This window comes from Monodelphis domestica, chromosome 5 (assembly GCF_027887165.1).
Source record: "Monodelphis domestica isolate mMonDom1 chromosome 5, mMonDom1.pri, whole genome shotgun sequence".
Classification (NCBI taxonomy): Eukaryota; Metazoa; Chordata; class Mammalia; order Didelphimorphia; family Didelphidae; genus Monodelphis; species Monodelphis domestica.
The window spans coordinates 39048794-39115294 of record NC_077231.1 but is presented as its reverse complement, the minus strand read 5'-3'; the positions used below and the strand labels follow the sequence as shown (position 1 = coordinate 39115294).

At 35.5% G+C, this 66501-nt stretch overlaps 1 protein-coding gene and 1 pseudogene across 3 annotated transcripts; both read right to left on the bottom strand.

Annotated features, from left to right (window-relative positions):
- Positions 1-6546: 6546 nt before the first annotated feature.
- RPAP3 (RNA polymerase II associated protein 3) lies at positions 6547-63596 on the bottom strand. Of its 3 annotated transcripts, none has more exons than XM_056798387.1 (17): positions 63345-63596; positions 60572-60730; positions 58446-58586; positions 54610-54732; positions 52154-52281; positions 43761-43882; positions 42666-42736; positions 41787-41912; positions 38437-38564; positions 32251-32372; positions 20923-20993; positions 20723-20824; positions 19237-19475; positions 17099-17309; positions 16436-16533; positions 15822-15922; positions 6547-8549 (listed from the first exon to the last, which is right to left on the bottom strand). In XM_056798387.1, the coding sequence occupies exons 1-17, from the start codon at positions 63354-63356 to the stop codon at positions 8464-8466; spliced, it is 2040 nt and encodes a 679-aa protein (XP_056654365.1). In that variant the 5' UTR covers positions 63357-63596; the 3' UTR covers positions 6547-8463. The 3 variants fall into 3 exon arrangements, with proteins under 3 accessions (XP_056654365.1, XP_056654367.1, XP_056654366.1); XM_056798389.1 differs by having other exon boundaries at positions 63359-63595; XM_056798388.1 differs by having other exon boundaries at positions 63394-63593.
- LOC130454489 (RWD domain-containing protein 4-like) lies at positions 38614-41684 on the bottom strand (annotated as a pseudogene).
- Positions 63597-66501: the final 2905 nt, after the last annotated feature.

Here is a 66501-nt window from a genome sequence, read left to right as displayed (position 1 = left end):
GGATAATGGATTCTGTTTAGTAGTCTGAGTTTAAAATATCTCCTGGACATCAAGTTTGAGATGTGTGAGGAGAAGCACTTGGAAATGTGAGTTTGGAGATGAAGAGACTTTGGGGCAGGATAAGTGAATTTGCAAATTAAATAGTAATTAAATCCATGGAGCTAATGGGATCACCAAATCTTCAAGTAGTATAAAGGGAAGAGGGCCCAGTATAGAACCCCCAGGAACATTTGCCAAATGGAGTGATCTGGAAGAGGATATCCAGCAAAGGAGACAAAGAAGGCTTAGAAGGCAAATAAAAAGGAAGAGAACCAAAAAAGAACAGTATCCCCAAAACTAGAGAGATTATCAAAAAGGGGAGTGAAAAAAAAGAGAGTGATCAACACCATCAAAGTCTGCAGAGAAGTCAAGGAGAAAGTGGAGATTCAAGTTATTTGAGAGATAGACTGGTTTGGGGTAAGAATATCAATTTATTGATTAGGCTAGTATTACAACTAATAAAGTGATAGGTCAGTGGCTCCCTTGAATGACCAAAGACCCTGAAACTCCATCAGGCAGACCTATAAATACAAATTGGAAACTCATTATTGAGCCCCTCCCTTGAACACCTTAAAATATCTCTAATTGGTAAACAGCTAAAATAGGTTATGGTCCATCAAACTCCCAAACCATCCCCAAACCATAGGTGATGAAGGTCATGTTCATAGAAAGAGAATCCTTGTCTCACTTTTCTATTAATTTTCTATTATTATTTTCTATTAAATTTTGTTAAAATTCCTTAAGATTCCTAAGGAAAAAGAAAATGCAAAAGCAGCAAACTGATTAGAATTTCTGACCCAGAACCCAGACACAGGAATACACAAGAAATTCTCTTTAATCCATGACCCTTATATAGAAATTAATATAGACTATTAAAAATAAATTTCCGTAAGAATTAGGATTAAGAAAAAGCCTTTAGACATGGCAACTAAGAAATCATCCTTGAAAGCCTTGAAAAGGGCATTTTTGGTGGAATGATAAAGTGAGAAGGCAGATTGTGAGAGAGTGAGAGGAAGGAAAGTGGAGTCTCCTTCTGTAGAGGGCTTTGAGGACTTTAGCTACAAAGAGCCGAACAGACATAGGATCATAGCAGGGATGGAAGGATCAGGTGAGGGTTATTTTGGGATCTAGTGGGCAGTGAGAGTGGTATTTTTAAAAAGCATCAGTGAAATAGGGGGGAAAAAAGATTGGGATAATTTTCCAGAAAACTTTTGTTTCCATTCATTATTCTACCATCATTACTGTACTTCTCTCATAAGCATCATCCACTTAGAACATTTTGTGTAATTAGAAATCTAATGCAAAGCTTTGAACTATATTTCCCAGGAGCTCACTGATTTCCTGACATAGACAAGAGATAAATTGGGTGGTCTTCCATAGTGGTCTTCCTCTCTTTCCTTCCTGGGTCGGGACATTGGTGGGGTGGGCTGTTTGAGCAGGTAGATTAGCCACAGGCACATGGTTTTATCTTTTTACTTTTAGTGATTATTAATAAATCTTATATAATATTTGAAGTTATTGTATATTAATTTTAATTTTTACAATTTATCTTCACTGTTCTGCTGCCTTTGTTTAGCACTTATGACATATTTCCATTTTCCTTGATAATCATTTGACTTTCAGTTTTCTTCTGACTTGAGAAATGCTGATGATCCAGTTGATATCTTAGACTCTCATTTAGATTCTGATCTCATCCACTTTAGTCACCCATCACTGTGTTCCACTGTAGCAGCCTGAGATCCAAAAACTGTTAAGTCAGCTTTTCCTGTCTCAAACCTTCTTTTCTACCTGTTTTAGCTTTCAGAACTACTTTTCACCCTAATTGTCATCCCTGTCTTGGGGTTGTCTCCATCCTGAATGAAGGAAAGTTGGTATAGTGACTTGGGATGATCTTTGAATGATCTTAAAAATCTATCTCCATTTATACAGAAGAGTGGTTACTGCTGAATTACAAAAGTTATAAGGAATTAAATTAAGGGTTTGACTACATATGTGAGAATTCTAAAATAATCTTGTGGTCACAAATTTAAAATATGATAGTTCAAGTCAAAATGACTTTTAATATTTTTTATTTACAAAAGGGCGGAAAGAGTGAAAGTAGAGAAATACAGGAAGAGGGTAGAGAAGATGTCTACCATATCACACTAAATATTGCTCTGGTGCTTGGCTCAGCCTGGCAGGGCGTGTTAACCCTTGACCAGAGGACCCAGAGCTCCACCCACAAGGTTTCCCCCAAGAAGGGAAGATCTCTCTCCAGACACCAGGAAAGGAAGGCCAGCTACTCACTCACCCAAGAGGCAGTCCAAGTCCCAAGTTATCTCCAAAAGGCAGGTCACCAGTCGAAGAAGATCAGGACTTTTATAGAACTTTTTATCCCTTCCCCTTTTCACAGGAGCCAATTACAGCTTACAAATTGCCTAGCACTGCCCTGGGGGGAAGTATCTGTGGGATCCACTTCTTATCCCCTGAAGGTGTCAACTTTTTATGATGGGATTCACAAGTTTCTGATTGGTTGGGTTAAAAGGGTGGAGCTCTCCAAATAAGTGACTTGTGAATTCTCTTACTTGATGGCTTACAAAGTGTTAAGTAGGGATGTTTTCAGCTTTGGTTCATCAATTTAAAAGTTGCTGATGAGACAAAGAAAGCCTGATTCACACTTCATAAAGTGTACTTCACAGAATGCACCAACCACATCTGAAATTCATGGTCGGTCTGATCACACAATTGTACCAATTTCTTGTTGACTATCATATTCTCTGTAGAAGCTTTTCTAATCCTTCAAGACCCAAATTCAATTTTCCAATTCCTGTTTTGAAAAAATGGAGGCAGGGAGCATGACTAAACACTATCATTCTATTGAAACAGATCTTTTCAAGGTTGTCATTGATTTTGCAATCATTAGAAAAGTGTTTCTGTCTTCTACATGCTTGACAACTCTATAGAGTATTAGATATCTCAGCTACCATATCCTTCATTGAATCTCATTCTTCTTTTTGGCTTCTTTGCCAACACAAAGCCTTGATTTTTCTTCTGCCTTTCTGCCCATTCAATATGTTGGAAAGAACACTGGATTTGGGATCAGAAGACCTGATGATCTTTAATTTCAGCTCTGCTACCGCTACACACCACTTGTGTAATTCCTAACAAGATACAATACATAGTATTGATTCTAAGGTGGAAGGTAAGGGTTAAAAAAAAACAACGCACAGACCTAAAGGATTTCAATGGTTTAGAGCAACATCAAAGTGAAATGTTGATTTAGCAATCCTAAACTGCTTCATAATTTTTATTTTTAAGTCCCAACTTCCTGGGAGAATTTAATAATAGTTAGGTTACGGTAACTGTTGTTGGCTTCATTGTATTGTTTGTATGTCTCATAGGCTGTGCTATGCCTGATTTACATTGCACGTTGAATACTTTTTTTTGGTCCTCTCTTGGGAAAATACTAGGCATGAATTAAACCTTAATTTTAAGTGATTTTCCGCTAGAACTTTGGGATGGGGATGGGAGCCATCAAGAAAGGAGGAAAGGAACGAAGAAAACAGGCATTTATCAAGCCCTTTCTATATGGCAAGTATTGTGTTAAGAGCAGTTGTTTTGGTTGTTATACCTGTTTTGAAGGCACTTAGCATCACTAGGTGACTTGTGGGTATTAACCAAGATGGGCTTCTGTACTAATGAGTGGCTTGGATTCATTCAAAGTACTATGTAATTTCCCAAATACAATACAGTTTAATTTCATCCTCTTCTAACTCCTTCCCCTAGTCCAGATGCCAAAGATTAGAAAGGAAAAGCATTTACTAAGTACTTACCTGTGTCAAGTATTGGGTTAAGTTCCTGGTGCTACAAACAGAAAAGATCATCTCTTTGCTTTCAAGCATATACATTCTAAGAAGAGGAAGCAGTATCTCCTACAGGATGAACAGGGATGGATGGGTCAAAAGGCAAAGGCTAGGAGGCCAGAGCCGTCTCTCACTCCACCCACTGGCTTTTTTCACCTTTCTATTCCCTTTAGCTGTAACTTCAACCTATAAACCTCCTCAGGAGAAAAGGGGGCAGGCACCCACCTTCCCTAAAGCCAAGCTCAAACACTGTAAATACTTAAAAAAAATACCTTGAAGTAAAAGCATCAGGTGGTCATCACAAGCCCATCCTTGAATTCATGTCTCTGGAGAGCCAGAAGGCAAAGGATTACACACACACACAAAAGCTTATAATAAATGCCAAATAAGAGATCTAGAGAGCAGTTCAAAGGAAAGAGCACTTATCAGGTTGGGTTAAGTACTCCAGGGAGATGTCGGGAGAAAGTCCCACTTGAGTGAATCAGATAACTTGGGGCAAGCTTTGAAGGAGGGCGCATCTACTTTTAGAAGGCAAAGAGTTGAGAAAGGAGATGATGTGTTTCTGGCATGCAAAAAAACCAAAACAACTAGAAAAAACCTGGGAAAAAACTCCAACAAACATCAATCTACAGATTCTTAAAATGGAAGGGATGAACAAAACTGAACAAAACTTTAAACCACATTGATTTAAAAGCCCCAAACTAGACATTTGGTAGGTAGGGGGAGAAGGAAATTGGTAAAGTAGGTAGAGATCTGAGTTTGAAAAGAGACAGAAAGGTGATACAGTGAGCCCAGAGTCAGGAACATGAGTTCAAATTTGGCTTCAGATACTTCTGGCTAGGTGACCTGGGGTAGGGAGGTTACTTAACTGCATTTGCCCAGTCCTTTCTCTTAGGAGAGTCTCCACAAAGAAAGTAAGAAGGGGAAAAAAGGGAAAGAAAACCAGATCATCAAAAAACAGAGATACTGAAGCATAATTTGATTTTGCTTCCGCTCTCCCTGGAAGATGACTATTGATGCTGGATTGATGGAAAGGGCCAAATGATTGAAAACTAGATCAAGTCCTGAGTGTTCACTGGGAAATCGGACAGTAACTGGAAAGCCTGTATATTATTTGTACTTATTAAGGTAAATACTGTGCCCAGAAGCTCTCATGCCCCAAGGCCCTCAATAGCAAGCCTCTAGACAAACAGAAAGTATGGAAAGGGATGGAAGTTTAGGGAGAGAAATCCCCTATTGGCAGAGAGAAACTAACTACTTAGAAGCCATGTTCTTACCTTGGGCTACATTACCAAAGGTCCTGTGGATTTAGTTTTGGGCCATTTTAAGACCCCCCTTATCCAGGGTGTACACTGCAAATAAGCTGGTTTTTTCTTTATTCTGAGCTTACCAGTCTCCCAAAATAAGCAATCTTATACATGAGGAGGACAATAACAAAAAGATGGTACCAAGCTGACTGGACATTCGAATTAAATCTAGCCTCCATAGGGCTGAGTGCTAAGATGAAGGAAGAGGGAAAGGTTTAGGCTTCAATGCCAAATCAGGCAGGGGAGGGAAGGGAGGGAATGAGCCCTACCCCAAGGGCTGTGCTAAGTGTTTTACAATGTTTTTAAACCCTTTCCGTCAGCCTTAGGATCAATAATACAAACATGCAGCTTAAGAGTGATAAGGGCTAGGCAATGGGGGGTAAGTGACTTGCCCAGGATCACATGTTTAGGGCGTGTCCTCTTCTTTTATACTTATCTTTTGTCTTAATATTAATTCTAAGGCAGGAAAGCAGGAAGGGCTAGGCAATGGGGATTAATGGGGTTCCACAGCTAGGAAGTGTCAGAGGTCACATTTGAATCCCAGTTCTTCCAACTCCACATCGGGTACTCTATCCACTGCTACCCTGCCCTCCCGGCCCCATATGCATTTTCACTGGCTGTCCCTATGCCTGGAATTCTTTCACCTCCATTAGCCTGGCTTCTTTCAAGTTCCAGATGAAATGCCACCTTCTCCAAGAAGCCTTTCCTGGTGCCCTTTCGATTTTGCGAAGTTATTTGTGTTTGGCCTCCCCCACTAGCCTGAGTTCCCTTAAAAGGGTTGTTTTTTTGCCTTTATCTCCAGTGCTAGCAATGCTTGGTACCCAGAAGGTGCTTTTTGACTGAGTTGGTCTCATGCTTCAAACTCCATTTTGGAGAAAAAGGCTTTTGCTTTTGGCTCAGTCATTGATTCATTTTACAAAAAAGCTGCCAGCTTACATACTAACTTCGAGTAAATGAAAACACATAAAAGGGTTACAAGAATTAGGGGTACAAAGCAACTTAAGATTTCCATTTCATAAAAAAGAAAGCTGTAACTAGTCCAAGTTTATATGCCTACCCCCCACACCCCCAACAGAGACTGCTTCATCTGCCTCTGCTTGGCCAGAGTTTGCAGCTAATACAGGAAAAGCCAAGGACATTCCTATCCCCAATCTCCCCCCCTTGGACTTTCCATCCCCAGAACTCCCACTTCTGGTGCTCCCCGAAGATATTCTGGATGGTATGATCAACCGCTAAGCTGACAGGCATGCGGGCCTACGGTGGTGGTGAGGCAGAGGAGATCATACAGGAAACACGGGGAAAAGGGAAAACCAAGTGTATATACCTTCAGGAGGAAAAATATCGCCATGCAAATGGAAGCCTTTAAAACTTTTTATTATGAATTTAAGTGGCAAAAACATTTCAACATACAAAGAACAGAAAAGAAGACTGCAAAACTGAACTTATTGCATGTTTTGAAGTAGAATTCAACCTAACAAAATGATCTGGCTTGTCCACATTCCCTTCTGCTCCGATTCTATGCATTTAAAAAATGCTTCATTGATGCCTTTTTTCTTGCATCATTAACATTTTCCAATTATCCACTAATGCCCTCTTGCTTAGACAAAGGTCCTTCCTTACAATCAATTTTGTAACCAGAATTCTGCAAGTGAATTTTTAAAAGAATTTCTTTCTGAAAATCGAAATTAGTTCATCATGTCATTATTTTCAAAGCTAAATATGTACTTTATGTGCCTTATTAGTATTTGTAGTAAATATAATAGCAATTAAAATTTAAAAGCACGTGGAAACTCAACAGGGAAAGAAACCATTATCCCAAATTATCTAGCCATCATGAAGGAAATTGAATGTAAATTTTAACAAAATAAAATATTCTTTACCCCCCTCATTTTCAAATTGCTTTATCTTTCAATATTTTTTCCCCAATTAACATTACTTTTCTAAAATTTTGAGTCCCAAATTCTTTCCCTTTTTCTCTCCCCATCCTGAGATGATAAGCAATTTGCTACAGATTATATATGTGATATCATGCAAAACACATTCCATATTGGTCATGTTATGGAAGACAACACAAGTCAAAACAATAAAACCCATTTAGAAAATAAAGTGAAAGTATGCTCTGATCTGAATTCCCCCTCCATCAGTTCTTTCTCTGGAGGTGGATATCATTTATCATAGTAAGTTCTTCAGAATTGTCTTGGATCATTGTACAATTCAATTATCACTGGTATACACTATTCTCCTGGTTCTGCTCACTTTACTTTGCATCAGTTTGTGTAACTGCAGATTTATTGTAACAAGTCAAACATCATTATCAGCAAACATTATCCTAGGAATCATCTCCACACATTTTTCCTCAACACTTATCCCAGGCCCAGTGCCCCTCCAGGGCTGCTTATAAGTTTCCATCTAGTCACAGACCCAACAATTTATATTCACTCCTCAAACTCTCCCATGCCAAGCACTTGGAACTGTTGTGGATCTGATCAGAACTGAACTGAAATAAAGCTTGGTTACTCTTCAAAAATACAGACTGGTGAGCTAAGTACTGGTTTTTATTTATTCATCATTTCTGGTTGTTGTTTTTTCTTTACTGAGTGCCCAATGTGCTAGGGTATATAGCAGAGAATCCCTTGTCCTATATGAACAAGTCCTTTACAGTCTAAGTAAACAGATATTCACAGATTGTTTTTCTTGGTCATCTGCCATTCTTTGGTAGGCCTGATGAGAAAATAGAAGGAAAAATAATGAAAACCTTCATTTTGCCTATAATCACTCCTGAAGGTCTTTTATATATTTATAAATTAAGCACTATACATAACTCAGTGACTCTTGATGGGTTTGAATCCTATGCTATCAGAGGCCTTGGACAGCTTATTCTTTTATGTTACAAAAAAATTCATATTTTATATTTTACTATTTTAAGTGAGTATGAAAATCTGAATGGAGAAAATATAAAGAGGTAAATAAGAGATGCTGTGCTTATTGGAGGTGGACAATTTGTATTAGTTTAATATGTCAAGTTCTATAATAAAACACTGATTTGTTTTCAAATTATTTGTATTTTATTTTCACAAGAGATTTATAAATAGTACATTACACCACAGTAGTGCAAATCACTATCCTATTCAATTGACTAACATATCTAAAGATATTATTCTATAGAACTTCATAGCCTTCAGCAGGAGACCTATATAATACTTTATCTTCAGTAGGAAAAACAAAATTTTACTTATGAAAACAAGAGGACAATAATTTCATAAAAAAATAAAAAATCAACTACTATATCTTTTCTTGAGTTCTTCAACAGAATTATCCTTCAATCCCGACTTTTCCATGTGATTAAACAAAGCACATGTAACTAGAAGAAAAGAAAAAATTAAATATTATTTTTATTTTCACTTTAATTGCTTTATAAAATTTTGATACTTTTGGAGACATTCAGACGCAGAGTAAATGCAGGAAAAGCTTGAACCACTCTTGAGAATTCTCTCCAAACAACTTTAAAATAAAGCTTCAAAACAAATACTGGAGTGAAAGAATCAATAAGGGGACAGAATGAAGCAACTTTCCTGCAGAAAACAACTTGAAAGGTAAGCAGAGGAGGTCTGGTTCACTGGGGTGAGAGGGGAGTACAGCCCTGCAGCAAGGCCCCACTAAAGAATACCAGTGCAAGCCAACAGCAAGCCCCTCCACCCCACATCTACTATTTCAGGTTCTAAACCTGGGCCCAATCAACTTTGAGACTCTGAGATCCTGCCTAAGCCAATAACAATGCAAAACCATGCACATCCCTTAAAGTTTCAAGCTTGCAGGGAGGCCCCAAACCTTAGCACAGGGCAGTCCATGCTATGTCCAGATGGTGCAAGCCCAGAAGGAGGCTCTGAGTTCTTGCTCAAGCCCAAACTAAGGCTGTAAGCCCCAGAACATGGCAGTCAGCTGGCAAGGGCCAAAGGGGAGGCCCAGAGTCCTCACTAAAGCCTGCAGTGAAGTCCTGAATTTCAGCTCAAGGCAGTTTGCTCAGTCTGCCTGATCTGTATCAGCAGGGCAGTAAAGCCCAGATCTCGGCCTACAGCTCCTACTGTGAATTTTAAAACTATCTCACCCTAATCAGACCATTCTTTAGAAGATGTGATTTAGCTATTTCCTGATCAGTAACAATGGAGATACTTAGAATAACAGAATAAGGTCTTGAAAACTACCTTTCTCCTCCCTTCTTAATTTAACAAGATTTGGAAGGTCTGCATCAAACTCAAGATTTAATTATCTAATGAAATGGTCTTCAACAGACATGTGCAGAAAAAAGGACAGAATTCTGGGCTGTCCTAAAAGTCAAGCTAAATCATTTGTACAGATGAGACGCAGGAAAGTGATATAAAACTGTCCATATAAGGGATGTCACTTCCTCTCTCCTCCTCTTTCCCTGGAGAGGAGACTCTGGCTGAGAGTGTGCTAGGCGTTTTGATGTCTTGGAGTGGTGAGTGGTGAGTTTTGCCCTTGAGCTGATTCAGGTTCGGACATCTTAGCTGAGCCCCTTTGGAGGTCAGGCTGATTCTTCCCTCCTTCACACTCAAAACCTTACTTTCTAGATCTCCTAATCTTCATGCCAGGTACTAGCCCATTCCTTCTTCTTTCTCCTTAAATCACCTCCACTATATCAATTAACTTATCCTAAAATTTCCAGCTGAATGTCGGTGTTTCATTAGGATTTTATTGGTGACCAAATATAATTATTAAATTCGGTCTCAACCATAATTTTAACCCTTACACTACTGAAGTTCATGGTGAGGTTACAAGCCCCAGGGCAAGGCAGACTACAAGGTGCCTGACTTGATCAAGTTTCTGCCCAAGCCTGAGTCCCAGCACAGGGAATCTAATAGTGCTCTGAGTTCTGCAGGTCATCAGCATTCTCAGGAGGGTGATTGAACTAGTAGTGGAAGGTAATCTTTCAGTCCACAAGTTATCATACCAACTTGGAAGAAATGAAACTTGTAGAAATCCTCAAAGAGAGCAAGAAAAAACTGAATAAATTTCAGAGAGAGAGTGTCCCCTCAACCCTGAGAAGAGAGTCCACCTTGAAGATTAAAGTAAAAAATCAAGGAAAAGACTGGGAAAATATCAAAAAACAAAACAAAACTCCTAACCACAGAAAATGTTTATGGAGGAAAAAAAAAGCAAGGTGCCGACATAGAGGGGACAGTGAACACAAAGCAAATATATGCAAAACTTTTAAAAAAAGATACTAATTAGTTTCAGGTTTTAGAAGAACTCAAAAAGGATTTTAAAAATCAATTAACAAAAGCAGAGGAAAAATGGGGAAGAGAAATGAAAGCAATGTAAGAAGAATATAATACCAGACTTGGCCACATGAAAAAGTATGTTAAAAAGCTCATGGAAGAAAATAATTCCTTAAAAATTAGAAATGGCAACTAGAAGCTAATGACTTCACAAGACATCAAGAAACAACAAAACAATCAAAAGAATTAAAAAACAGAAGAAAATGTAAAATATCTCATTAAAAAACAACTGACCTGGAAAATAGGTCCAGGAGAGACAATTTAAGAACTACTAGATAACCTAAAAGCTATGATTTTTAAAAAAAAAGTTTAGATTATCATATTACAAGAAATTATCAAAGAAAACTGCCTTGGCATTATTGAACAAGAGGGTAAAATAGAATTTGAAAGAATCCACAGAACACTTCCTGAAATATATCCCCAAATGAAAATTCCCAGGAATATTATAAATTCAACAGTTCCCAAGCCAAGGAGAAAACACTTCAAGCAGTCAGAAAGAAACAATTTTGAGAACCAGGCCTAGAGATGGGAGGTCCTAGGTTCAAATCTGGTCTCAGACACTTTCCAGCTGTGTGACCCTGGGCAAGTCACTTAACCCCCATTACCTAGCCCTTACTACTCTTTTGCCTTGGAACCAATACAAAGTATTGATTTCAAGATGGAAGGTAAGGGTTTAAAAAACCCTTTAAAAAACCAAGGGTTTAAAAAAAAAAACTTAGGGCAGCTTAACAGAATAGAAAGGAGAATCTATATATTTATATGTATCTAAGACATGACAGAGAATCTCTCAAAATTTGTTAAAATTTCATGGGGAAATTTTGGGAAACTTTTGGCAATTCACAGGCACAAATTACACCACCTGAAGGAATCTAGGAAACTTTGTTAAAGATTATGAAATCTAGGGTGAGAAAATAAAGATCAGAGTGACACAGGTTTTTTTCCTCCATCATTCTTACTGAAGATAAAAGAAGGCAAAGTTGGGATGAAGAACAAGGTAAGAAGATAATATCTAAGTATAAGATTCAGATTTAGGGACTATGGCTTAAACTACAGAAGTGTTGGCAATACCACTACTAGGTCTACGTCCCAAAGAGATAAAAAAAAAAAGGGGGTGAGTGGGAAGGACCTGCTTCTACAAAAATATTTATAGCTGTACTTTTTGTGGTATCAAAGAACTGGAAACTAAAGTGATGTCCCTCAATTGGGGAATGGCTGAACAAATTGTGGTATATGACGGTGATGGAATACTATTGTGCTATAAGGAATGATGAACAGGATAACTTCAGAAAAAACTGGAAAGACCTATGTGAACTGATGCAAAATGAAATAAGCAGGATCAGGAGACTATTATGCAAAATAACAAATACTGCGGAACAATCAAATGTTATAGACTTTGTTACTAATAGCAATACATGATCCAGGACAATTCTGAGGGACTTATGAAAAAAGAATGCTTTCTACCTCTAGAGAAAGAATTGTTGGGAATACAAATACAGATGAAAACATGATTTACTACTTGTTTATTTGGGTATATGATTTGGGGTTTTGGCATTATAAGATTATTCACTTACAAAGATGAATACTATGGAAATATGTTTTGTTATAATACATGTATAATCGAGATGGAACTATTTGTCAACTCTGGGAGGGAGGAGGAAAGAAGGGAGGGAGACAACATGAATTATATAACTTTGGAAAACTTATGCATACATTTGTTATTAAAATAAAATATAGATGAAACTTAAAAAAATAAAACAAAATATTGAAATTCTGGCTCTTACCTAGTGATGGAGTATACTTATCAAGAGCTGGTAAAACAATGTATTTGCTTAAAGTTGCCAATATAATCAAAAGGGTTTTAAACTGAAAAGGATCAGGAAGAAACCTGCTGATATACATCACCAAGCCAGATAGATATCAGAGAGCAGCTATGATGTAAGATGAATAGCAAATGTGACACTAGAAATTCAAAAAGGAAAAAAAATCCAAGAAAGGAGACAAATAACAGATGCATAGCCTCAAATGTCTAGGCAAAAATGTAGAATCTAGGCAACAAGACAAATTTGGTTCCTAATTACAAAGAAGAAAATATTAACAACCATATGAAATACTGCTCCAAATTATTATGAAAAGAAATGTACTCTGAGGTCTCAACACACAATCAGCAAACTGGCTGTAGAAAGCAAAGCACACTAATACACACTATGGGTGGTGTTATAAATTGGTCCAATGATGCAAACTTAGAACTGTGCTAAAAAGTTATTAACTAGCTGATACAAATCTCACCACTATCCTATTCCCCAAATCTCAAAGATAGAAAGTGTCCACAAAAAGAAAGGACCTATAAAAAAATATTCAGAGTGACACTTTGTGGCAGCAAAAATTGGAAATAAAGTAGATGTACACTCACTGGGGAATAGCTAAACAAATTGTGGTACCTGTATACAATAGAATACACTATGCCATAACAAAATTATGAATACTAACTGAAAGGAGGATGGTAAGACTCATAGAAACTAGTGTGAAGTAAGCATAACTAGGAACACAATACACACAATGACCACACAGCAATGTAAAGGAAAAGAACTAATAAAACTGAAAGTGACCATTACATAATTATTATGACCAACTTTGACCCCAAAGAGATAAAAATAAATTCACTACCTTCTTTTCACTGTATATGTTTTCAGACTTAATTGTTGGGGCCATTTGTTTTGCTCAAGTACTATTTAAAAAAAATTTTATTACTAGGAATGGCATGCTAGATTAGGAAATAGGAAGGGGTATAGTCAGAAATGAAAATGATATCTAAAAGTGTGTGTGTGTTTATGCAAAATAGAAGGTTGATGTTCAGAGTGGGTGGGAATGAAACCTGACAATAAAATGAAGGCAATGCTGCTCAATTTTTATTTTATTTCTGTTTTTGCTACCAAAGAAAATGACCTTTGGAATATGTCAGAACAAAAGTGGCAAAAAAATATCAATGCCAATGCAGAAAGAACACCTAACAGCTTTTTGATGAGTAAAATCATCAGGCCCAGAAGACCTAAATTCTTGGATGCTCTGAAAGAATTGGCAGGTTCAAGTCACAGTTAGTGATAGCTAAAAGAATGAGAAGAACAAGAGAGGTATTTAAAGATTAGAATAGGGCACATTCCCCGATTTTCAAAAATAAGGAAAAGAACAAAATCTACAAACGACTTTACTTCCTGAAAAAATTCTAGACTCTCTTATTTAAAGAGATGGTTAACAAATATCTAGAAAAGGAAGTAATAATTACTAGAAGCCATCATGGATTCATGAAGAATAGGCCATGCCAGGCACTTTGCCAGGTTCCTAATGGAAATGCAGCAGATGTAGTTTACCAATATTTTTGCAAAGCACTTGATAAGGCCCCTCTCATATTATTCTTATCAAAAAAGACAGAAATGAACTAGATGATATTTGGGATAGATTTGGAACTGTCTCAATGGCTAGAGCCAAAATACAATCACTAATCATTCCATGTAAATTTAGGAGTGTCCTGGTGGTTTTATGCTTTTTTCTGACTTTTTAAAAAAACCCTCATCTTCCATCTTATAATTGATACAAAGTACTGGTTCCAAGGTAGAAGAACAGTAAGGGCTGGGCAACTGGGGTTATAAGTGACTTGCCCAGAGTCATACAAGCTAGGAAGTCTGAGATCAAATTTGAACCCTAGACCTTCTGTCTCTAAGACTGACTATCCATTGAACCATCTAGCTGCCCTGCATTAAGCTTTAATGTTAGATTTTGTAGTCAGCTCTACTCTCTCTGGATTTCAATTTCATCTCATTATGATGTTTATTATTATTTGATATTGTCTCTCCTCCACCCAATAATATAATATATGAAACACTGTGCTAAATTCTGAGTACATTTTAGAGAGGATATCCATAAGAAGAGCATTTAGAAGACAGCAAACAGGATGGTAAGAGGTACTGAGGTCAAGCCATATGAGGAACAGTTGGCAAAACCAGAGATGCTTAGCATAGAAAAGGGAACACTTATAGGTGATCTGATGTCTTCCAGGATTTGAAGGGCTATCATAGGGTGAAGAAAATGTATTTGTTCTGTTGGTCCCTGCAAGTCAAAAATAGGAGCAATGGGCAGAAATTAGAGAGCAGTAAATTTAAGCCTGATGGCAAGAAAAACTTTCTACTGCTATTAGAGGTATGTAAAAAACAGAGTTACATGCCTTAGAAGACAATGGGGTCTTCAAGCAAAGGCTACATGACAGCTCAATGAATGTTATATAAGGGATTCTTTTTACAGGGATAATTTGGAATAATTTGGAATAGAAATTGGGTGCCTTTTAACTCTCAAATTATTTTCCTTTAAGAATCTATACATTTTTAGATACCCTTGTCAGTCTAGAATAGATAATTACATTTACTTGACTATATTTACTTAGAACATGACATGAATCTGTTTGTAAGAACTTAGTTCACAATGAGGACAGTACCTGGTAGGCACAATAACAGCAGCAAAACAGAAAAAAAAATTAAACTCTTGACTAAAAAGATTGTTAATGGGTTATTACAACTAAATTAATTTTCTGATTAACTGAAAATTAGGCAAAAAGCACAAATCTGTTTTCTCGTCTAATATATACAGTATAAGCCCTTCTCTATTATTTGAAACCCTACGGTAGTCAAGCTTGATGGAACATGCCTGTAGTTCCTGCTCCAAGGAAGGTTAGGGCTAAAGCTGATCAAGTGTCTGTCCTAAGCCTGGAACCAGGCTACATAAGAAGGAACCAAATGACCCAGGTCAGGAAAATGGAGCTGGTCAAATTTTCCAGGCCAATCAATATTGAAACTCAGCATGAGTAGCACTTCTGACCTGAGCAACATAGGGAGAGACCCAGTCTTCTTCCTCATTTTCCCCTACCAAAAAAAATTAATGTATAATTGTATCATTATAAGAATCAATGATTATAGTATAAGAAAATGAATGAAAATGATCCAAATGACTACTAACTGCTAGAAGTTTATTTACTCCAAATACCTCATTTTAAAAATGAGGAACTTATTAAAATTCTTTAAAATGTATATTTAGGAAGCAACTGGGTGGTTCAGTGGATTGAGAGCCAAGACTAGAGATGGGAGGTCGTAGGTTTAAATCTGGCCTCAGACACTTCCCAGCTGTGTGACCCTGGGCAAGTCACTTAACCTCCATTGTCTAGCCCTTACCACTCTTCTGCCTTAGAACCAAATCACAGTATTGAGTCTAAGACGGAAGGTAAGGGTTTAAAAAAAATTATATTTAAAAGACATGTAGGAATTTCCAATAATGGAATTTTTTATATTACTTACCCTTTTTTTCTGATTCAGACATAAACATTACTGCCATATCAAATCTTTTTAGTTCAGATAGTCTTTGCAAAATTTCAAGAATAAGTGATGGTTTTTCTTTGCTGAAATGAGAAAACAAAAGTAGTGTACTTCTAATTTTTTCTAAGATTTGTAATTAACCTTAAAAGTGCTAGATTTTTCTTTTAGCAGTTCATTTTTCATTCGATCTATTTTAGAGTAAAATTTTCATAATACTGTTGTAATTTCTCAGAGGTCTGGGACTTTTTACACCTGAAAAACTGAGATTTTTAAATTTTTCTAGGAACTAAGTAATGAATCAACTCCAGTAAAACAAATTGAAAGGGATTATAATAAATCTATCTTTGGGTAATGCAAAAAGATAAATTAGCCTACTTATACATTAGACTCTATTTGCTCTCTTCTCCATCCTCTGTGCCATTTTGCTTTCCAATTTCAATACTTAATATTTCTTTAAAGTTTCTGCAACCATAAGATTCACTAGAAAGATATTTTCATTAATTCATTCAATGAATTAAATAGCAATGAATTGCCTACATTATAGTAAAAGGGTAGAGCTTAGCAATATAGTAAGATAATTAAGAAACTCGACTTACTCGATGTAAAAATCATGCAGAATTTTCAAAATCTGGTTGAATACATCTGGCTCTAAAGATTTTTGAAACAGCTTAGGATACAGAGAAGGTTCAATTTGCTTGAAAAAAAACAGTTACAAAAGTTACTAAATTATATGTAAAAGTTAATAAAAATAGAAAACAAATTCAAAGATGAGGAATGACTTCTGGTGAGGATTCACACTATATTCAAAGATACAGTGGAATGTACAAAGAAATTGCAGAGACCAAAATTAACTTGAAGCCCTATCATCCTCCCCTAAATCCCCCCATTTCTGGCACCTATTAAATGCTTGCTGATTTTCTGTATGGATTCATTTTTATATAAGTCCATATGATATCAGGTGATGGGTAACAGTTTGATGTTTATTTTTAAATTTTAAAGTACTTATGGATAGATTTTATTTTTTACATAACCATCATTTCTTAACATATAACTGAATTTTTTCAAAAGAAAAAATTAAGCAAAACCAAACCAACACATGTCTGACAAAGAATGCAACATTCTGCATCCAAAGTCTACCACCTCTCCAAGGGAAGGAAGTAAATGCATTTCCTCATTTGTTCTCAAGGCTAAGGCTGGTTATGAAAATTATATGGCAGTCAGCTTTGTTTTAAATAGAACTACTAATTCATATCACTTACCTTTAAATATTGATATAACATATCTGGAGAATTTTTCAGCTTTCTGAAATCAGATTCAAGCTGAAATGAGTTTGCAGGTATTGGTGGAAGAACAGTTGTAATAAATGGAACAGATATTTTTTCTATTTCAGTGGAATTTTTCATACTGAAAGACTGATGTACAGTAGACTGCTGTATAGTTGATGAATCCACTTTTATACTATTATGAGATCTGAAAAATATTTAATAACATGTTTACTTAACATTTTAATCCCAGCAAAGTATTTTACATATACTATCTTATTTCAGTCAAACAATCCTGTGAAATGGGTGCTATAGATGCTATTTTTATTTCAAAGAAGAGCAAAATGAAGCTCATGAAGGTTAGAGGGTTGGCTTATGGTCACTTAGCTCTGGGTGACAAACAGGAGTTAACCCTTGTTTTAGGTCTCTTTCAGTTCAACATCAAGCTTCCTAATCAAAACATTCTTGGCTAGGAAAAATATCCTTAAAAAAAAAAAACTGAATTAGACCATGTACTCTCTCCAGAGTCTACTAATTGCCCATGTTGTAATTTTTTTTCATCCCTAGAACTAAAAAAAAGGTGGTGAGAGGAGGAAGGATGTAATTGTTTATCTTTTGATTATTAAACACTAAAAAGGTCTTCATTCCAGACTTAATAAAAGGCAAAAGTTTTTTAAATGTTTTATCAGTAAGGTGGAGTCAAATTAAAAATGGAGAAATGTTTCCCTTTAATAAGTACTTTCTTGTTAGCTTATTTTTTTGAAGAGGCAATCATTTTAATTAAAAAGTTTATGAAAATTAAGCTGAAACAAAAACTTGCTTAAATAAAATTAGCCTATTTAAAGGAGTGCCTACCCTTTAACCCAGCCATACCACTGCTGGGTTTGTATAGAGATGATAAGGAAAAAAAGTTGTACAAAAATATTTATAACTACGTTCTTTATGGCAGCAAAAAAATTGGAAAATGAAGGGAGTCCCTTCAATTGGGGAATGGCTGAAAAAATTGTGGTATCTGTTGGTGTGGAATACTATTGTGCTAAAAGGAATAATAAAGTGGAAGGATTCCATGTGAACTGTTAAGACCTCCAGAAATTGATGCAGTGAAAGGAACAGAACCAGGAGAACACTGTACACAGAGGGATCACATTACTGCAGATATGAGTAACACAGAAATAGGTTTTGAACAATGATACATGTAAAACCCAGTGGAATTGCTTGTCAGATTTAGAAGGGAAGAGGAAAAAGTAAGTAGGGGGGATCATGAATCATGTAACCATGGAAAAATATTCTAAATAAAAAAATAAAGTTAGTCTAAATACATTAAATTAATATTACCATATACTTTTCCATCATTAAGGGGAAATGTTACTTTAAAAAATATAAAATCAAATATGAAAAACATTCTTAATGAAAATAACTGGAGCCATTTGTCATCCTTTGAAGGTTTTTTAATATAAAAATTCATTATACTAAGAGATTTTAAAAATTAGTTGAAAAATACCTTCTGAACTATAAATTCTATACTGCATACCCAAGATATTTTTTATACATTTAGACATCTTGCATAATGCTGCCCAAATGCTATCTCACAACAATATCTTTAACGACCTATAACCACACCCCACCATAACTCTAAGCCTCTTTAACATCATATAGTTGGTCACTAGAGAAGCAAAATGGATTGATAATGATGATCTGAACTAGTGTTTAGGCTTCAATGGCATCAAATTCTCTGATGTCTATTTTCAGTCATTATAATGTTTACTTTCATGTACATAATAAGTAACCACTGCTCATAACAACAACTATAATATTATTTCACCTAATGCTTTGTTTTCACAGAACCAATGAACAATGTAGGACAGGGTATGCCTGTAAAAAATTACTTTTTCCAGTAAACAAGCACTGATAAAGGTCTTATATCCTTTCTTTTTATTTCCTTATCCAAAATCTCATATATTTCAAATAAAAAACTAGTGGAAATTTAAAGTACCAAATGATTTTACTCTAAAGCAAAACTGGGCAGTTGCTTTTGCTTTTAACAGTAGTAAAGCTCAGCATAATTAAAAGTAGTAAGTTTTTCCGTGGCAATCATGTCCCCAAGAACATTACTAAATGTGCATATTTGTACTCACTGTAGGGCTGGAGTATCTGGGATTTCTTCTATTTTTGATACTTTTGCTCTTGGAGTATCACTTGTAGGCAAAACATCATCTTGGCTTGAATTCTTTTTGCTTATAATAGCTGATGCTTTCGTAACATTTGTTGGATTAATACAATTGGTCTCTAACACGGAAATGGTATTTGTTGCTGGCAAATCAATATTTTGCACCAAGTTACCAATTTCTTCAATGATGACTGTCTTCAATGGTTTCTAAATTGAATAATGAAAAGTCAAACTTGCACACTAATGGTTGAAGATTACCACCAATACCACAAAATATCTGGACAAATTCAAGGGATACGACATTCTTTTGGCCCGCTTCCTTCAGACTAATCCTAAAAAGTTGGTGGATCCCTTTATTGGCCCTAGTTAGTAAAAGAACCAGGATATTCTCAAACATATGGAGCATATTCTGAAAAGTCGTGGAGATAATTCTAGTTACCAGTTCACCCTATGCTTTGGGACTTTCTTAGTTCCAAGTCCAGGGTTCTCTGCTAAATCTGCAGAAGCCTGCTTTACCACAATACTAGAAAGAACCTCAATCTCCATCACATCCTCCTCCTTGAAGTACCTCCTGCAACAGCAACAACTTATCTGACAGACACAGAGGAGGGGGGAACAGAAGGACTAGAGGCCATGGGTCCCAACTGAACTTCCAACCAAGCAACCTCTTGAGACAGCATTGGCTGAGACAAAAGTATTTCACAATTATTGGTATCAACTTAGAGATGTTTAATATTGCTTCTTTCCAGAGCCCTGAGGTAGAGGCTGTGGAGAGAAAGGGCCGCCTCAAATTAACTGTGAAAGGATGTTCACTGCCTTTACTCCATTCCTCAAACCCTCAGGACAGGTTTCTCATCATGGGGTCTCTAAAATGCTAAGGACTGAGTGGTGAAGATACTTAGGATGGTGGTAATGCTACTGATAGGGGGTGCAGTTCAGGGGCTGCTTATACATTCTGAGGCCCTGGCCATCTGGTCCCAAATTCCTTGTAGAGGAACAGAGCAGTGCTTGTAAAGGAAGTTCACTATTCTGCTTTTACCCTCAGTCTCCTCTTTACTTTAGGAAAGAAGTAATGTCCTGGAGAAAGGTAAAGAAGGGGAAAATAGGAAAGGGAAGAGAAATGTAGGGAGGAAGGAAAACTAGAGGAAAGATTGAGGAAATGATCATTAATTTATTTTTTAAAAAGTAATGAAATTTAAGTTTGCTATGCAAAACATTCTAAAACATTGTTTAATTTGGGGAATTTAAACAGCTATATTATTTTCTTATTTACATCTCAATAATGCTAGCAAGTATATACTACAACCTCTCAAAGTAGAGCTTTCAATGTTTACCTTCCAAACATTTGTATTAAATTTCTTGATATTATAAATACAAGTAAATTTCCAGCAACTATTGAGATAATACTAATATTAAAAGAGAAAAATCAAGTTACCAGAAAGGGTTGAACTTACATTTGATCTAAGATGAAGTGGTTTATCAATTGGTTTTACCAAGTTTTGCCTTTTGGTTGATTTATCAAACACATCAGCCCATAGTCCTTTTTCAATTAGTTCCTTAAAAATGAATGTAAGATGATTATATGATATTGTAAGTAACAAATTCAATATTTTTACAAATCAGAATTTTAAAATGCTACTATAAGAATACATACTTTTTTAATCCTGGAAAGTTCACTTACTGCTTGCTTATTTCCTGGTTCAAGATTTAAAACTGTTGTGAAGTCTAAAATAAAGGGGGGTATATAATAAGCAAAGTATTAATAGAATCCAGGAGATTATATGTTCAGAAACTAATCCCATGTCTTCCTACCAATGTTACACGTAAATGTGTTAGTAATTGAGCAAGACATTCAGGGGAGAATAGCATTTGTAGTAAATTAAATGAGGATTAAGAGTACATTCTAGGCACCAGACCTGGATTCAAACCTGGCCTCAAACACTTCCTAGCTGTGTGATCCTGGGCAAGTCACTTAATCCCAATTGTCTAGCCCTTGCCACTATTCTGTCTTAGAAATGATACCAAGACAGAAAGGGGGGGGGGGGGGGGAAGCCGAAGGTACATTTTATTCTTCTGGATTTGCTAAGTGAATAGGATCAGTCTTAGTTTCTTCCCTTGACTATATAAATAATTAATCTGAGAACAATAAACATTTATTAAAAACCTACTAGGTACAAGGCCCTAGGTACTGGTAGCTATGAATATAAAGACATTTCAAAAGAGACTGGCTTCGAGGAGTTTATTACATTCTTCTGGTAAACTGAAAAAGATCATGCAAAGAGGAAGAGAACACTAACAAGTAGCAAATGATCACTGAGTGGAGCCTTAAAGGATTTTAAGAAACAAAGATAAGGAAGCATATCTCAGCTTTGGAGACAGCTTGTGCAATTGAAGAAGTAGGAAATGAAAGGCTGAATTCACAAACAGCTAGCAATATAGCTTGGCAAGAGGTAGAGAATGAAAGGAAATAATATAAAATAAGGAAAGCTATGGAGTGACATTAAAGAGTTTTAGGAGGGGAGTGGCATGACCAGATTTGTTTTAGGAAGACTAAATTGGCAGCTATATGGAAGATAGGCCTCAGACAATAGATGCCTAGGGTCTATCTATGTTCAAAGTCCTTAGGGGGCAACTGGGTGGCTCAGTGGATTGAGAGCCAGGCCCAGAGATGGGAGGTCCTGGGTTTAATTCTAGCCTCAGACACTTCCTAGCTGTGTGACCCTGGGCAAGTCACTTAACCCCCATTGCCTACCCATTACCACTCTTCTGCCTTGGAGCCAATACACAGTATTGATTCTAAGACAGAAGGTATGGGTTAAAAAAAAAAAGTCCTTGAATAGAACTGGAAAGGATCTCTCAAATCTGTACTCTTGGTATTAACCATGAGAATCCCAGACTACTTCCACAACATGAAGCAATGAATTAGAATTAAAAATGCTAGTATAGGGGGCAGATGGGTAGCTCAGTGGATTGAGAGCCAGGCCTAGAGATGGGAGGTCGTAGGTTCAAATCTGGCCTCAGACACTTCCCAGCTGTGTGACCCTGGGCAAGTCACTTGACCCCCATTGCCTAGCCCTTACCACTCTTCTGCCTTGGAGCCAATACACAGTATTGAGTCTAAGACGGAAGGTAAGGGTTTAAAAAAAAAATGCTAGTATCAAGACACTAATATAAAACAAAATTCTGTGTTGGTTTAATCAAGCAAAAAAAAGCTAAGAGAGAAAAAAACCTAGATTCTAGTCCCAGCCTTGTAGATAATGACTTTTCTTTTGAAAGTCAATCTCCTTTCTCCTCCACCCTTCTGGGGGCTAATATTACAGTTTGGTTTCCTAGATTTCCTTCATCATCACCTCTTCTATAAAAAATGTATTTTAGGAGAAGTAGCTTTTAAAATTTTGTTCCAGAGCCATGATTTTGTAGATGAGGGAAATATTCAGTGAAGACCTTTCTTCTATCAATGCTGGCAACAATTCTCCAACTTAAAATTCTTAAGAGTTACTTGGGGGCACTGAGAAGATAAAATGACTTTCTCAGTTTCACATAGCCAGTATATGCCAGAGAAAGGACTTGAATTCATGTCTCCTTGACTCCAAGGTTAGCTCTCTATCCACTATGCCATACTGTAGAATAGGAAAGAAAAAAAAAGAAAAATTTTATGTCTTCTTGTATTTATTTTTAAAATTGATAAATAAAACTTTAAAATGTAGTAACTGAGCTTCTGCTATTTGCAAGGTCCCATGTGAGCCAAAAATATGAATGAGTCATGATCCCTACCTAGTACTCTAGTAGGTAAAGACATGAACACAAATAACCATAATACAAAGAAAAATGAAGTCAGTGCAGTTATAAGGCACATAGGCACCCATAAAACCCTATGAGGGTTTAAAGGGAGAGAGAAATCACTACTAGCTGGGGGGTGATAGGGAAGATTTCATGGAAAAGCCTAACTTCTTCTCTTTCCCCCCATAATTTTGATTTTTTATTTGTATCCATAATGCTCTATACAAAATTTAATTGTTTTCCCAATTATTCAAACTGGATCCAGAGTAGAAGATTACTTAATACTAAATATAATGTTAAACTGAGTTAATGTAGCTTTGTAGAACTGCGCACCCCCATTTTAAGGCTTTGGGGAGGAGCACAGGGGAGAGATTAAAAAATGAAGATTGTGTATAATCAAAAGAAATAATTTTAAAAAATTATGATATTCATCAATCTTTAATTTTGACTAGCTTCTAGCATGGTATATTTAGAAAATATATGCATTTCTAGGGATTTTTCATAACTCTGCTCTCCATTCAAGAGTTCAGGAAGAAGTATACAGATGTGTACTTTCTCATCCATTTAGGAAAATCTAAGATAGCTTTTCAGTTTTCTCTGATTAATAATCATTGCTAATGCTTCCTCTGTAATTTTGTTTGTCCAACTGCTTCTCATTTAATTGACAACCAGGAACTTTAATTCAAGCCCCCAGGACCATCACTTACCAGCTTTATGACCCTGGATAAATGGCAACCTATCTATGTACCTTGGTTTCCTCATCAGTAAAACAAAATTGTAAAAAAACTGATCTAATGTAATAAAATAAATAAATTTTAGAAAACCTGCTGATACTGCTGTAATAATGAGGTAGGGGTAGGGAATTTCACATTCATATTCCTTAAGGATAGCACTGGGCTAATAATGAGAGGTCTAACTGTGCTTGCACCGTCTTGAGTAACAGTTTTATCTCACGTATTGGGAGCAAGGTTCTAAGGCTCTCTGTGACTCTATAATTTTTTGTTTCTGTGATGTTTAAAATAATAGTCCATCTTTATAGAGTGCTTTCCTAATTGTAACTATGAGATAAAGTACAAATTTTCTTGTTTTATTGATGAGCATATAATAATAATAAAGATATAATTCTATCTGGAGTATTTTCTGTATCTGAATTATATATGATTCTATATGAAGTATTTTTATTCTTTTAGAGGATTAGCATTTTTAATAGTTTAGTCCTTTTGGAACTGAATCAGTATTCAATTAATAGTTTCTGTTGGAACTGAATAAATATTTGATTGTAAGTATTAAACATTCTTAAAAACAGTCATCACTTAATTCTGAAAAGATCATTTTTAAGAAAAATCATACAGCATGAATAAAGTTTTCCGACACTTCTCTACCCTATACTCTACTATGTGAAGTTGTGGTTCAAACACACACCCATGTTATCTGATTTTTCCATCTCTTTTACTCTAGGTTTTGTTTTTATTTTACTTGATTCATTATTATGTAACTACAAATATATCTGAAAAATTATTGTATCTTTTGTATAAGTTTTTGGGCATATAAGGAGGCTACTCACAAGGCTCAGAGTCTTCAGTTGCTGACCAGAGTCCAGCTTTATTGTGAGACTGGCCCTCTTTCAATAAACCTATTTCTTGTTGGAAGGGATGTGGCAAAACTGGGTCACTAATGCATTGCTAGTGGAGTTGTGAATTAATGTAAGCATTCTGAGGACAATTTGGAACTATGCCCAAAGGGCTTTAAAAGACTGTCTGCCCTTTGATCCAGCCATAGCACTGCTGGGTTTGTACCCCAAAGAGATAATAAGGAAAAAAGACGTACAAGAATATTCATAGCTGCACTCTTTGTGGTGGCAAAAGAGGGGATGCCCTTCAATTGAGGAATGGCTGAACAAATTATGGTAGCTATTGGTGGTGGAATACTATTGTGATCAAAGGAATAATGAACTGGAGGGATTCCATGTGAACTGGAAAGACCTCCAGGAATTGATGCAGAGCGATAGGAGCAGAACCAGAAGAATATTGTACACAGAGACTGATACACCATGGCACAATGAATGTAATAGACTTTTCTACTAAAAGCAAAACAGTGACCCAGGACAATCCAGAGGAACTATGAGAAAGAAATGCAGAAGAAAAGCATATAATCAATCATGTGGTTCAATGGGGATATGTTTGGAGTTTGGGCCTTAAAAGAACATTCTTTTGCAAATATGAATAATATGCAAATAGGATTTGAACAATGATACATGTCAGCTCTGGGAATGGGGAGAAAAGAGGGGTGGAAAAAATCATGAATCATGTAACCATGAAAAAACATTCAAAATAAATAAATAATTTTTTTAAAGCAATAAACCTATTTCTTTTTCGCTTAGAGACTTTGTTTTACTTTTTGTTGTTTCTGCTAATAAATTTTCACCACAGGAACCTACCTTTTCTGGCTCTTCTTGCTTCATCCATTTGTTACCCAAAGTTCTACATTTCATAACCAGTCAAGGGATTCTACCCATGGCTGATGCTGGTATCTATGGTCAAATCCTCATTGACTGCTGGATTTTTTTAAACCCTAGAACTCTGTGGTTCTTTTCACTGAATTCTTGGCAGTCTCTATACCAATTTTCCAGGCATTTGGAATTTTATTCCCCCTTCTTTTCAAAATGTTACCTATCCTTCAAAGCTCAGCTTGATGCTGGCCTCCTTCATGACACGTTCCTTAAATCTCCCAGTTGAAATTAATGTCTTTTTTGGTCTGTTTGTTTCCACCACATTCTATCACTATTTTACACTACTCATTTATTGAGGGCAGTGGCCATGCCCCATTTATCTTTCAATTTAACTTCACAAATAGGGCCAATAACAACAGCAAACTGGGGGAATCATAGTCAAGGTGATGTGCAGAGGGAACTCTGAATGCTCTGAAACCATTATGGTAGTAATGAAGGCCTGGCAGGAACCTTGAAACAATGGATAATTAGGCTCTGGTTGTTGATAACAATTATTAAGTTAACATACCAGCCAGTGATGAAATAAATGGGCATGCTTTTGATTACAGTCTGGCCCTACTCAAAACCATCATTATGATCAGCTTAACACCAAGAACAGTTGAAGCAAGTGGTGCTCCTTTAATGCTTTGGTATAAAAAGGCAAAATACCTCAGAAGAAATAAAAAAATAGAATTACTGGAAATGCTTCAGTGCACTAAAGCAAATAAACTACAACTACTATTGGGACTAAAGAAATGGACACTTGCATTATGTTGTAGTTATTAATCACAATAAAAACTAAATCTCTTACGTCTTCAGCATTCCCTGCCCCAGTACCCTTCCCTCCCTCTGTCTGGAAAGGGTGAAGGGTGGACAAAATTGTGAACAGATATCACCTACAGGCAATGGTTTCATACTACTTTTTGTCAACAATATGATTAGCTCCAAGTCATAAACATAAATGTGTTGCTATAGGGCAACAATTAAAATTAACTTTATCCCTAACAGACTAAATGAAACAAGAAATGAAATCTAGCAGTTACTAAAATCTGAAGAAGGAAAAATTTAACATCCTAAACTTGCTATTTTTCATAGACTGATAGACCACAAATCCCTACACTATAAGTATAGAGCTTAAAATAAGACCATAATCACAGAATGAACTGTTACCAAAAATGTCTGATCATAACACCAATCCATAAAAACTTGAGAATATTTTTTAATGGTTGTCACTATTCCAAATACTTGTACTATCCAAGGCACATGGAACAAAAAACTTTCAAAGTATAGTAACCTGATAAAATAATAAAAATGACAATTCTACCTAAATTAATTTATTTATTCAGTGCTATACTTATCAAACTACCAAAAAACTTTTTTATAGAATTAGAAAAAATTATTACAAAGTTCAACTGGAAGAACACAAAAATCAAGAATATTCAGGGACCTAATGAAAAAAGAAATGTGAAGGATGGGGGCCTAGCAGTACCAGATCTCAAACTGTATAAAGCAGTGATCCTCAAAACAGTACCCTTGGATCAATGGAATAGACTTGGGGTAAATGACAGCAGCAAGATAGTATAAGATAAACCCAAATATCCCAGCCTTTGGGACAAGAGCCCGCTATTTGACAAAAACTGCTAGGAAAATTAGAAAACAGTGTGGGAAAAATTAGACTTATATCAACATCTCATACCCTACACCAAGATAAATTTAAAATGGGTAAATGACTTAAATATAAAGAGGGATATTATAAACAAGTTAGGTGAACATAGGATAGTATACCTGTCAGATGTATGGGAAAGGAATTTAAGACCAAGCAAGAGATAAAGAACATTACAAAATGTTAAAATGAATAATTTTTATTATATTAAATTAAAAAGGTTTTGTACAAACAAAACCAATGCAACCAAAATTAGAAGGGAAGGAACTAGGAAAAAATGTTTATAACAAAAACCTCTGACAAAGGTCTAATTTCTTAAATTTATAAGGAACTAATTCTATACAAGAAATCAAGCCATTCCCCCAAATAACAAATGGTCAAGGGACATGAATAGGCAGTTTTCAGATGAAGAAATCAAAACTATCAATAATCCCATGAAAAAGTGTTCTAAATCCATCCTAAATAGAGAAATGCAAATCAAAACAACTCTTTTCATGTAACCATGAAAAAAATATTCTAAATAAAAATTTTTTTTTAATCTTTCTAACAAAACCACACACACACAATTCTTAGGTACCATCTCACACCTAGCAGATTGGCCAATATGACAGTAAAGGGAAATAATAAATTTTGGCAGGGATGCGGCAAAATTGGGATACAAATGCATTACTGGTGGAGTTGTGAATTAGTCCAACCATTCTAGAGGGCAATTTGGAATTAGGCCCAAAGGGCTTTAAAAGATTACATATCCTTTGATCCAGCAATGCCACTAATGGGTTTGTGCCCCCAAGGAGATAATAATGAAAAATATTTGTAAAAAGTATTCATAGCCATGCTCTTTGTGGTGGCAAAAAATTGGAAAATGACGGGGTGTCCCTTGATTGGGGAATGGCTGAATAAGTTGTGGTATATGATGGTGATGGAATACTATTGTGACATAAGGAATGACGATCTGGAAGAATTCTATATGAACTGGAAGAACCTCAATGAATTGATGCAGAGTGAAATGAGCAGAACCAGGAGAACACTGTACACTGAAAGTGAAGCATCGTGGAACTATCCAATGTAATGGACTTTACTACCAGAGGCAGTGCAATAATCCAGGACTCTCCTGAAGGACATATGAGAAAGAATGCTATCCACTGAGAAAAAGGAACACAAAAGAAAAATATATGACTTGTCACTTATCACTTGCATATATGGGTATTTGATTTGGGGTTTTAGCTTTAAAAGATTGCTCTATAGCAAAAACGAGTAATATGGAAATAAGTATCAAGTGATAACATTTGTACAACTCAGTGAAATTGCTTGTTGGCTTTGGGAGGAGGAGGGAAGAGGGGAGGGAAAGAAAATGAATCATGTAAACATGGAAAAATGTTTAAAAAAATAAAATTTAAAAAGTATAGTAACCTAAGATCAAAGTCACATATTAATGGAATAAAGGCGAGTATCTTCTCTTTTGTCCTGTCTGCTACCAAGAATAATAATCATACTTTTAGTGGACCTACAAAGGATAAGCTTATATCCTAATGTTTTTATTCAACTACAAAAAGGAGTTATTTTGCCCACCTGTGCAACAATCTATAGAAGATTATTATTATAAAGAATAATAGGAAAGTAGGGTTGTCCCAGAGTTATTTTCTTTCTGAATTGCATTGAATGAGATAATAATGATAATAATAATTTCAGGATAGCAACTTGTCCTAGATTTGTTTATGTCTTAACTTCATCAATAAGCTTAAAAGCAAGACTGTTATTAATAATTGATGAGAAATTCCTATATTAAAACACGAACCTTAAATTATCCTTGGGAATTTAACAACTAGAGTGGTATTATAGATGAAATTAAAAACAATATTTTCAATATATATCACCATAGTGAATATTCAAAATTTCCAAACTGGATGAAATGAAAACTTTTCAAATTTAGAAATCTAGCAAAAGAAGTAAAATCATGATGAAACAGCATGAGCTATAGATGTGACCCCCATTCTCCCTGCCAGTGGAGTTATCCCAAAAATGCTTTCATCAGTGAGTTTATAGGTGAGCTTACATCCCGATACTCTTACTCATTTTATAGTAGATAGCAAATTTTCCTCTAAGTATTTCTATCTAAATCCATCAAAAAAGAGGAGCTAACAGTAACTAACCCTTATAGCATGTTAAGCTTTGTAAAGTACTCCACATGCTTATTTATTTAATCCTTATAGTAACATCTATCAATTAGATACTATAGGTTTTATCCCCAATTTAACAGATGAGGAAACTGGAGCTTATAGGTTAAATGGCTTGCTGGCAAATATTTAAGAGAGTGTGTGCCCAAGATAGTAAATACTTAATATTTCTTGAACAGAATTAGAAACATTTTATATTTTGATTTCAAATACTGCATACCCAAGCATTGAGACAATTCCATTTTCCAAGCAGACATTACTAAATGGAAAAGACCTAATTTTTATTTGCTAATTTACTAATCTATATGAATATCTAGCAGTTCTATTTCTCACCATAAATTGATTTTCTGGAATAAAGTAGTTCTACAAGTTTGAATAATGTGAGCTAGTTTTTGTCTGTCCTTGGATGAGGCAAGCATTAAATTTCCAGATTTCTAGGACTAACAAAGCTCAAGACCAAGTTAGTCATCAACCTTCACTTAACAGCTTTCCTACATAGCTATTTTCACTGGATAAAGAGGTAAGCCCTTAGAGGTAGGGAAAAATATATTTGTCAATTAGCAAGATTCTTGAATAGTTCAAAGAGAGACAACATGGTAGAAATGGTTCAGTTTTAGCTTGTTACTAACTGGCTATTGAGTACCTCTGTTTTCTCATCTCTAAGTTAAGGTAGTCAAAATAGATTATCTGAAAGGTTTCTTCTAATTCTTTAAAATTGTGATTTTAGATAAGAGCACAAGAAATGATGATGAATTCTTAGTTTTAAGTGTTCTTTCCCAAAGGAATTATTTAGTATGTATTTTATATTGACTTATCTGTGTTTATGTTGTTTACTCCAATAGAATTTAAGTTCCCTGAAGGCAAGGGCTATTTCATTTCTGTATTTCTATGTCCAGAGATTAGCATACTGCCTGTGATCACAGAAAGGACTTAATGAATGTTTGTTTTATTGAATTGAATTCATTTATCTCCCAAAGCAAAAGTCCCCCTCAAGAGTAACTGTGGCCCAATTAATAGAAAGCTGGCTTTGGAGAGAGAAGACCTGGTTTCAAGACTTTTTTCTGCCACATACAATCCATGTGACCATGAATAAGTCACAATCTTTCAGTGCCTCCAGGCAACCATCTCAGGCTCTAAGTTAGAAGGAGTTTCCAATATTCATTCATAAAAGGTATTATATTGGGAGTTCTCAAAAAAAATCCTGATTTTTCAACCATAAATTCATACTTTCTTCCCCTAGTTCTACATAAATGTTGACCAAAGAGCACAAAGTTAAGGAAAAAGTACTATTGCAAATCCTATATCTAAAAACAGAAACTTTACAAAGCAATAATGAGAGCTCATATTTTTAATTTGTCAAAGTATTTTCTTCACAAGTCTAGCAGAAAAGTTATTTTAATGTCATATTTTTCTAATTTCTTAATGTACTTTTCTACATTTTCTCTTTTGTTATAGCTATAAGTGTAGAGATGTACATAACTAATATCATAGCTTCATGGATCTATATATTTTTCAAGCAGAAAACAAATCTATTACAGCAAACCAATACATTAGCACTAAGAAATCTAACCTGACATCTTAATAAGATCAACGAGTTTTACAAATACAAATACAAAAGCTCCAATAGAATTGATTTATTCAAACTCAAGTTGGTTACTGGTAATAATTAAAATAAAGGTACCAGCTTAAGATTAATACTGATACAAGATAGCAGAGATAATGAGAAGAATTTTGTCATTTTATATAAATTACTAATACTTGAAATACATATTTTTAGTTATGATAGCAATTCTACTGATGATCTTTAATCAATTACTTAAACAACAAGCATTTATTAAATGCCTCCTGTGCTAGATACTAGGCTACGAGAATAAAAATGCAAGTCTTGTCCTCAAGGAGTTTCATTTAAGGAACACTTTGTTGATCCTAGTTGAACTTCTGCTGCGATCCAGTCTCAAACCAGTATTCTCCCTGTTCCTCATGCAGGATCATCTCCCATCATGGTGCTTTTGCACTGGCCATCCTACATGCCAGGTGTACCTCCTTCCTTAATCTACACCACGAAGTCTCTCTCTTCCTGGAGGATGCCCTGAATAAAGATTTCATTGATTCTCCCAACTGTTAGTGCTCTCTCTTTTAAATCACACTATATTTTACATACATTAGAATTAACCTCAAATTTGTACTGTATATATACATACTATATTATTTATACAAACACATATGTATGTATATTCATATTATCTTCTAAGTACACTATAATATACTATGTATTGGTTCCGAGGCAAAAGAGCAGTAAGGGCTATGCAACTGGGTTAAATGACTTGCCCAGGGACACATAGCTAGGAAGTGTCTGAGACCACATTTGAACTGAGTACCTCCTGTCTCCAGGCCTAATCTCTGAGCCATTCTTATATATATACTTTCTGTAAGTTCCTTTGACAGTAGAGATTGCATGTATAATTGTAGTACAGGACCTAGCACACATAGTAAGTAGGTGCTTAATATTTGTTGACCAATTTTAAAATAGTATTATTCAGACAATTTTCTAATTCAACCTAGTCTCAATCCTCTGCTCTATTATTCATTAGCTCTATGACCTTTGCCAGTGTGAACTAATTTTCCTGATCTCTTCATAGTAGAATGCTATCTGAAAAATCCATTAGTGAAAGGGCATTATTCTGTTGTTCTTGTATGTTCCACAGTGCCTTACACAAAGTAGCCATTCAATTATCAATATTTACTAAATAAAGGTAAGAATGATTTAAACAGTTTAAACTATTTTCTACCCCTGAACAATGAAGAAGATAAATTCTTGCTCCTAAAACCTTAGGTTTCATCAAGATGACTGAATACTAGTAAATATAAAAATCTTACCTTCTTTGGCTTCATTTAATTTTCCCAGAGCTGTTCTTGCAGTACCTCTTCTGGCAAATGCCTTCAAATACGAACCATCTAACAGTATTGCTTGTGTACAGTCTTTTTCAGCCTCTTCATATCTAACAAACAGTTTTACAATTCCCAAATTCAGTTTTTAAAAAAACTTAATGGAAAAATTATATGAACAATGTCATTCAAAATGAAATACCAATCAAGATTTCTCACATCTGTTATGAAAAAGAGCTACTTTTCATGTCTCTGAAACTTTGAAGTCAGTTGGAGGTGTTAACAGTGAAGTTAGAAGAGAGGTAAGTAAAGTCTCAAATGAAAATGAAGATGAAAGATGCTGTCTAGCTGTATCGCCTCTCCAGAACCAAAAAGGCCCTTAGAGATCATCTAATACAAATCCTTATTATAGAAATTAGGAAATCCAGACACAAAAAAGGAGCTTTTGCAAGTCCACATAGCTACTTAATAGCTAGAGCCTACGTTTCCTGACTCCTTTTCCTTAGCTGATCTCTGAGGTTCCTTTTTAACTCTGACAATCTGGTTAAGTATTTCCACTGCATTGATACAAATTCTTTAGAGTAGAGACTGCTTCATTTTCACATTGTATCCTAAGTATCTAGCACAGTACCAGGCACATAATGGTTGCTTAAAAAATGCTTAATGAATGAAAACATGGTTATTCTATCAATCTTTTTCAGGGTACCATCACTCTCTTTCTTTAACAATTTTTCACTACTTCTATCTCTCACAAAAAGGAATAAACCCAGGCAACACATAATTGAATTTCTTGCACTTACAAGTTCTTAGAGCTTCTCTTTTTATCTTCTGTAAAATTTCCCTAATATAAAACTCTCACCTTCCTTCTGTTGCTTTTATTTTAGCAATACAATAGAGTCCAGTTTGCACAAGTAAAAACCCGTAACAAACTATTTAAGAGAGAAAGGATTTTAAAAGTATATAAATGTTATAGAAACACAGAGAAGGGGAAAAAAAGGAAACAATCCTTTAATTTCATCCTAAAGTTCCTCAAAGACTTTGGGGCATCTAGCATTAGCTATCTGCTTACAATATTCTTTTCTGTTCAAATTGTCAATTAGGTCTAAAAGTACCCATGAGCTTTGCATGACTATGTATACCTCCAAACTTGGGAGTGAAAATCTCCTGAACCTTGCTTAGTAATCCTTTGAGTTTAAACTGTGGTTATGAGCACTTTCTTCTCTATGGATCATGTTACTCAAATCAATTTCTAATTTTATAAACCTGGATGTTCATTCCAACAATGAGGATCAAACCCATCCATACCTGCCCATCCTGTCCTACATTTGTGCAATTCTTTTTCATAAAGAAGAGGGTTCATCCAATATGGTGAGAAACTTTCTCACTTTCTCCACTCACTGAAAGGATATCAGCATTTAAGCTGTACATGAGTTGGCTATCTTTTGCCCTGTAATATTGAAAAATTAATATTATACCAAATGTAATATGCTAAATGTAATATTTAGAAATTTGTTTGGAAATACTAGTTTTTCAATATTACAGCCCTTACCACATGAACAGCACTTTTTTTGGATGATATATTTCTCTTGGCATCTTTTATTTATTTTTTTTTAGTTCCTTATTTGCCACATGTTGCAAACCACTGTGGACCTTGACTTTGTTTTCAGAGTATACTCTAGTACCTAAAATGTTCTGTAATTCATTCTATATTGGTCAAGTATCATTAAAAAGATGGATCTTTGTTTCAGGGAAAAGTTTTGGTGATTAAAAGAGCTATGCAATTTTCTAAAGTCAAACCAGTCCATTCTCCTCTAGTTTAATTCTGACTTTGTTATTTCATAATCTAGACAACAGATATTTTTCATCTACTTCATTTTCCTAAAGAATACCACTAAAACAAATTCTTCTTAAGCAGTTATGGATCTTTTTTCAGGAAGCTCTATAATGTTCTAAGGTTTGATGCAACCAACATGCTGTCATCCACAAAGAGGAACATCTGGAAGACCACACCATCCTTAGGGAATCCTCTTCATCTTGGATTCTGTGTATATCTTCTGAGGAATCAAATAATTTTAAGTGGGAGATAACTGAAGAGAACTTTTCAGACCACACTGTTCTCCATCAAATCAAATCTTCTTTAAAATAAGCAGCAAAAAACAGTGGGATCTTGCATTCTCTACATCTTTCAATCAAATATATTATGGTAAAGATATGATCTATTGAGATCAATCAATAAACATTTATTAAACACCTACTATATGTCAGGCACTATTTTAAGTGCTGGGGATACAAAAGCAAAAAGAAAATAGTTCAAAAAACTTAGATTCTATCACCTGCAAAAGCCTACCTGTTCCTTAGTACTCTTACCATAGATACTTGCAATGTACTCTTATTTTCACAAAATTTTACATACACATGGGAAAGCAGGCCATCTAGGCCAGCAGTTGATGTTTCCTACCACCTTTTCCCCAACACTATTAAGTTCTAATATTAGTAAACATTTTTTCCAGGGGCAGCTGGGTGGCTCAGTAGTTTGATAACCAGATCTAGGGAAGGGAGATCCTAGGTTCAAATCTGGCCTCAGACCCTTTAACAGTGTGGCAAGTCACTTAACCCCCATTGCCTAGCCCTTACTGCTCATCTACGTTGGAACTAATACACAGTACTGATTCTAAGAGGGAAAGCAAGGGTTTTAATTAAAAAACAAACAAAAAATTTTCCATGCCTTTTATATCTTCACCCCCCCCCCAATTTCTTGTGAATCAATTTCTCAACATTCCCACAACTATGAAGCATCCAACATTGATTTTCTCTGTGCACTCTTGGTGTAACAGTTACATTTCCTATCTTTGTTCTCTTTAGCACATCTAGGACTCTGATATTAGTATCCATATGACTTCATGGTTCTTGATAGTGAACCCTATTTTAAATTACTCCCTCCAAAGTTTGCAAATCTTTTCCATTTTTCTTTTCTTTGTTGTTACCCTACCATTTTCAACCTTAAACAATCTTGAACAACTATGCTTAACCGGGTCCCTCACCAAGCTTTCTCAAAACTGATTATACCCTTAGTGTTGGTCTCTGTTCATAATCTTGAATAATTATCTCCAAAAAATTGTTTAAATTATATTATAAACTGGTGCTTCCTTTGATGTCATCTTTCTCCACTTGAAACAAGTCAAATATATGTTAATTAAAGGTCATCTAGGTGGCTCAGTGAATTGAGAGCAAGGCCCAGAGAAGGGAAATCCTGGATTCAAGCCTGGCCTCAGACACTTCCTAGCTGTGTGATCCTGGGCAAATCACTTAACCCCCATTGCCTAGCCCTTACCATTCTTCTGCCTTAGACCCAATACACAGTATTTGATTCTAAAACCAAAGGCAAGGGTTTAAAAACATATATATATATATAGGCTCATTAGAGTTTTTAGGAATTTTTGTTTTCCCTTATTATGGTAACTGGTTAACCTAATCTAAATTTCCACACAAAATTGTTAAAATAGATTTTGATGTCCTTTATTCATCAAGTATTTTTCAAGAATAATTTAAATTAATCAGAAGGGAATTGTTTTAACTGTTTAGCAAGGATCACTCATATTCCTTGTCAAGATTTCTAAAAGACTTATCATTTTCATCTTTTTTTTTCTCATTTCCTTTTAACTTTGTACTAAACCTTTAACAAGTGTTCTGATTAGGCATAGATAGCTGATTCAGGAATGATTCTCATTTCAATGATTTAATTTCTGTCTATTAAAATACAATCAATTTCATTTTTTGTGATGCTACTCAGTGTGTGCCACATTTATCCCCCTCTGATTCTTTTCTAAAATTAAATATTCTTAATATGTAGGCATGAGCCTTCTATGTAGTTACGTATTCCCAATATATTCCTCATCAGATCCCACCTTTAAATTGAAGTCATTAAGTATTAATAGAGTATTATGTCAGTTTAAAGAAAGCTTGAAAAATGCATCTAAGTAAACTTTTTTAAGTCAAGAAACATAAAAAACTATCAAGTTTATGTTTACTTTCCCACTGAACTCATCTCACATCAATCAAGGGCATCCTCACTGAGGATTTTAATAGGCAAGAAGCAGAACTTCATATACTTGAAGAATGGATCTTTACTATTTCACATTGGCTTAAGGAGATGTAGAGAATACAATATCTAACTGTATTTATCATTTATTATTTATGAAAAAGCATTTGATTTGGTAGAGCAAAATGCTGCCTTACAGCATCTCTTCCAATAAGGAATCTATCCACAAATCAAAATTATTCAAGATTCCTTGAAAGAGATGACAGAAAAAACCCTGTTCAATCATTCTGATTATAAATGTAGGTAAGGCATAAAACAGGGAGATGTGTTTACCAAAGGTGTTCCTCACTGGTAGAGATCCAGCGCAGAGTTCAAGTTGAAAAAGGATTTCCTAAGGATGCTGAGGACTTCTGGGTGCTTCTGTTTGTATAAAACACTGCACTGGCTGCATCAAGCCTTAGAACACATCTGGAAGAGATCCGTAACTACTCAAGAGTTTGGCTCACTTATCTACATAGGAAAAATCAAATGAATGAAGAACATCTATTGCCTAGATTATGACATGCATGTGTGGACAAATCCACAGAGCATGTGTCTGTTAATATATATGGCTGGGACTGATGGATAAGTTGGGCACATAGTTAAACAAGAGGAGAAGAAAGGGCTGGATTGCTGAGGAAACTGCAAAACTCCTTTAATGATCTCAAACTTATTCCAGAAACAAAAGCAAATCTTTATGATATACCAACATTCTACTGATGTTACTATAGGGTGTTGAAACATGGAACACAAACTTCTGAAGAACTGACCATAAATATCAGATAGAAAGCAATAGAAAGTAAATGGTAAATGCAAAAAGGCTGCAAAATAACATCAAAGAACAGATGCAAAAGATTATAAGGAAGACATGTGTCAGGAAGGTATGAGATGACAGGTAGATAGCCGGAGTGCTCAACTGGCATCCTCACAATTTCAAAAGAAAATGAGGAAGGCCCTTAGTATGCTGGCTTGAACTTCTCAGTGGAAAACTTAGGGGCTTAGACAAGTCACACAGAATGGATAGGAATTGATAAAGTGCAAACCCATATCATTAGAGGGTATATCCAAATGGATGAAATCACAGGTCCAGTTGTCATATGCCAATATTACCATCATCTATTATTATTATTACAAATGGAACAACAGGAGATTGAAAGTACACTGTAATAAACATTTTAAAAGAGAAACAATATTACACAGCATATGCATTGATTCACCCCATTAGTTTAAAAGCTCCCTAAGGGCAGGACTATCACTTTTCATTTCCACAAGCACTTAGTAAATGCCAGCAGGCTTCCTAATAAACAATGACAGAAATGAAAATCCTTGCCCTCAAGGAACTTCCTGGGGAAAAGGAGCATATACCATATATATTCATCTAAAAAAATTAAAATATATATATATATATATATATATAGTCATTTCAGTGAAAAAGAAGAGGCAAGCACTAAAAACTGAGATCAATAAAGGTCTCGTAAAGGAGGCAGAATATGAGCTAAGCTATGAAGGAAATCAGGAAAAGAGGACAGTTTGTACAAAACACAAAGGGAATGTCTTGTAAAGGAAAAAATAAATAGGTCATTTTGGCAAGAACACGGACTGTGAAAGGATGTACTGAAAAATTATAGAACTTTCTTATTAAACATGGGCACTTTGATGTTTCTGTAGAAGCAAGAAAAAGTCACTGAAAATTCTTGAGCCTGGAAATGGCTGAATCTGAGTTTTAGGGATATCAAACTTGGCAGCTCCACAGAATATGAATTGGAGAGGGGCAAGGTGAGAGTGTGGAGTGAAGAGCAAGAGACTGAAGCATAGGATGCCAGGAAATATAATTCAGATTTTTCACCTTTGTATCATTAGCATGTAACATACTTAATGCTTTTTTTAATTGCATGTGAATATAAAATCACTACACATTTACAACTTTACACAATGATCTTTATATATATTGTTTCATTCGAATTTCACAATAAAGCTAAAAGACAGGCACACATTACTGAATATAAATAGTGCTCAAATCAATGAACTGAACTTAAATTTAACTGTTTGGATATTTTGCCATTTTCATTTGAAAACAACACAAAATGAAGAAAACTTACTTTTGAATCTTTAGATAGGCCATAGCCCTATTCGCTGGAAGAAGAGCATTGGTGCCATCTGCTGCTATACCTCTAGTATAACATTCAATTGCTTGCTCATACTTCCCTTCTTTGAAAAATCCATTTCCCTAAACATATGAAAGAAAAGAGAATAGATGAAGTTGATGTACACAAGAATATGTGTATTTGCATATACAAATAAAAATAATAAATGTTTATATGTATACATGCAGAAAAATAGTATTTAATTAAAATCTACATCTCCAAAAAAAATTAAATGATATTAAAGTACTCAATTATTGTTAGGAAACATTTAAAATCTTATTTCAATAGGGAAAAGAGCAATGAAATATGATGACTTCAGTTTACTGTATTAAAAGATATTTTCTTGTATCAAGTGTTTTTCATTAATCATCTTTAGAATGAGTTTTGCTTAAATGATTAACCACATCAACCCAGTTCCAGCCTTGTGCTTCACCTTCATAATCTGTCTTATCTGACAGTGTATGTTTCAGTTTTTGGAAGCTATTCGCTTTTATCTTTTTTCTTACTTGAGGGAACCACATTAGGATTTTCAACTGAAATAATATTGCTTATTGGTGTCATAAAATCAAGAGGGTAATGATTCTATAAGAACCATTCCTTACTGTCCTTGGCATATTCAAACTGTATTGTCATAGCAGTTCAAAAATTAATATCGACTTCTTCTAATTTAACCAGAATATTTGTTTCATAGCTGATGAAATGGTATTGTTGAAAAAAGCATCCATAGATATGATTGGAGCTGTTTATGAATATGTTTTGGTTCAAGAAAATTCTATTAAGAAAGTTTTTGGATCACTTTATACTGAAATGAAACTGGATTTAGTTCTTGGAAACTTTTATCAACTTCATAAATAGAATGCAATGATGCCAGTTCCATCTCCTGGTCCTCATTGGTACTCATTGCTCTGGGAGCAAGATCCTTCCTTCCCTGGGAGGCTGGCGGATGGAGCAGGGAAGAATAGGAGGAAGTCAAGGCAGGGATTAGTAGTAGTACTCAGTGGCCAGAGTGCACACATGCTAGTTTACTAGTATTAGATTTTCCATTAAAAACATATTTAAGTTGATAATAGGCAACTCCATTAGCTATGTACTTTGGTATTGCCATCTGAATGATAGATTACAGTATTTTACATATTCTTCCTTGAAAACTTTATAAATTTGTTTTCTCATTAACTTAAAGTTCAGTGCTTTTCTATTCACAGAAAATAACCCCTACTATAACAAGTCCAATTAACGTCTATTTTTTCTATTTTCTAAAAATGTACAAGATAGCGATATATTTTAATTTTTTTTAAATATATGCTACCCAGTGATCATAAAAACAATATGGTACTGGCTAAGAGATAGAAGGATGGATCAATGGAATACATTTGGGGTAAATGACAGCAATAAGATAGTGTCCAATAAATCCAAAGATCCCAACTTTTGGGACAAGAGCCCACAATTTGACAAAAACTGCTGGGAAAAAATGGAAAACAGTATGGGAAAAATTAGGTTTAGATCAACATCTCACACCCTATACCAAGATAAATTCAAAATGGGTAAATGACTTAAAAATAAAGATGGAAATTATAAGTAAATTAGGGGAATATAGAATAGTATACTTCTCAGATCTATGGGAAAGGGATTTAAGACCAAACAAGAGATAGAGAACATTACAAAATGAAAAATGAATAATTTCAATTATATTAAATTAAGGTTTTGTACAAACAAAACCAGTGCAACCTAAATTAGAAGGGAAACAACAAACTAGGAAAAATTTTTATAACAAAAACTTCTGACAAAGGTCTAATTTCTCAAATATATAAAGAACTAAGTCAAATTTACCCCCCAAAAATCAAGCTATTTCCCAATTGACAAATGGTCAATGGATATGAACTTTTAGATGAAGAAATCAAAACTCACCAATAAGCACATGAAAAAATGTTCTAAATCCCTCCTGATTAGAGAAAAGCAAATCAAAACAACTCGAAGGTACCACCTCACACCTAGAAAATTAGCCAATATTACAGTAAAGGAAAATATTATATGTTGAAGGGGATGTGGCAAAATTGGGACATTAATAATTTGCTGGTGTAGTTAGGAACTAATCAAACCATTCTAGAAGGCAATTTGGAATTGTGCCCAAAGACCTTTAAGAGAATTTGAATCAGAAACACCACAACTAGGTTTGTACCCCAGAGATAAAAAACAGTTTGTACAAAAATATTTAGCCACACTTTGTGGTGGCAAAAAACTGGAAAATGAGAATGTCTCTCAATTGGGAAAGGGCTGAACAAATTGTGATATAAGATGGTGATGGAAAACTACTGTGCTATAAGGAATGATGAACTGCTTGATTTCTATTAAAACTGGGAAGACTTCCATGAAGTAATGCAGAGTTAAATAAGCAGAGCCAGGAAAACATTGTATACAGTAACTGAAACATTAGGGGACTTTGCTACTAATAGCAATGCAATGATCCAGGACAATCCTGAAGGATTTATGAGAAAGAATGCTATTCATATCAAGAGAAAGAACTGTGGGAATAGAAATGAAGAAGAAAAACATATGATTTATCACTTGTTTAAATGGGTATAGGATATGGAGTTTTGGGTTTTAAAAGATTACTCTATTACAAAAATGAATAATATGGTATTGAGTGATAATACACATATAACCTAGTGAAGCTGCTTGTCAGCTCTGGGAGGGGGAAGGGAAGAGGGGAAGAAGAGAAAGTGAATCATTTAACCATGGAAAAATACTTGAAATAGATAAATTTAAGTAAATACACCACACACGCAAAGAATTCTACCTTACACACTACCATTTTACCTTATTAATTACCCCACACATTTTGAAAGTAAAAATCCAAATTAATTTAAAAATAAGAATATGAGAGGCAGTAAGGTATAGCATATAGTACTTTGGAGTCAGAAAGACCTGAGTTCAAATCCACTTCAGGCACTTACTAGCTATGTGACTCTGGACAAATCACACAAGTTACTCTCTCTAAATCACATTTTTCTGATGTGTAAAATGGGAACAACAAAAGTACCTAAATCAAAGGTTTGTTGTGAATATCAAACAAGCTAGTACATGTAAGTTGCTTTAAAATTTTGAAGTCCTACAGAAATGTTAATTATGATAATTATGGAAAAATAGAGATAGCAAATAAGGAACCAAGCAAAAAATACTTGACAGAATCACTATCTGTGATGTATGTTACAAAGTCCTCAGAATATTTTGTTAACACTAAGAAACTGATGAATGTGAGCAATTTTAGGAAATACAGAGTTTTTTTGTAATATATATATATTTTTTACCAAGTCTTTTTCTCTAATGGCCTGTTGCCTACACTGCTGTTCTTTAAGTTGTTTTTTTTCTTCTTCAGTTACTTCAATCACTGCGTCAATTTCCTTTAGCTGAGAACCTTCTTTGGATATCAGTGCCTAGGAAATGGAATTTTTTAAAGTTAGAAAAACATTTAGTTCAAACATGGGATGTAAATGAATATTTTGCAGGGAGTACATGTACATGAAATACCCCTTGAAGAATTTGTGAAATATTTCAAAACAATTGCCCAAATACCAAATGTTCAAGTTTTATTAAAAATTTACGTGCAACCAAATAAAAACAAATGAAAAAATATCTGACATGGCTCTCAAAAAAGCCTATCAAACCAGAAACATCTTTAAAAGTAGATCTCTGTCTGAGAGTATAATGGAAATCTAAGACTGCAATTCCTAAATCTTATAATACAAATCACGAGACCAAAAATAAAACAAATTCTACAATATTGTTCTATTATGAAACTATATTCATCTTATAAAGCAGATACACTTTCCTATATTCTCAAAAATAGAACAGAAAAGCAGGAAAAAGATTTACATAAAGTTTAAAGCACTATACAACTGTGATCTAACGCTAATACCAATAATAGTATGTCATGAAATAACTTCCAACTCCAGATCAAAAGCCAAAATGAATAGATTTGAGACTGAGTACAGATTTGATAGCTAATCTAAATAACAATAAAGTTAAGAATAACATTGAATGTTTTATTTTGATATATTATCTAGAAAATGCATATTTAAAGACAATTCCATAACTACATTAGATTAAAAAATAAAGCTAGGCATAAAGAAAGGATGGACCACAATTTTTTTAATGTTATGTTTAATATGAGCAACTTTTTTTTTTACCTGATCGATTTTCTTGAGTTCACTTTTAGCTTCAAAGTTATTTGGTTCCAGTTCTAATACTTTTTCATAATCTAAATGAGACATGGAAGCATAAGTCATTAACCACTTGTTACATATGAAAAGCTGGAAACTGACATTCTGTAAATAGATAATCCAAAAGGAAAACTATTAATGTTAACATCAGTCAAACTGACATGATTTAAATCTCAACTCTAACCCCAAAACCCAACTTGAAAGAAAGTCCTAGCATAAATCATTATCCTTCACTAGACTCAAGATCAACACAAGCAGATAATTTACTACTACCAGAAGTTGGTAAGTTATTAAATCCCATTACATATCCACTTCAGGCAGCTATTTTGTGACATATAATATAAAGAACGTATTCTGTCAAGTCAATAAAGTTAGAAATTTATTTTATTTTTATTTAGAATTTTTCCATGGTTATATATGATTTATGATCTCCCGCTCTTTCCTTCCCCTTCCTGAAGCTGACAAGCAGTTCTACTGGGTTACACATGTATCATTGTTCAAAACCTATTTCCATGTTATTCATAGTTGCAGTAGAGTGATCCTTTAACATCAAAACCCTAATCATATCCCTATTGAATTACGGGTTTGATCATATATTTTTCTAATGCATTTCTGTTCCCCCAGTTCTTTCTCTGGATGTGGATAGTGTTTTCTCTCCTAAATTCCTCTGGATTGTCCAGGATCAACACATTGCTGCTAGTAGAGAAGTCTATTACATTCAACATCCATCTCTGTGTACAATGGTCTCCTGGTTCTGCTCCTGTCGCTCTGCATCAATTTCTGGAGGTCATTCCAGTTCACATGGAATTCCTCCAGTTCATTATTCTAAAGTTATTCATTTAAATAAAATACACAAAATACTTTTACCAGAATCACTTAAATCCTTATGCAGCTGAAAAATCTAACAAGACTTGCAGAAAAATGTATCATTTTTGTCAATACTACTAAATAACTTTAGTGATAAGAATAAAATTGAATACAAAAAAATTATTTAAAATATGTTAACCCCTTAAAGGGCAAGGATGTCACAAAAATAAAGGCTTTTGACAATGACTTTATTACCTTCTTTGGCATCCTCTAACTTCTGGAGTGCAAAACGAGCAGCACCTCTTCTAAGATAAGCCTTTGTATAATTTCTATTCAATGCAATTGCCAAATTACAATCAGACTCAGCAACAGCAAATCTGTAACACATGAAATGTCTTATTAACAAGATGAAATATTAGCAAGGTTTCTTATACTCAGTCTTCCTCTGATGCCTCAGTGTAGCAAGAAGATAACCCTGAGTTCTTAAAGGTTATGACAGCAGAGGGGAAGCTCTGGAAGGTTCTATATGTTTAGAAGGGCTTTAACAAGGGGCAGCTAAGTGGCTTAATAGACAGAAACTCAGGCCAAGTAGACAGAAGGTCCTAATTTCAAATCTGCCCTCAGACATTTAACCCCAACTGTCTAGATCTTACCAATCTTGTACCTTATAGATTCTGAGGCAGAAGATATGGGTTAAGAAAGACTTTGACAAAGATTCTGTCAATTAATGAATAAGTATGTTAAAAGGGATTTACTAGGTGCTCAGTATATGCTAAATACTGCCTTAAGATCTAAGGAAACAAATAAGAAAGCAAAGACAACTGTTGCCCTTAAAGCAGTAGGGCAGACTAGAGTTTGAGTCCCATGTCCTATACTTACAATGCATGACCCTGCACTGGTTACTTTATCACTTGGTCTCAGTTTCCTCAGGTTTAAAATGTTGATAGAAGGTCAAGATATAGCAGCTTAGAGACTGCAACAGCTCAGACCTCTGAAAACCCTTCCTCACTGATCAAAAACGCAATGCTTCGAGGGGACTGAAAACCAAATCTAACAGGACAGAGCTAGGGAACCCTCCTCCTGGACCCAACTTAAAAGGTACACCTCCCCAAAAGCCTGAATTCTAAAACACACAGGTTTAAGGGGAAGGAAGAAGGAAGGTCCCAGGACCCCTCCCCCACCTACAGTGCTGAGCCTCCAGCAGTGACTGGAATCGCTGGGTGGGCAAAGGCGCTAGTCCAGAGAGTAAAGCTGTGCCAGGCTCAGGGTTTAGATCACAAGCAGTGTAGAGGCAACTAGAGGAGAAGCACAGAGCAGGCAGCCTAGTCTCAGCCAAGATGCTCCATCTTGCCACCCCCCCCCCCCCCACCTTTTTTCTGGAAGTTTTGGCCTCAAGGCACATTCAGCTTTGCAGATCAACTCCTCCTCCCTGGCTCAATCTCATCAACGGGGCAGATAAGAAGCCTTCAGAGGGCAGGGAAGCTCAAGCTCCAACACCCCTCCCCCACAGACTAATCTGAGAGCCTTGATGACTAAGCTCCAAGGGCAAAAGCTGATCACAAGGCTTATTCATTATGATCAGGTGGGATTTATACCAGGAATGCAAGGATGGTTCAATATTAGGAAAACCATCCACATAAGTTACCATATCAACAAGCAAACCAATAAAAATCACACAATTATCTCAATAGATGCAGAAAAAGTCTTTGACAAAATACAACACGCATTCCTACTGAAAACACTAGAAACTATAGAAATAGAAGGGCCTTTCCTAAACATAATAAACAGTATATATCTAAAACCATCAGCAAACATCTGCAATGGGGATAAACTAGAAGCCTTCTAAAAAAGATCAGGAGTGAAACAAGGATACCCATTATCACTTCTATTATTTAACATGGTACTAGAAACACTAGCAGTAGCAATTAAAGAAGAAAAGGAAATTAAAGGTACTAAAATAGGTAATGAGGAAACCAAATTATCACTCTTTGCGGATGACATGATGGTCTACTTAAAGAATCCTAGAGAATCAACCAAAAAGCTAGTGGAAATAATCAACAACTTTAGCAAAGTTACAGGATACAAAATAAACCCACAAAAGTCATAAGCACTTCTATTTATTTCCACATCTCAGCAGCAAGAATTAGAATGAGAAATTCCATTTAAAATCATTAGACAATATAAAATACTTAGGAATCTATCTGCCAAGACAAACACAGGAACTATATGAACACAACTACAAAACACTCTCCACACAACTAAAACTAGACTTGAGCAATTGGAAAAACATTAATTGCTCATGGGTAGGACGAGCCAACATAATAAAAATGACAATCCTACCCAAACTAATTTACTTACTTAGTGCCATACCCACTGAACTACCAAAAAACTTTTTTACTGAATTTAAAAAAAAAAACAACATAAAGTTCATTTGGAAGAACAAAAGATCAAGGATATCCAGGGAGATGATGAAAAAAAAATGTGAAGGAAGGGGGCCTAGCAAACTATACTATAAAGCAGTGGTCATCAAAACAATTTGGTACTGGCTAAGAGACAGAAAGGAGGATCAGTGGAATAGACTTGGGGTAAGTGACCTCAGCAAGACAGTCTATGATAAGCCCAAAGATCCCAGCTTTTGGGACCAAAATCCACTGTTTGATAAAAACTGCTGGGAAGATTGGAATATAGTATGGGAGAGACTGGGTTTAGATCAACATCTCACACCCTACTCCAAGATAAACTCAGAATGGGTGAATGACTTGAATATAAAGAAGGAAACTATAAGTAAATTAGGTGAACACAGAATAGTATACATGTCAGATCTTTGGGAAAGGAAAAAGACCAAGCAAGCGTTAGAAAAAAAAAACTACAAAATGTAAAATAAATAATTTTGATTACATTAAATTAAAAAGGTTTTGTACAAACAAAACCAATGCAACCAAAATTAGAAGGGAAGCAACAAATTTGGAAACAATCTTCATAACAAAAACCTCTGAGAAAGGTCTAATTACTCAAATTTATGAAGAACTTAATCAATTATACAATAAATCAAGCCATTCTTCAATTGATAAATGGGCAAGGGACATGAATAGGCAATTTTCAGGTAAAGAAATCAAAACTACTACTAATAATAAGCACATGAAAGTGTTCTAAATCTCTTATAATCAGAGAGATGAAAATCAAAACAATTCTGAGGTACCACCTCACACCTAGAAAATTGGCTAACATGACAGCTATGGAAAGTAATGAATGCTGGAGGGGATGTGGCAAAGTAGGGACATTAATTCATTGCTGGTGGAGTTGTGAATTGATCTAATAACTCTAGAGGGCAATTTGGAACTATGCCCCAAAGGCACTAAAAGACTGCCCTCTGATTTCAGCCACAGCACTGCTGGGTTTGTACCCCAAAGAGATAATAAGGAAAAAGACTCATACAAGAATATTCATAGCTGCGCTCTTTGTATTGACAAAAAACTGGAAAATGAGGGGATGCCCTTCAATTGGGGAATGTCTGAACAAACCGTGGTATCTGTTGGTCATGGAATACTATTGTACTCAAAGGAATAATGAACTGGAGGAATTCCATGGGAACTGGAATGACCTCCAGGAATTGATGCAGAGTGAGAGGAGCAGAACCAGGAGAACATTGTACACAGAGACTGATACACTGTGACACAATCGAATGTAATGAATGGACTTCTCCATTAGTGGCAATGCAATGATCCACAACTCAGAGGGAGCTACGAGAAAGAACATTATCCACATTCAGAGGAAAAACTGTGGGAGTAGAAACACAGAAGAAAAACAACTGCTTGATTACATGGGTCGAGGGGACATGGCTGGGGATGTAGACTAAATGGTCATCCAAGTGCAAACATCAACAACATGGAAATAGGTTCTTATCAAGGACACATAAAACCCAGTGGAATTGCATGTCAGCTACAGGAAGGGATGGGAGGAGGGGAGGAAAGAATATCATCTAAATTGACTAGTTAAATAAAATTTTCAAAAAAAAGTAAACAATAGTTCAAAGGAAAAAAAATGTTGATAATAAAAGTACCAATCTCACAGGGTCATTTTGAGCACCCGCAGGGATAACATATATCAAATGTTCTACACATGCTAGCTATTATTATGATTGCTATTTTAATGCGGAAACAACACCCAGAAGACAGCACTGACCAGAGAGGGGCATTCTGGCTAGTTAAAGGGATAAGTGGAGTCACGGAAAAGAAGAGACACATCCCAACCAAGAATAATGATCTTCCATTTGAGAAGGGTGCCTAAGCCAGTCATGACTCAAATCTCCAGGCTATTCTTCAGACTTTCTTGACCATGCCTCTATGTGAGTACCTTCATTTTTACCCCCCACATATACTTTTTCAGCTTGATTTTATGTTGTGTTTCCCCATTCTGTTGTCTGTTCTCCATTCCCTAAGGATATATATATATATATTCCCTCCTATGTCTACATCTGTATTCCTTAAACCAAGCACATTGCTTGTTAAGTAAACTTAACAAATGCTTGTTGACTGACAATGGCAAAATTGACCTAAACCCAGGTCACAGTTGTAGACCCAGAGGTTGTGGAAGGGGATAGAAAGGTCACATTTCAGATGCAAAGAAAGCTATAGAGGAGGTGGCTGGAGAAGAAGAAGCAAAGGATGGCTAGGGCTTTCCTGAACACAGAAGAGGCAGTGGAGAGGGCAAGGCTCAGGGTAGAGTTGGGAACAAGTTATGAAGGAAGGTACCAGAGAGTGGCAAAGAGCTGATTCCAACCTTGGAACTACACAGAATAACAGAACTAGTAGGCTGGCCACAAGATGATGAATTTTTTTGCTAAGACAAGTCACAAAACAAAGAAGAGTAAAAAACAGCCCATAATCCTTGTGTGGGTTCCAAAGAAAATGAAAAAAAAGAACTACTCAAAATATGAAATCCTTGTCCAATGACTTATGGGCAATATTGCTAAATGACTTGGACATCCATTAAAAAAAAAACCTCTTACCTTCTATCTCAGAATTGATAATAGTATTGGGGTTACATGACTTGCCCAGGGTCACACAGCTAGGAAATGTCTAAGGCTAAATTGGAACCCACCTTCTCTTGAATCCAGCCCTGGCTTTCTATCCATTGAACCACCTTGTAGTCCCTCATATCAATCTTGACCATCTTGCCAACTCAAAAAACCAGAAGATGCAGTTGCAGCTAAAAAAAGAATGGGGGGTGGGGAGGGGGGGAGCTGGGTAGCCAAGTGGATTGAGAGCCAGGCCTAGAGACGGGAGGTCCTAGGTTCAAATCTGGCCTCAGACAGTTCCCAGCTGTGTGACCCTGGGCAAGTTACTTGACCCCCATTGCCTAACCCTTACTACTCTTCTGCCTTGGAGCCAATACACAGTATTGATTCCAAGACAGAAGGTAAGGGTTTAAAAAAAAATTAATTAAATTAAATTAAAAATAAAAAAAGAATGGCTTTTAGCATTTCTTGGAGAAGTAAAGGAAGGAGAGAGGAGTGGATTTTATTGTATGCATAAAGGTAACAAAAAATATTATTTCACAGAATATTTGGTTATCAGGAGTTAAGACAATTGAAAAGTACTTGCAAAAAGACCATTATGAATGGCTTTGATGCAGACAAATCAAATAATTATTAAAAAATGAAGCATTATATTTTGAAAAGAAAAAACATATGATATAGGTGTCACCCATGAGTTAGCTGTCAGGCACAGAGGCCTGATTCCTGGAAAAACAAGCAAAACATTTTACAGTTAATTAAAAGAAAGAATAAGTAATCCCATTGTGTTTAATGTTTCTCAATCATGAAATAGTATTTAATTCAGTAGGCCACCTTATACCTCATTTACAGTAAATTGTTTCCCATCCATATATCAAAATTATTTAAAATTCCCTGAAAGATGACCCTCTTATAATAAACATAAGGCAAGATATAAAACAGAGAAAACAAGGTCCTCCAAGTGCTTCTAGGTGCAGATGTTTGCAATTGTGTTATAATAATTACATAAAAGTCTCAGAACTCAGTAGAGTCCTAAAAGAGATCTATAATCAATGGAATTTGCCCTATTCATTCACAGGAAAGATCAAGTACATAAAAATATTGTGAATTTTAGATTTACTCCACCCTGCTTAGTCTTTAGAATTCTAGCAACCAGGAATGTATATACCCCTACTTAAGGATTAACTGTAGGAGAGGAAGGTCTATAACCTGTGGGTGCTAGCAAGTGACCAATCAGAAACAACTGACTGACCCCCTGGGCTGTCCTAAGCCAAGTATAAGCCACCAGTGGTACATGTGAGACACAGGAAGTGATGTAAAGAACTGCTTTTCTCCTTTATATTTCACATCATTTCCTTTGAGGGGGACTTTGGTAGTGTATGCGACCTTTGCAGCTTTTGCGGACCTTGGCGGCTTTTTGTGGTGGTTTTTGACTTGGGAGGGCTGGAGTATGGAGGTCTGAGACTGCTTCCCTTAGTCGACCAAGTGGTGAGTGTTAAGGTTGACTTCCCTTTCCCTTGACCATTCTGAAGGTTCCAGCCTCCAAGGAGGCCCCTCATCTTGGAGGAGGTCTCCTAGCTGGAAGCCAAGTTAGATTTAATCTTCTGGGAAGGCCCCTTGGCTGAGGCCTCTGAACTCCCCCTGGCTCAGTCCAGGCCAGAGTAGATCTTCTACCCTTTTCCCTCTTCCTCCCTCATTCTTAATTTCTTACTTCTATTGTAAATAAGCCACCATAAAATTCTATTCTGACTTGAGTATTTCATTGGGATTTAGAATTTAAATCCCTGGCGATCACTAAATAATATATTCAGTCTCAACCCTAAATTTTACCCTTAACAGTATCTATTGCCCAAATTTCAATAAGGAATTAGAAAGACAGTCTATAGAGCCTATCCAAAAGCATGTCTGACTAGAATACACAATACAGGTAGACAATGAATTGGGTCTAGAATTGAACAGGAGAATAGGCTGATGAGAGGTGTTGCTCTTTACTGACCTCGTGCTTTCCATGAAAGCAAAATTCATCTTTTTAATATTAACATTTCATTAAAGTTGCTATATAGCAGTGAGACACAAAATATAACTCCAAAAAACTTAAAAAAAAAAACAAAACTAAAAAGGCATGGAAAGATGCACAATGGGCTTTAAGTAGGCTGACATACATATAGATATATAAATAGAAATATATACACATATAATAATGAATAACTTGGAAGCACAAAAGTAAAAAAAGCCATCAAGAAATTATATTGGTTGGTCATGTGGCAGGAAAAAGACCACCAGTATCTTCATACCAAGAGAAAGAGAAGAAAGTCTTTAGACACAGTGAGTGGACACCCTCTAAGAGGAAGAGGGAATGGGACACTATGGTGAACTTAAGGGAAAAGATGAATGAGTCATATATGGGATATTAGTCATAGATGAGTGGCTGCTTGCATTACTTAAGAGAATTACTGAATCAATGAGAATATAGGCCCATTCAAGTTGGAATCTCAAATAATTCCTTGAATTTCTTGAAGTCCATTATTATGATGTAAAAAAAAAAAGCCTTTTATCACTTTGCTTTACATGATGTCCAAGAGTTAAATCTCTCAACTGCTTTTTCCTGAGCCAACAGATAATCTAAAAGAATAACACTAGAACACAAGATCATGTCTAATATAAGAAATTTAATATATTCTATTTGTTTCCTTATTTAACCATAAAGCATTACCATTTTTTCTCCTTAAAAAGTATCTTTGTAAAGGAGAAAATTAAAAGGAGGAAAATTCATTCTACAAGTTCCAAAAAATCCTCTAGGGAACATGTATGTCAAAATTAAGGTATGAATACCTTGAATACAATTAATACAATGACTAAAATTCAATAATGCTATTTATGTTGTTTTTCCTACTTTATAGGGTAATATAGAGGAACATGCTGTTGTTGTAGAAACCAATCACACAGACTTAAGACCATAGATTTAGAGCCTGGCAGAACCTTATAAGCTTAGCTAATTCAACTGTTCTCATTTTAAAAATGAGGGAAGCGAGGCCCAAAGAAGTTAAATGACTACTCCATGGCCACATACACACAAAGTAGGGCAAAGCTAGGAGTTGAACCCAGGTCCTGATCCCAACTCCAGTATTCCATATTGCCTGTTGTTCACTTCAACATTTAAAGATATTTATATGGATTTGTTTTTTGAATACATGACTTTCAGGAAGTAATATTTTAGATTTAAACTAAATGAGGACAAAAGAGTTCTTTTTTTAAACTTGTAACATCATTTTAAACATTTTATATATTATTTGGGTATGTACATATATGGCTATATGTAGCCAACTACATATAATATACAAAATATTTAAAATGAAGTTATAAGTAAAATTCAATACAAGAAAAAAATCTTCAAGATGCTTACCCATAATAGTAAAACAGACTCCCTTTATACATTCAATTATTAAATAACCCTTGCCAAGCACTTGTACTTATTATTAGCACAGTAGGAGAGGTAAAAAGGAAAACAGTCCCTGCTCTCATGCAGGTTACAATATAATGAAAAGAGAAACAGTACATGCACAAATATTAACAATTTGTACAAGTACAATATAAAACAAAATGATACATGTGTAAGCATACAAATCTACCTTACTTTTTCATTCTAAAGAAAGCTGATGCTCTGTTTGTTGGTAAAACTGGATTATATGGATCTGCAGCCATGCCTTTTGTGTAACAGTCAATTGCTTCATCATATTTTCCTTGTTTAAAGTATTTATTTCCCTGAAAAAGCATAACATTGGTCAATTTTCATGATAATGGAGCACAATTCCACAGTAACATTTTTTTTGTTGGTACATCTACAAACATCTTTCTCACATTAAATACCATCATCAAGGCTGGAAGAAATGAAAAAAAAAAAAGATGCTGTTTTGCAAACTCAAGTAAGTATTACTATAACTCTTTTCTTACCATAACCCAAGCTGTTCCCAGAGTCTGTATAATTATCAAAGGGATTGCAACACCCTCCTCTAGGGGTACTGCATAACTGTCATAGAGATTATATAATTATAAGAAAAAAATCCAAAACTTAATAAACTATTTGAAGAAGACACCATAAAGAAGCCTGAAAAACCCCCACAGCATCAGAAGATCCAGCATGAACTTTGGAGCATGATTGATTGAACTGTGGGAGGTTGAACATATTTATTCTGAATGTAAATTCTTATGCCAAAGGGGACTGCCCCCTAATTGGCTTACTGTGAATTCACCTAGCAAACATTGGTTTGCTCTCTCTTTTTCTTTCATTTCCTTCTCATCTCTTAACTATTGTAGTTTCTGATTATGTAAAATAATTCATTGGGGAGACTAGTCTCCTAAAGAATCAGAGGGGATTGTGAAAAGGAATTCTTGGTTCTCTTTGTCTATTCTGAATTTACACTTGTGAAAAGGGAATCTTTTATTCTCTTTCCAACTTTCCAACTCTTAGTTCGAATTGACACTTTGGTTATACCTCACTAGACTGAAGAAAGGATTAATTCTCCTTTGTCTACCTTTTAAATTGAATCAACAAAAGATTGAACACCTTACTTAGTGCTAGGTGAAAAGCCAGCAAGATACTTAGAGAGCTCCACCCTTTTTTAAACTCATTCAGTCAAACTTTTAAGCTTCTTTTAAGAGTTCACACAAGAGTTCACACCCTCAGAAATTGTTCAATCAGGAAAAGGAATCTTTTTGATGAGAAATTGACCATCAGAAGGTCAGAAGGTGAGACGTCAATCCCACACACACTGCCCTCTGGGCAATGCTGGACAATTTGAAAAGTGTGATTGGTCCCTGTGAAGAGGGGAGGAGACAAGAAGTAAATTTACCTAAATTTACCCCTTACACCATAAAAGCAAGACTGAACTCCTTCAGAGCAGATGGTCTTTGAGAAGATAGTCTGAAGAGATTGTCTTCTGGAGGTAGTCTTCTAACTAGGGAAAGTCTTGGAGGGAGCTTTGCTGGAGATTGCAGATTGGATTGTGGGCATGGAGCTTGGCTTCAATTTAGACTCTGACTCCTGGACTACTTTGTTGGGTGAGTGAAAGGCTGACTACTTTCCTAGTTTCCGTCTAGGAGGAGGCCACCCATAAGCCACCTTCCTGGTTGAGAGCTAATTTATCTCTGCCTGAATTAAGCAGACTCAAGGCAAAACATTTAGGTTGATAGGATAGATAACTTCTCTATACCCTCACATTTCTCTTCTTTATTGTTTCCTCTCTATTTATAAATACTTGTAAATAAATTTCTAACTCAAGCTATAATATTGGCACCACATAATTTCATAAAATTATTGTCCAACCATTAAATTTCACCTTTACAGGCCCTGGTAGAAAAATAGACAGGTTCCCCTTTTAATAAACAAGAAGGGCCCAGAGAGACATGATGTACTGGACAAGGAAGAGAAAGGTATCAAAATAAAAGTTTAATATGGACAAAATATTCTGTTTGCTTCAACCAAGATTTTCTGTGATTTTCACAGGGTCCCAGTTGATCTACTATTCCACCTAGATCTACTATTCTACCTAGGGCTATTCTACCTAGAATCATAATCCCGATGATATGTGGTCCTCCACACCTCAGCTAAAGAATTATGGATCCTTATTGTCATTTAGGGAAACCAGCCTTTCTGAAAATGTTTTTTAAATGCATAAAATGCACAGGTTCACAAAGCAAACCAATTGTATTAAAATATAGTTATCAAAAAGTTTTTTAATACTTTAGCCCCAGGTTGAAAAACCTTGTCCTCATGGCACCAATGGCACAAGTTCCTTGCAACAGAAAGAAATCACAAAACAATGCCATAATGAAACAATTCCTAAAAGATAGAATATCATACCTTTATGAGGGATTAGGTGGAGGGGAGAGGGAATGCTAAAGGTGAGTGTGGTACAATAAAAACACTTCTGGGTTTATAGAGCAAAATAGCATAGATTCAAATTCCAGCTCTGTCACTTACTACCAATGTGACTTTGGGCTAATCATTTGACTTCTATGTTCTAGTTTCCTTATCTCTAAAATAAGGAAGTTGGGAGACTTCTAAGATCTCTTTCACATCTAATGTGGTACCTTTTCTTTCTCAGCAAGAGCCTTTTGTGAATCTATATGAATTCCATCTTCTTCTGATTCTGATTCTGCTGATACTGAATCATGAGTACTATCTTCTTTATCAAGCTCTTCCAGTATTGTGTCCTAAGATCATATAGGATAAATAGGAGATGTTCATAACATAAAACTATTTAAAATTTAACTATTTAAAATTTAAAGAAAAACATTAAATATGTTGGAATGATAGAACATTCAAACCATAGCATAGCACGGCATGGTACAGCAAGTTAGATTAGTCAAATTCCCTGCAATCATAATTCCAGAACTGCTGTATACCAATAATTGTGCACTCAGAAGACTTGAGAAAACAACATGCAACAAATTAGGGATACTACAAAAGTGCTATATTAACTAAAATTTGCAACAGAAAAAAAAAAGTCAAAATCAGTGAAGAAGAGTCAAAATTTGGAATCCGAAGAGAAATGAATTCAAATCATGATTAACATTTACTAGTTGTCTGATCACGTAAAATGAAACTGACCTCATATTATACTGGCCAAGGTAGGCATGTAGATATGGGAGGGGGGTTCTTCAAAAATCAAAAACTGATTAATGCTAATCAAACACAAGTAGCACACTAAAGTAAAGCTAGTTTTTGTTTAAGGAGTCTTGTTAAAATATCTGATATGTAGGATGTAGAATTAACTAAATGATTTGTCTTATTTATTCAAAATTATGTTATAACAGATGTGTGTATATGTACACATACACATACACATACACATAATGTTTTTGTTGGGCTATCACTTAAGTCTTCTATCCAATGTCTGGTTTTAATTGTTGACTGAAATGCCTAGAATGCATGTTTTTAACATTAGATTTAAGTTTCTTTGGTTCATTTCTTCAACATGTAATCTCAGTCAGGTATGTAGAAAAGAAGGCCAGAATGTAATCATGATCCAAATTTGCACAATTGTCTTGTGACAGATTAGTATATAAATGAACAATAAGAAAATGTACAATGAATGCTTACTCACAAAAACTGATTAAAGTTATAGCAATTAAAATTATGTACCTGGGAAACTTGGGAGTGTACAGTATCTTATAAGTATTGAGATGAAGCCAATATTCTGTTTTCTATATTGCAATATCGCCAAATATTTAACCCAAAGTAAATCATATATATGTCATACATATAAATAAAATAAAAATAAATTCTTATTTTCTGTCTTATAATTGATAGTAAGTATCGGTTCTAAAGCAGAAGAATGGCATAGGCTATGCAACTGGGATTAAATGACTTGTCCAGGGTCACAAAGCTAGGAAGTATCTGAGGTCACATTTGAATCCCAGTCCTCTTGACATGGTACTCCACCACTAAGCCACCTAGCTATCCATCTGATTTTATATATTCCTTGATTTCGTCTATCTTAAATAGTTCTTAAAGATCCCAAGACTGAAAACCAAATAAGACAATGTACCATCATTACCTCACCTTAATTTTCCAACCTTATTTGATAAAAGGGATTAGATTAGAAAAAATAAAATTAGATAAAAGTATTTTGTAATACTATCATTTTTCTACACAGAATAGTCATTATTTATTGGAAAATAACCTACAGAACAAACAAGAAGGAAAATGTTTTTTGAGAAAGGGTGTTATATAGAAAAAGTGCTGGGGAAAAGACTATAAAGTAAAAAAAGAAAATAAAAAGTTAAACTGAAAGCCTCTCTTAGAGAATTTGAGCTTAGTAGGTTACTTCCTGGCAAGGAAGGATTTCTTAAGAGCAACTATTTCATATCACAACACTTGTATTTCATTAAGAATAACAAACAATAGTCTAATTCAGAAAATAAAAGGAAGGTAGTAGTCACATTATATACTAAACTGTGGTTGTTTATTGGCATATAGAAGGCCAGAAGCCCACACTTTTAGGGATCCTAGAAAAACTAGCTATATTCTCTTATGAGGCCACTTTGGAAATGGAGAATGGCATTCTTTTTTAAGAAATCTTGCTTAATTTTTAGAAATTTTGAAAATAACAACAGAATAAGACATTGAGAGTACCACTTGTGCTTAAGGAGCAATGATGATTCTTGGAGACAATAACAACTTTAAAAATTACCAATTTCCTACAAAGCACTGTTGAAACTCAAAACATCTTTTCATTTTCTATCCATCAACAAGCAAGCAATTACTATGTGCCAGTAGCTGGAAATAATACAAAAGTCAAAACTGTCCTTGCTCTAAAGGAATTTGAATTCTATTTAAGGGAATATGTTTACAGGTAAATAAAAGATATAAAACACACACACACACATATATATAGTGATGGGGGGGAGGGGAACAGGACAACAGGCAAAGCCCCTTGAAAGAAACAGCCATTTGAATTTAGCCATGAAAGGAGTTAGGGGTTCCAAGCAGTGAGGCAAGAAAAGGCATTCTAGAAATAGGGAGATAGTGGGTGCAAAGGCACAGAAATGGGAGATTGAATATTATATATGGAGAACAGCAAACAGGTCAGGAACATGAAATAATATTAAAGGAGGAATAGGTAATTAACTTGGAAAGATAAAATTAAAGGCTTTAAATGTCAAACAGAGGAATTTATATTTTATTCTAAAACAGGAGAGAATGATGTTTCTATAGCAGGAATGAGAGGGTCAGACTTATGTTTTTGGAATGTCAATTTGAAGACTACATGAAAGATGGAATAGAAAAGAAAAACATTAGCTGCAAGACAGACCAAGCAAGAGATTATCTCAATAGTCCAAGTTAGAGGTGATAAAGACCTGGACTAAGATGATTATGATGTGAACTCAAAAAAGAGGAAGGATATTGAGGAAAATAAACAAGATTTGGCAAGTAATTGGATAAAAGGGTGAGTGAGAATAGACTCAAGAATAACTCTTGGGTTATAAACCTGGACAACTGGAAGAATTGGTGGCACAGAGAATAGACTGCCACGCACAGAGTCAGGAACACTCATCTTCCTGAGTTCAAATCTGGCCTCAGGTACTTATTAGTTATGTGATCTTGGCCAAGTCACTTAACCCTGTTTGCCTTGGCTTCCTCATCGCAAAATGAACTGGAGAAAGAAATGGCAAACCACTCCATTATCTCTCCTAAGAGAAATTCAATTGAGGTCAAGGAATCAGATAATTAAACAACTGAACAAGAAACGTGGTGTCCTCAACAAGAATAAAAGTGGTAGGAGGAGGGGTAAGTTTAGGGAACTAGATAATGATTTTGCCTCAATCATTTTTAAGACAAAGTTATTCAAAATGTAGACAAAGTAGAACACTTTTGATACTGCATACATCAGAATTGTTTGAAGATTTTGTTACTTCTTAAAATAAATGTCACAAGACAGTCAAAGAGGTTAAGATGAAGTCATTGTGTGCTGTTTAGATTAATAAAAATTTTAAATTAATTATATTAAGGGAAAACCGACATCTTTTTATTTCATATTAGTCAAAATCTTTTTAAAATGAGGGTCTCAATCCAACAATCCTCTTTGTATAGTCCTCTACATATAAAATGAATATGAGAAACTGAGGAAAATAGATGCTGATTTCCAAAGTACACATTGAGTTGATTTGTAAATAAATCCCTGGCATTCACTAGATTTGCTATCATCTACTGCCTTCTTAAAAGTGGATCAAAGAGGGAAAAAAGAAACCTGGCTATTTGGGGTTCTGAGTTGAGATTTTATTGTACCATAAAAAAAACTATAATAAAGAAAAACTACATGGAAATTTTTGTAGCTTTTTTTAAAAAATCTGATTAAAGATTGCTGATAATCCATGAGTAAATCTGCATTTGTATATCAAAGGGCAGAACTAAAGCAACTTACCACATCAAGTTTTCCCCATGCTTCATAATCATAGGATTTTATCCTATTTTTTTTGTTTTCTTCTGTGGTTTTTTCAGAAGGCACTTTTGTTTTGTTTTTCTTCTTTTTCTTAAAATTTTTATTTCGAACAGGAAATAAGTTCTAGGAAGAAAACCATTTTTTAAAATTTAATTTAAAAAATTTTCCCCATGGTTACATGATTCTTGTTGTCTCTCTCCCCCTTCCTGGAGTTGACAAGCAATTTCACTGTGTTATACATATATTATCACTCAAACCCTATTTCCATATTATTCACTTTTTAAAATAATCTCTTAAAACAAAAACCTCAAATCATATACCCATATAAACGAGTGATAATTATATGTTTTCTTTTGGATTTCTATTCCCACAGATCTTTCTCTAGATGTGTATAGCATTCTTTCGCATAAGTCCCTCAGAATTGTCTTGGATCTTTGCATTTATTTTAGTAGCAAAGTCAATTACATTTGATTGACCCATAATGTGTTATTATATATAATGTTCTCCTGGGTCTGTTTCTTTCACTCTGCATCAGTTCATGTAGGTCAGAAAAACATTTTTTAAAGTGCTGTATTTTCTTACTTTTAACTATCAACAACTGAAAGATTATTGATAACATGACATTTTCAAGAAAAAAAATGCTTACAGCCATCAACTGAATGCACCTATAATTTGTAATGATTATCTGTGCTCAAGTTAAACTTCCATTTAAATACTTCAAATATTTATGATTTCATCACTGTGGATATTAAGACTATTTACAACTCACTTCAGTAGACAGACTATGATTGCTGTGGCAGAGAAATCAGTCACATTGGGCCAAACTTATGATAAGCAGATTCAAATTTAACTAGTTTGATCATCAGTTCCAAATTTAAATCAATTTGAAACAATAGACTAAAATATCAAACATTGCACTGTTATTATATGGGTTCTGCAGCAATACAAGGTTCTCAAGGAATAGTATAATCTGTTTTCATGTTTTATCTTCTCCCCATATAAAAATCTTTTCTTAGACATAAATAAGTTTAAGTGTACTTCTTTAAGAGAGGTAAACATAGGGGCAGCTGGGTGGCTCAGTGGATTGAGAACCAGCCCTAGAGATGGGAGGTCGTAGGTTCAAATCTGGCCTCAGACACTTCCCAGCTGTGTGACCCTGGGCAAGTCACTTGACCCCCATTGCCTAGCCCTTACCACTCTTCTGCCTTGGAGCCAAAACACAGTATTGACTCCAAGATGGAAGGTAAGGGTTTTAATTAAAAATAAGTAAATAAATGAATAAATAAATAAATAAAAGAGAGAGGTAAACATTATTTTGAAAGACTTAGAATTCTGATCAATTCAATGACTCACCAAGATTCCAGAGAACCAATAATTAATGCTATCTAGAGAGAAATATGGACTCAAAATGTAGAATATTTTTGCTCACAAACAATATGGGAATTTGTTTTTCTTAACCACATATATGCTAAAAGGACTTTGTTTTTATTTTCAATTGGGCAGGGGAAGTGGGAAAGAAAAAGGGGCTATGGATAGGAAAGCCTCCAAAAAGGGAAGAAAAAAAGCTATTGAAGCATTTTTTAAAATGCACTAAAAAGAATGGAAGTCAGAAAGAATGATAGACAAGTAGGATAGCTCCAAAAGTTATAGGTTGAATTTCTCATATTTTTAAAAAAGAAAATGAGCTACACATAAATACTATGCATATGGAAATGCCCATTTAATTTCATATTTAAGGTTAGAATAAAAAATAACTTTAAAAAAGATGCAAATATTTAATAAAATCAGTGTAGTGCTATGAGATATTTAAGTATTTTCCTATGAAAATAATCTACTTGATAAGGCTCAACTATTTAATTATGTATTAAGGGACTAATTTACTTTTAGATTATAATACATACTAATCATTGTAATTCTAGTTATTCATTAAAATTATTTTTCAAAACGAATAAGTAAAAAATAATAGGATTTCTAAAAAAGAAGAAAATTTAATAGTATAGCAATTTACTTCAGTTTTGCAACTCCAAAAATACAAAATACAAAAATAATAAGTTGTTTGGATTTTATTTTTAGTTTGCTAAGTGGTAAATTAAAAACTCCCAACTTACCTCTCCTGAAACACCATTTTGATTTCTCAATTCCAAATCCATTTGTTTAATGTCTTTTTCCCAGCTTTCTAAATCCTTCACAAAGTCTTGTAGTTCCTCAGCATTATGCTTCATCTGTAACTGCAACTCAACTGCTTTGCTTGCTGAAGTCATTATGATCTGCAAAGTTTTAGAAACATTAACCTCCATTAGAATTTCTTTTAAATGTATTATTAATTTTCCTAAATTGGAAATATTCTTATAAGAACAGAAAATTAGTGATTCTTCCAACTATTTTAGATGTGATCAAGGAATAAAAATAGGAGAAACAAATGAAATAAAACATTAAACAGCATATACTTAATGGGTTTCACAAATCAGGATACCAAATAAAATATTTTAGTAAGGAAATAAGATTGTATAGTCCAGTTCATCTATGAATGAAAAAAGAATGCATAAAAGCTTCTTATAGGAACATGCAGCACATTGTAGTAAGTTAGTCTCATCCTCCTATCTCAATATGTCATATTATTTCTTTAGTTGCTTCTGACATTCCTAGTTCATTTCAATTCATTTAAGATAATTACTAGAAAGGTGCTTATTTTTTATATATTTTAAAGTTGACAGTGGGCCTTTGTTTAGAATGGGTTATTTCCCAAAAATAGCTAGAATATTTGCAAAAACAGGTACACTTCCTTTAAAGAACCATTATTTTGGGCAGCTCAGCAGACAACACTAGCCCTGGAGTCAGGAGGTATGGATTCAAATTTGACTTCCAACACTTCCTACCTATGTGATACTGGGCAAGTCATTTAACTCCAACTGAACAGTCCTTACTACTCATTTGTCTTAGAATAAAAAGTAAGGGTTTAAACAAAAAGGTTTTTAAAAGACTCATTATTTCTTCAATATGGATATTTATTCCCTGTGATAGCTCAGATCATAACTCCTTTTTACCTTAAAAGGCACTCTTCATGAACTTTGTGGCCAAAAACATTCATCTTCTAGTGGCCAACCTCCTCAAGGCTGGATTTTGCTAGAGGCAGCTATGCCTCTAACTCAAAGCTTTTCCATTTTGACAGCTTACCTCAGGTAGCATATGTTTTGAGAATCCAGTGTCATCTCCATGCCATAATAAGGTTCCAAAGGAAGACTTTAGGACTCCAAAAGCAAAGCTACACACACACACACACACACTCTCTCACTCACTCTCTCTCTTTCTCTCAACCACCCACCTAGTAAATGCCACAGAGGAAAAACAAAGCTAAAGAAAAAAATTCCCGAGGAAAAAGAGTTGGCTTTAGAGGGGGACAACCTGAATTCAAATTTAGACTTTTAACACAACCCTGGTGAAGTCTCTTCTACCTAGGTCTGTTTCTTCATCTGAAAAAATGAGAGTTGACCTCTAAGGTCCCTTCCAAATATAGATCTAAGATACTATGACCATGAGTAGAATCAAAATATAATTCTTCTGCTTTTATAGTACTTTTAGAATACCCAGGTATAAAACTCGTATTATACTAATGCCTAATTTGGAGATCTTGCTTCCTAATCCATTCATCTATTTTCAGTAAATTACTACATGAAAACATGGAAATTTGTGGATATTAAGGGTTATAGTCCAATCCTTAATTTTTTTTTAAACCCTTACCTTCCATCTTGGAATCAATACTGTGTATTGATTCTCCTGACTCTCAATCCACTAAGCTACCCAGCTGCCCCCCAGTCCTTAATTTTATTGTTTAGAAAAATGACCATTCAGTGAGGTTGAGTTGTCCTGTGACATTTAAGTTGTCCAACAGCTAGCTTATTTAATAGTTAATCCAATAGCTAAATTTATTTATTTTCTCCTTAAAACCCTAAAAGTACTATTATGGAGGTAGTAAAATATGGCTGAGTTAAGTGATCTGCCCAAGGTCATAGACCTAAGAAGTTAATAGCATTTACTAAGAATTTGTGTGGGACAGCTCAGTGGATTGAGGACCAAGCCTAGAGATGGGAGGTCCTAGGTTCAAATTTGACCTCAGACACTTCCTGGTTGTGGGACTCTGGGCAAGTCATTTCACGCCTATTGCTTCACCCTTACCACTCTTCTGCCTTGGAACCAATATGCAGTATTGAAAAAAAAAAAAAAAGGATTTTTATGCCAGGCTTAGTGATAAGTGCTGGGGACAAAAAAAGAAAAAGAAGAGCTCACAGTCTAATGGGGGTCACAACATGCCAACAATTTATGTACAACCTGGAAATAATCAACCAAGTGGAGGCAAAAACATTAAGGGGAATTCGGAAAAGTTTCTTAGAGGGTGAAATTTTGGCTCTAACTCGAAGTGTTAGTGAAGGAGAGTGTTCCAGACATGGGGACAGCCTGTGAAAATGTGTTTAGTTTCTTAACTCAGGTCTCTAGGTAGAGCGATCAAACACACGACATCCTCTTGGCGACTTAATAAACAAGTAAGGGGGTGTGGGGGCAGGGACTGGAATGCATCCAAGTCCTCCAGGTTCTAGAGGTTTCGCACTACAAGGTGGAGAGCCAAAATCAGGAGCGTTCCTTAATCTTGCCCCCACCCCGTTCCCGCAGCCATTTGCTCAAATTAAACCCCCAAATTTGGGGGCCAGGGAGGTAGGTGACAGTTCTGGTAACCGAAAGCTCTTCCACCGACCCACTCCGTCAGCTCCCACCGCGGGGTCTCACTCAAAAGACAAGTTTCCATGAACGCCCCGCCTCCTGGAAGCCCCGCCCCCAGCGGAAAGCTCCGCTACCCGGGAGACCCCATGGCCACCGCCGCCACCCCACCTCCGTCAACATACGTGCTCCTCCCTCCTCCCCTTCAGGATGCCCTCACCCAGGGCCTCAGGCCGCTTCTAGCCTCAGTGCCAACGTGCCCCGCGTTGTCACCAGCCCCCGGCTACTCCCGGTCCGCAGACGGCGGCGACGACACTAGACTCGTAACACAGGCACCGACTCTCAAGAGCCCCTTCCCACAATGCTCGGCGCGACCCGCTTCCTCTCGCGCCCGGGGTACGCCGGGAGAGAAGCTCCAGACCCCACCCTCTCTCTCTCTCCATCACCCCTCTCGCTCTTGCGCATGGGCAAAGGTTGGAGCCGACGCCTGAACGCGGGAGACCCCTGGCGTTCTGTGAGCGGCTCTGTAGTAACGCCACATTCAGCCTAGCGGCCGATCTCAGATTATGCCGCTGCGGGGTATCGTTGGTTTGGGGATGAGGAAGACCTCAGTCCGGATCTTGCTCAGACGCTTCCTGGCTGTGGGACCCAAGTGATTTACTGGGTGCCCAGTCTACGCCAGTTAACTTCCTTCCAACTTTATGAGATGAAAGCTAGTTCCCACAAATCAGTTGCATTGAAGGAAATTCGTAGAACCCTCCCCCGCAGACATCCCGGGAAGCAACCTTAGAGAGCATCTACCCTTCACATCTCTCTCCACCTTGCCGTTGGAAAAGTTGGCCCCTGAGACTATGCTCGAAACCACAGGTTTCAAGCAGCATGGCTGAGATTCCAATCCAGATCTCCTTTGACTATTCGGAAAATGCTTCAGGTGTCAGCCTTCTACAAGAAATCTTTTCCAGTCTTCATATTTAGTGCCTTCCCTCCGGGATTATCTCTTTTTTTCTGAAGATGGCTCGTTTGTAGATAGTTGTTTTGAAGTGGGGTACTTCATAAAGCGAGTCGGGACACCCAGAAATTAAAATTAATGGAACCAATATTTATTTATTAATCTACTGATTAATAAATGTACCTACTGGCTAGGACAGACTTTCTTAATGAAAGCTGCCCGGAACTGAATTTGCAAACAGTTTTTATAGGGTTACATACATGCAAAAGGTTAAACAAGCTTATACAATGTATAAAATGATATATCGCTTTAAATCATACCATGAGTGAGATGTAGCCTTAGTGACTGGGGCAGAATGACCAGGGCAAGCATGCCTTATCGTACTGAAGCCAGATGTGCCATTAGCTGGGGAGGACAGGACATTCCATGGTCTATCTTATCCTATACTAGATTTATCCCTTCTTTAAAGAGTCATCCTCTGGGGCGAATTGACCATATGTTGCTTCTGACTTTCCCCTGAGAAAGCACATTCCTGATGCTTGCTTGCTACAAGAAAAAGTAGGCTTATTGATTTAACCAATTGATCAGGGACCTAGTTTTATTTCACTTCAGTTTGCATACTGTACCCCACCACCACCACCACCACCAATTTGAACTATAAGCTTTTTGAGAGCAGGAACTGTTTTTGGCTTTCTTTGGGTCCACAGCACAGACTCATTTGTAGTAGGAGCTTAATAAATGCATGTTGACTGACTGCAGAGCTCTTTTCAGTACACAGGGCTGGTGTTGCTCTCCTCAAAAGAAGCCTTTGGGGTTGTTTTTCTTTTTTAATAGGGGAAGAGTGTGAGGGAAGGAGAGGGCTAAGCAAAAGAAAGAAAAAGAAAAGGTCATTGAAGCATTTTTTGGTGCACAGAGGAGAACCAAGAAGGCAGAACCATTGAGAAACCAGACAGAAGAAAAGCAGATTGCACATACTATAACTGCAGTTTTACGTATAATCCTTTTCAGTTCTGCTACATACTTGGAAGGGGCGGCTAGATAGCACAGTGGATAGACAGACCTGGGCCTAAGTGTCAAGAAGATTTATCTTCCTAGATTCAAATTTTATGTGAGATATTTAGCCCCACCCCCTTTTGCCTCAGTGAGTTATACACATGACTGAACAATAACATTGTATTTGTTGAATTCAGACTAAACAGTTTAAAAACAATCCCTTTCCCCACTTTTGTTTTTACCCCCTCACCTTTAGTCAGGCAGATTTGATCAATTAAATTTTATTTTCACAAAGCTCTGTCTTCTCTGATCCCCTATTGAGAAAGCAAGAAATACAAAACCCTTGTTACAAACAGTATATAGTCAAGCAAAAATAACTCCTTAAACAGTCCATCTACAAAAAGTACCTCTACTTTCTCTCCTCTTCATAACCTTTGTTAAACTTCAAACTTGTATACTATGTTTATTTGTTTCAAATAAATTTCTTTTTTTTTTTAAACTTAATTTCAGTTTCTAATAACAACTTTAAGACAAAGGGTCAAGGGCCAGGCAATTGGGGTTGAATGACTTGCCCAGTATCACATAGCTAGGAAGTGTCTGAGGCCAGAATTGAACCCAAGTCCCCTGAACTCCAGGCTGGTGCTCCATCCACTGTGCCACCTAGCTCTTTCAGATATGTTTCTTGAAAGCAATGTATGGTTGGAGTCTAATTTCTAATCTACTCTACTATTTTCTTCCATTTTATGTATATTTATTCCATTAATATTCACAGTTATGATTACTATAACTCTGTTTTCTTCCATCCAATTCTCTTATTTTTTTCTCTGTCCCTTCTTTAACAGTCTGCTTTGCTTGAAAAAGAAAGCTTTCTACCTCCAGAGTAAGAACTATTGGGAGTAGGAATGCAGATGAAAACATGATTTATCACTTGTTTATTTGGGCAGATGTTTAGGGGTTTTGTTTTTATAGGATTATTCACTTACAAAAATGAATAATATGAAAAATGTTTTGTGTGATAATTCATGCATAACCCAGATTGAATTGCTTGTCAGCTCTGGAAGGGGAGAAGGAAGATAGAGGGAGACAATATGGATCATATAAATTCAGAAAACTTATGTGGTGTAATACCCAGTGGAATTGAGCATCTGCTACGGGAAGGGCAGGAGAAGGGGAGGGAGGAATAGAATATGATTTTTGTAGCCAAGGAATAATGTTTGAAATTGACCAAATAAAAAAATTAAAAAGAAAAAAAAGAAAATTTATGTGGAAGTTCGTTATTAAAATAAAATAAAAGCTTTGGGGGGAAAAGTCTGTTTTGCTAATGCCTCCCTTATCTACCCTCTCTCTTACACTCTCCTTTTCTCTTATCTCCTTTCCTTCCTATTT

Coding starts and splice junctions, on each gene's coding strand:
- RPAP3 (XM_056798387.1), bottom strand. Junction 43,883..52,153: donor GCTTTCTTTAGAATGAAAAA/GTAAGGTAGATT, acceptor CATGTGTTACAG/ATTTGCTGTTGCTGAGTCTG. Junction 41,913..42,665: donor AACTCAAGAAAATCGATCAG/GTAAAAAAAAAA, acceptor TCCATTTCCTAG/GCACTGATATCCAAAGAAGG.